The following is a 69,560-nucleotide window of genomic DNA, read 5'->3' as shown; positions in this document are numbered from 1 at the left end:
AAATCTTGCAAGGCTACTTAAAAACATCTAATCTTAAAAAGTAAATATGAGGATTTAGTCCCACCAAATGGTCATACCATGTAAAGAGTGAGTATGCCCCATGGTTTTGAGAAGTGGGATTTATCTTTTATTCTATGAATAGTGTAGGACCCACTGAAAATGGGGTACTTTGACGCAGTAGTGGCTTTAAAGGAGAAGTCCAGCCTGAGCTCGTTTGGCTGGGCTTCTCCTATGGGTCACAGTAGTGCAATTCGTTTTGCACTCCTGTGACCTGACTTCAGACCGCTCTCTGCTGAAGTCACACAGATCAGTCCAGGCAGAGCGTCATCCCCACTCTGGATCCACCGGGTGCCTGGTCTGATTGCCGTCTCAGCCTCTCAGCAAGCCAATGAGACGGCCGCTCCACAGCTCAGCACTCCAGTGAGCGTGGAAGAGCAGAGCTGCTAATCGAGAATTGAGCAGTCAGTGGTGTTTGATCGCTCGGCGGAGGGGGACAGATGTAATATCGGTCCAGTGCTGCATCTACCTAGGTAAGTATGAATATGGGAAAAACAGGATTCCCATACTTCTCTTTTAAGGAAGGTATGGTCATATGGTGTGACTAAATCCCCCATATCTGCTTAATAACCACCTCAGCCCCAGAAGTATTTACCCCCTTCCTGACCAGAGGACTTTTTGTGACTCGGCACTGCGTCGCTTTAACTGACAATTGCGCGGTCGTGGGACGTGGCACCCAAACAAAATTGACGACCTTTTTTCCCACAAATAGAGCTTTCTTTCGGTGGTTTTTGATCACCTCTGCGGTTTTTATTTTTTGCTAAACAAACTAAAAAAGACCGAACATTTTGAAAAACAAAAACGTTTTTCTTCATTTGTTGTAAAATTTTGTTTTCACTGACGGGCACTGATGAGGTGGCACTGATATGTAGAATTGATGGGCACTGACAGGCGGCACTGATTTGCACTGTGATGGGCACTGGCACTTTATTGGGCACTGGCAGGGGGTTATGATGGGGCACCGATTGGCAGCTTATTGGTATTGGTGATTATCAGCACAGCCCCGCCCTCTGACAGGGAGAGCCGCCGATCGCCTCTCCCTGTCATCGCGAACCGAGGAATGCCATTTACCGGCACTTCCTGGTTCTCACGATCAGCTGTGATTGGTCATAGCTGATCACGTGGTAAGAAACCTCTGTCAGAGGCTTCTTATCGCGATCGGAGATGCGGTGTGTCAGACTGACACGTTATCCTGCTGGACGTCAATCTGTTATAGGCCGGATGGGAAGTGGTTAACCACTTCCAGCCCAAGGACGTTATATGACGTGATTGACTTTCAGTGGGGATATCTGAATGATGGGTGCAGCTGCAGACATCATTTAGAGATCATTCTTTTCTGCCGGCGATTCTGTGCACCGTGAGAACGATTACAGGTGACGGGAGGAGACAAACCCCCCGCCGCCCTCCGGTGGTTCTCCGGGCTCTCCCGTGCCATCGGGGACCCGGAGAAAGAATCCGCTGCCGGATGAAGAGCATAGAGATTGCCATTGACCAGATGGTCACCAGTCATCTCTATGACCGTCTGAGGCGCGGGCGTGACGTTATGACCTCGCGTCTGGGCCGCAGATGTCAACAAAGCAGCGATCTTGGCTGGAAAGCATCAGATCTGTAATTTTTTTTTTTTTTTTTTTTTTTTTATCTGATGCTTTCCAGCCTGGTGGAGAGATGTGGGGTCTTGCAGACCCCACATCTCTCCATAAAGAGGACCTGTCACGCACTATTCCTATTACATTAATTGGAATAAGTGATCAATTTTTTTTTTTTTTTTTTTAATAAAGTGTAAAAATAAAAAAACTTACAATAAAATAATTAAAAAAAAAAAAAAAGTGTTTTAAGTCTCCCCTGTCCCCGGTAGCTCGCACACAGAAGCGAACGCACACATATGTAAACGCCGTTCAAACCACACGTGATGTATCGCCACGTGCGTTAGCACTAGACCTCCTCTGTAACTCTAAATATGTAACCTGTAAAAATTCTTAAAGCTATGCCTATGGAGATTTTTTTAAGTACTGAATTTTGGCACCATTCCACGAGTGTGCGCAGTTTTAAAGCGTGACATGTTGGGTATCTATTTACTCGGCGTAACATCATCTTTCACGTTGTACCAAAAACATGGGCTAACTTTACTGTGTTTTTTTTAATTCATGAAACAGTTTTTTCTTCCAAAAAAATGTGTTTGAAAAATTGTTGCGCAAATATGTGACATAAGTTGCAACGACCGCCATTTTATTCCCTAGGGTGTCTGCTAAAAAAAAAAAACATATATATGTTTGGGGGCTCTGAGTCATTTTCTAGCAAAAAAAACGATGATTTTTACATGTAGGAGAGGTGTGTCAGAATAGGCCTGGTATAGAAGTGGTTAAACTTACCATGCACAGAGATGAGACTAACTTGAGCGTTGTTTCCAACACCTTGGGGTGCCACCTAAGTGTCCCCATCAGTAGCGACTTCCTTAGGGGGCACTCGCCGAAGAGGAGGAGCCAGGAGTGCTTGGGATCAAGTCCGTACACTTGTCCCCATAGGAAACAGTTACCTATGGGGCCACTCGCCGAAGGGAAGCCAGGAGTGTCGGCAGGTGACCCCATAAAAGGAGGATTGGAGCTGCTCTGTGCAAAACTATTACACAGAGCAGGTTAGTATACTGCCAGGCCCTGTGCTCCATTTTGTACACTCGGGTGGTCAGACCATTTTTTAAATTTTTCATTTGTTTGCACAAATGTTTATCAAACCAATATATTTGCAAAAAATACACTAAAACCATTAGGGGTGCTGGGGCGCTGCTCCCCTGCAGGGCGCCGGACTAATACATTTTGTATGAGTTTTTTTTATTTTTTTATTTTTTTCAAGCCACATGATTAGAGCCTGAGGCTCTAATTGGTTCGAAAAAGGTTGGGCTCGGGCGCATAGTATTGCACCCCGAACGAACCCACTTGTGAGTTTTGACAATAGCAAGTTAATATTCGCTACCATCTTCCGGTTTCTCCTCCTGGCCAATCAGATCGGGTTGGCCGGGAGGGGAAGCTGAGGTAACCGTGGAGGGGTGAGTGCGGGCGAACCTGGGCGGTCTTACTTACTATGTTTGTTTTTTTGTTTTTTTTTTCTTTTTAAGTCATTTCAATTTTTCTCCTGCAAGCAGCTTCTTTGAGGCACTTTAGGAGCGGTGTATTCACCGCTCCTGCCCACCTCTGTCTCCTGATTGGCTCACTGGCTGTGACTGACAGCAGTTGGAGCCAATGGCTCTTGCTGCCAAAAAAAAATGTAGGAGTGCGAATCCCCAGAGAGGCAAGGATCTCGTGGACATCGCTGGATCGAGATGGGGCTCAGGTAAGTATTAGGGGGGCTGACAAGGGAGCTGCACACAGGATTTTTACCTTCATGCATGCACGAAGCTAAAAAAACACCTTGTGCCTTTACAACCAAGTGATTGTAAAAGGTTAAAATCAGAAATGAAAAGCAAAACATTTTTTGTATAGATATAAAAAAAAATTTTATACTTTAAGATTCGGCGACCCTGGTTGGACCAGTTTCCAGCAATGAGCCTGCCTTCTGGCTTTTTGGACCTATAGAACTTCTGAGCCTACCAGTGATGGCCTTGGATTCCCTGGGGTGTTGCAGGCTTTCTTCTTCGTGACTCCTCTTTGTTTTCCTTAATCTGCCCCTTGTTCCTTTCCTTTTTTTTTTTTTTTTTTTTTTTTTTAAAACTACTTTCTCTCTTCTCATTTTCTGTTCTCTACTGCTAGGTGGAGTCTGTTTTTACTGCTCTCTGGCCCTACTTCTGGGGTCAACTTTATTTGATGGTATAGATTTCTGGCCCTTGGGTGGTGTTACTACCCTCTTGTACATCTGGAGGCCTTATGGGATAGTAGTTTTCTCCTCACCCAAATCCCCCCCCCCTTTTTTTTTTTTTGTTGGCCCCTGAGAAGGCTCTTGGACTCCATATGCAAACATTGATCGATCTCAGGTACATGTATATTTCACAAATATTGTTGGTTTAGTTTTATTCTTTAGGCATTGATCATTATTACCCTAATAGACCGCAATGGTACAGAGGCACCCCCACCTGGTTGCCTTTTAGTTTTCTTTGTTACTGGTTATACCAATAAAAGTCCTATTAGTGTGTGGGGGTATATGTTTTCATTCTCAAACTACCCTCAACTGCTGGCCTTTACGTCTGTTCACTGTTTTTTGTACGTTTTGTCTTTATTCAATAAAAACACAGTAAAAGCGAAAAAAACAAACTCCCCCCCCCCCCCTTAATCATAAGTGATCACATTCCCTCTGTTCTCAGCTGCATAAGTGCAGGGGAAGGAGAAGCAGCGGTACACTGGGCTTCCCAGTGAATGGCTGTACGGGCGAGGACAAGTCTGATCATTGGAGAAGAGTACACTGAGCTCCCAGCAGAGCTAGAGAACTGACCACACTGTGCTCTGTCCTGCTTTGTGTATGTATGATGCACAGGAGTGCAGCAGGATATATCCCCCCTTGGACTTTTTTTTTTTTTTTTTTTAGGCAGAATTCAAAATAGAAACGTTGATACATTTTTAAAAGGTGACCGCGCCACTTTTATTGATATCGATTTAAAATGGAATAAGAGGAGGGGCTAGATACGCCCCCAAAAAATTGTAAACATTGGTCACGTGCATGTAAATCATAACAAAAATACATAGGACTAAATCCATATGACAACGGGTACTCAAAGATAAAGTGCACCCTGGGTACTGACAAAGAACTGTGGTCAGTCCACATGAGTTGCTACGATATGTCCCAGAATGGTAGTCCTCCTTGGAGGATTTGAGTACTCAATCCTTTCTAAAATGTAGATCTAATTTTACATCAATTTGTTTAATGCCAATATATACAAGTTCTACAATTTTTAGAAAGGATTGAGTACTCAAATCTCCCCTGAAGAATGAACACTATTCCGAAACATGTTGGGACATATCGTAATGTGCACTGACCACAGTTCTTCTTTGGCAGTACCCAGGGTGCACTTTATTATCTTTGAGTACCTGTTTGTCATAAACAATGAAATCAGTCTGAGACAGAAGTACAGTTAAATCACACTTTAATAATAGAAGTAAATAGAACAAAACGTAGTCAAAACATAGCCAGAGTCCAGGAACCGGAACGGATAGTCAGACAAGCCAAACGTCAGGGAGCCGGAGATGAGCGTAGTAAAACGGCAAGCAGGATCTGGAGCCAGAAGGAATGTCAGCCAAGCAAGTCTTTTAACAGGAATGCAGGAGATGTTTCTTGTGATGTTGACCAAGGCGAAGGCAGAGATCCTCTGGGCTGGACGGCTTAAGTAGGCAGGACTGACGAGCAGGATATCATCAACAGCTGAGTCACTGCCCAACAGCTGAGCGGCCAGCTCAGAAGGGCTGAGCCCAGCCCTGACACCTCTTTTCATATGGTCTTAGTCCTATGTATTTTTGTTTTACATGCATGTGAGCAAGGTTTACTGTTTTTGGGTGTATCTAGCCAATCCTCATATTCTATTTTAAATAGATAACGATAAAAGTGGCGCTGACGCCTTTTAAATTTCTCTGCGTTTCTATTGTTCTCTGCCTAAAAAGTCCAAGGGGGGATATATATCCTGCTGCACTCCTGTGCATCATACATACGCTGTTTTCTGGATGTTGGCAGTTTTATACACTTAGCACCAAGTATTTCACACAAAGGAAGCAATACAAAGAGAACAGAATTCGTCATATAAGTACATGGTACAGCAGCCACGTATCAGGAATATGAAGTGTTGGGTTAACAAACACTTTAAGGCAATTAGGCCTTTACCTTTGCAAGGGATAGATTTGAATTGGAAAAAAGGTTTGGACTTTTTAGGCACAGGTACATTTTTCATAAAAATATTTTCTTACAAAAAGTTAAAAATACATAAACAGAAAAATTCACATTGAACACAAAATGCCTAGGAGGAATAAAAACATAACCTCGTATTCATAGTGATCACGCGTCTATTGAGAGACGATAATTTGTATCCATAAAGGCTTGTGGAAGTGGGTATGGTGTAAAATCGCTTTGCTCTACATGTTGCGCACCTTAGCGCTTCCTCAATTCCTGTGGCTGTTTATGCACCTGAAATGAAACTTGGTTTTCAGTTATACTATTTGACAACCTTTTGGAATTGATTGATTTTTTTTTTTTTTTTTTTTTTTATTTCCCTGCTTTATCACCTGCCCGGGCTACGTTTTAGCTGTTGGCTGCCTCTTACTCCCCGTGATCAATATCCTCCTTAACCATTTGACTACTCCTGGCTGCATTGTACAATTTAACACTTGCCTAAAGCTCCTGAGGAAGCGCTAAGGTGCGCAACATGTAGAGCAAAGTCATTTTACACCATACCCACTTCCACCCAGCCTTTTATACAGCCCTTTATACACAGTGCCTTGCAGAAGTATTCACCCCCCCTTGCCATTTTTCGTGTTTTTTGTTGCCTCACAACCTGGAATTAACATGGATTGTTTGAGGATTTGCATCATTTAATTTACAGAACATATGCTAGAGCTGCACAATTAATCGTTAAAAGATTGCGATCTCGATTCGCCCCCTCTGACGATCTGTATTGCAGTGTTTCCCAATTCTTTCATGTAACAAGTATAGAGAGTTCTCTGCTTACTCTGGCAGTCTGGTCCAAGGTTTTAACAGTGTTGTAACTTTTCCATCTTAGATCAAAGGGATAAAACTTCTGTGTGAATATGCAGGAAGTTTAACCACTTAGTCTAAACCTTTTTCTGACACTTGTTTCTTAGTTAAAATCAGATTTTTTTGCTAGAAAATTTTTGGAACCCCCCCCCCCCCCCCCAAAAAAAAAAATATATATATATATATATATATATATATTTGCAATATTTTATGTCACACTGTATTTGCACAGTGGTCTTTCAAACGCAATTTTTGGGGGAAAAATACACTTCAATGAATAAAAAAAAAAATGAAACAGTAAAGTTAGCCCAATTATTTTGTTTAAAGTGAAAAATGATGTTACGCAGTGAGAATCGTAAGAGAATTGTGATCTATCTCCTAAGCAAAAAAATTGCAATTCTCATTTTAGCCAGAACCGTGCAGCTCTAGAACATTCCCACAACTTTGAATATTTATTTTTTATTTATTGTGAAGCAAACAACAAATAGGACAAATTAACAGAAAAGGTCAATGTGCATAACTATTCACCCCCCCTAAAGTCAGTACTTTGTAGAGCCACCTTTTTGCGGCTATCACAGCTCCAAGTCTCTTTGGATAAGTCTCTATGACTTGCCACATCTTACCACTGAGATTTTTGCCCATTCCTCCTTGTAAATCTGCTCCAGCTCCTTCAAGTTTGGATGGTTTGCGCTTGTAAACAGCAATCTTTAAGTCTGACCACAGATTTTCTATTGGATTGAGGTCTGGGCTTTGACTAGGCCATTCCAAAACATTTACACGTTTCCCCTTAAGCCACTCAAGTGTTGTTTTAGCAGTGTGTTTGGGATCATTGTCCTGCTGGAAGGTGAACCTCCGTCCTAGCCTCATATCACACACAGAGTGGTACAGGTTTTACTCAAGAATATCCCTGTATTTAGCACCATCCATCTCTCCCTCAACTCTGACCAGTTTCCTAGTCCCGACTGCTAAAAAACACCCCCACAGCATGATGCTGCCACCACCATGTTTCACAGTGGGGATGGTGTTCTTTGGGTGATGTGATGGGTTTGCACCAGACATAGCGTTTTCTTTAATGGCCAAAAAGTTCAATTTTAGTCTCATCAGATCAGAGCACCTTCCTCCATACATTTTGGGAGTCTCCCACATGCCTTTTCACAAACTCAAAACGTGCCATTTTGTTTTTTTGCTGAAAGTAATGGCTTTCTTCTGGCCACTCTGCCATAAAGCCCAACTCTATGGAGAGTACGGCTTATTGTCGTCCTATGTACAGATACTCCAGTCTCTGCTGTGGAACTCTGCAGCTCCTCCAGGGTTACCTTAGGTCTCTGTGCTCCTCTCTGATTAATGCCCGCCTTGCCCGGTCTGTGAGTTTTGGTGTGCGGCCGTCTCTTAGCAGGTTTGCTGTTGTGCCATGTTCTTTCCATTTGATTATGATAGATTTGATGGGGCTCCTAGGGATCATCAAAGATTTGGATATTTTTTTATAACCTAACCCTGACCTGTACTTCTCAACAACATTGTCCCTTACTTGTTTGGAGAGTTCCTTGGTCTTCATGGCAGTGTTTGGTTAGTGGTGCCTCTTGCTTAGATGTTGCCGCCTCTGGGGCCTTTCACAAAGGGGTGTATATGTAATGACAGATCATGTGACACTTAGATTGCACACAGGTGGACATCATTTCACTAATTATGTGACTTCTGAAGGTAATTGGTTGCTCCAGAGCTTTTTATGGGCTTCATAACAAAGGGGGTGAATACATACACACATGCCAATTATGAGTTTTTTAATTTCTGAAAAATAGTTTTATGTATATATTTTTCTAATTGTACTTCACCAACTTAGACTATTGTGTTCTGATCCATCACATATAATCCAGATTAAAAAAAACATTGAACTAAAGGCTGTAATAAAGCCAAGGGGGTGAATACTTTTACAAGGCACTGTATACACGTTTATCGTCTCTCAATTGACGCATGATCACTATGAATACGAGGTTACAGTGGCATTAGTGGTTTTGGTTATGTTTTTATCCTTCCTAGGCATTTTGTGTTCCATGTGAATTTTTCTGTTTTTTTTTTTTTTTTACTTTTTGTAATAAAATATTTTTATGAAAAATATGTACCTGTGGCTAAGTCCAAACTTTTTTTTCCATTTCAAATCTATCCCTAGATAGATTTGAATCATCTATGGCACCGTTTATTCCTTATGTATCCACAGTTCCACCCTGTGTTGATGCAAGTTTTTCTACCTTTACAAGGAAAGTTGCATTTTGTAAGGGAACTTTTTTCCTCACAACTTGGTGAATGAAGGTGAAGCTCTGCTGACTTCCATCGCCCAATCCTTTTTTTTTTTTTTTTTTTCTTTCTCTCCTTACATGTGATTGGTTATTTGCAAAGTTAAGCTCTGGGGATTATTCCATTGCAAAGTAAACTGCCTAGTTGCCTTTGATCAACCCTATTGTCGCTATTTTTTTCAATATATTAGTTTTAGATTACATTTTGTTTTTCTCTTTAGTGTGTGAAAGTTGCAGTTAAAGACAAGCAGGTGAAGTACTTCATTCACTACAGCGGGTGGAATAAAAAGTAAGTTGAACTGATCTCCTAATTGTATGCCTTGAGACGTCTTTATTTATTATTATTTTTTTTAACTTGTGTGGTTTTTGACCTTTTTCTTGTAAAGCATCAGGATCTCAACAGTAACTAATAGAGCCGTCTCATTTTGTCCTGAACACCACCAAGCGGGTCCTCCTTGATTATAGCCTTAATCTGCTTATGTTTCCTTTAACTGGAAATTAACCTCAATATGTCTATTGACTACTATTCTGAAAGTATGACTTGGGGGTTCTTAAAGTGTAAGTCCAGGCAAAACTAACGCTAACCCTGCTCTGTGCCACGTTCTAAGCCTGATATAGCTAACCCTGTAAAAGCAAAACTAGCTGTACTTGCCTATCCTGCAGCCAATCCGGTCCGGTCAGCCGCGGCGTCACTGTGTAGGCGGGGTGCAGGAAGAGGCATCTGACAACAGAAGGCTCATAGTAAGTCAATGGATGACGTCACTTCCTATTAATTTCACAGCTGTTGTCAGTCCTCTCCTGCACACATCCGCCGGCTGAAGGCCGGCCCGGATCGGGTGTAGAATAGGCAAGTACAGCGAGTTTTGCTTTACAGGGTTAGGTATATCAGGCTTAGAATGTGGCACAGAGCAGGTTTAGCATTAGTTAGGTTTTGCCTGGACTTACACTTTAAGAACCCCCAACTAACGCTAAACCTGCTCTGAGCCACATTCTAAGCCTTATATCTAACCCTGTAAAGCAAAACTCGCTCCAGCGGCGGATGTGTGCAGGAGAGGACTGACAACGGCTGTGAAATTATTAGGAAGTGACGTCACCCATAGACTTACTATGAGCCTTCTGTTGTCAGATGCCTCTTCCTGCACCCGCCTACACAGCGACGCCGCGGCTGACCGGATCGGCAAGTACAGCGAGTTTTGCTTTACAGGGTTAGATTATGTTTAGGGTTGGTTACATTTAGCCTGGACTTCTCAATTACAGTTCCAGTCTGATCTTTAAAGGTGAAGTGGTAATATTCAAGAATTCTAGGCAGCAGCATGTTATATTGTCGTCGTTACATTGGTCCATCTATGAGCAATGTAATCGTGTGTATATATACCATACCTGGCCAATGGCCCAAAGCTGGAAATCAGTGAAATAGACCCCCACGACCCCAGTGATTTTCCCCCAGCTTCCAGGTCCTTCACTGTCCTGGTGGCCTGATGCATTGTGAACACAGGTCAGCCACTCAGCATGGGGCGCCATTCAAAGGGTGCTTTGCATTGTCTGAAGAATGCAAAGTGTTCTGATTTGAAAATGTGGAGAATGCGATGTCACCAGCCACCGCCTCACAAATCAGCGAACGCTGATTTGTGAGGGCGCCAATAAGCAAGCGCCATTTAGAAAATGCAAAGCATTCTCTGAATGGCGCTTGTGCCGAGCAGCCGACCTTCTGTGTTCACATGCGACCCGGAAGCAAGTGAAAATCACTGTATTAGCGGTGTAGTGGTGCTTTTTATTTCAGTGATTTCCAGGTTTGCTTTATATGTAGAAGCAGAACATTACAGGGAAAGGCCAGTTAGATACTATGCTTCAAATAATAAATTCTGCCAACATCCCCAGAACTACTTTAGATAGAAAAACAATACAACCCCAATTGGGAGTTTATAAGCAGAATGAGGAAATGGTAAACAAGTACATCTCACATGGCGGACCCCTCCAACAACCGCCACACACATGCTCTCTGACCCAGTGACCCCAATTTTTTTTTACTGCTAGTTGAATCCATTGACCTCTGCAAATGGTCCCTGTGTGTGCCGATCGTCCCAGCATGGCTGCACTGGTTTCCTTTACCCCCCTCTTTCCTCCTGGCCAATATAGTGGGCGGTGTGACACATCGTGATGAAATATGCCAAAGTATACTTTTTTTTTTTTTTTTTTTTTTTTTTTCTGTGATGACCACATTTTTGCAAAGAGGGAAGGGAAGAAAGCTCCTGACCAGCATAATAAAGCACAATTTATTGGTGTAAAACAAATAAAACTCTGGCCGGAGTGGGGGGAAAGAAAGAATGACCTGTCCCAATGGATATATAGTGTGGTGGTGAGCTGGGAGCTGTGTAAGTGTCCGTTGTGGAGTAGATAGGTTGGCCGTGATGGGGAGCCAGGCTGATAAAGGCATTTCTCGCCTTCGAAACACGTTCCTATTGGCTCACACGGCGGTTGGTTTGACAGCTTCTTTTACTCCTCCTGTTGGACACATCGTCTCCAGGGGGACGTCCGAGCTCTGGATAAACCACACGGCCGCATAGGGCAGACCCACGTCTGTCTCCCTGCATGGATTCCAGGCTCATCCTTCTCCCCGTCACGGCCGGCCAGTCTACTTCACCACGGACACTTACACGGCTCCCAGCTCACCACCGGACTATATATCCATTGGGACCTGTCGTGTTTTCTCCCGCCAGAGAGAGTTATTTGTTTTACATTTTGTTTTTTACTCAATAAATTGTGCTACACTATGCCGGTCTGGCGCTTTCTTCCCTTCCCTCTCTTCATTAGACTGTGGATCCTCAGCCCACAATTGAAAGCAGCCTCGCCAGCACCATCGTGTTAGCCTATTTCTATTGCTTGACAAATCCCATACCTCCGGGAATATAAACTCTCCAATAGTTCTTTTTATTTTTTATGTTTATACTTATTCGTTATGACTACCTTTAATTACATTACACTGTAGTGTTTTATGGTTATGAACATATTTTTGCTCCCTTCTCTTCCCCTGAAGAAGGAAAAAAAATTGTTCTGAAACGCGTTGGATTACCCTATGAACACCTCTAAGGATCTGGCCATACACCCATTTACAGGTTTGGTGCGCCATTATTCAGTCATAGGGTGCCAATAATATGAATTTGGTATGTTACCGTGTCATTTGTTTTATATTGATGCGGATACCAAGATGACTGCTGGGTAATTTTTTATGATTGTATAAAAATAAAGTTTTTCTAAGTTTATCACATTTCTATCACACTTTTATACCATTTCCTCATTCTATAAAACAAATTTCTATCAGCGCAAATAATAATAACCTTAATCACTATGTAGTGATATGTGTAATAGGTGATATAACAAAATCCCACCAAAAAATCTGAAAAATACCCCCCACACCTGGCTGCTGCATGCAGAAAATGCGTTTACTTAACATATAGAATATACATAACAAAACAGTGTTGCGCTTCCAAAATAACTACCAATAAATCCTTAAATGAGAATAACTGATTAACTTGCAATGTAGCAATATACTGAGTGCACAATCAACTATTCGTGTTCCCTGATTGGGAATAGTGAACAATACACAATAATGAAGTATACCTGTTCCCTAAATGAGAACAACAACAAACAATAAAGATAAAGTCCACACACTCAAAAAAAGTAAATTAAAAAAAATGTGAATTGAAAGAGTCCAAATGCACAAATATATAATCCTCAGTCTTCTGCACAAAAACGCACAACACACCACTAGTGCATAAACGTTGAAAAATGCGAGTGCTCTCCTCCACCTCAATATCCTAGCCGCTCACCTCACGTTCTGACCCCTGCTTCACCAGAAAGTCAGAAAAAGCAGGTTCCCTCTCAGGGAGACAAATGGATCAGCTGGTCATGGAGCTCCTATCCCGTCCGTGCGGCCTCTGGCTGATGAGATGGATACCAGCCAGTACAGATTCCCTCAATGGGGTCCGGTGCACAAAGGGATAGAAAAGGCAAAATCTAGTGCTCTCTGTATATCAAAACGGTTTATTTCCTCATCAAAACTTTAAAACGTTACAAACGCAGCACTTGAGCAGTGCAGGCTCAGGATTCATAGAAACGGTTCTATGCATCCTGAGCCTGCACCGCTTAACCACTTGCCGACCGCCTCACTCAGATATACTGCGGCAGAAGGGCTCGTACAGGCAAAACCACGTACCTGTACGTTGCCTCTTTAAGAGGCGGGCCCGCGGCAAGCTCCGTGAGTAGGGTCACGGGTCCTACGGACTCGATCGCCACGGGGATACCCACGATCACCTCACAGGGAGGAAGAACTGGGAGATGCTGATGTAAACAGCATCTCCCCGTTCTGCCTAGTGACAGTGTCACTGATCTCTGCTCCCTGCCATCGGAGCAGAGATCAGTGATGTCACACACACACAGCCCATCCCCCTGACAGTTAGAAACACGCCCCCTAGGACACACTTAACCCCTCCCCGCCCCCTAGTGGTTAACCCCTTCACTGCCAGTGTCATTTACACAGGAATCGGTGCATTTTTATAGCACTGATTGCTGTATAAATGACAATGGTCCCAAAAATGTCCTATGTGTCCGCCATAATGTCGCAGTCAAGATAAAAAATCGCTGATCGCCGCCATTTAAAAAAAAAAAAAAAAAATTAATAAAAATGCGATAAAACTATCCCCTATTTTGTAAACGCTATAACTTTTGCGCAAACCGATCGCTTATTGCGATTTTTTTTTTTTTTTTTTTTTTTTTTTTTTTTTTTCTTTTTTACCAAAAATATGTAGAAGAATACGTATCAGCCTAAACCGAGGAAAAAAAATGTTTTGTTATATATTTTTCGGGGATATTTATTATAGCAAAAAGTAAAAAATTCGTTTTTTTTTCAAAATTGTCGCTCTATTTTTGTTTATAGCGCAAAAAATAAAAACCGCAGAGGCTATCAAATACCACCAAAAGAAAGCTCGATTTGTGGGGGAAAAAAAGGACGTCAATTTTGTTTAGGAGCCACGTCGCATGATCGCACAATTGTCAGTTATAGCGACGCAGTGCCGAATCGCAAAAAGTGCTCTGGTCAGGAAGGGGGTAAATTCTTCTGGGGCTGAAGTGGTTAAGTGCTGCGTTTTGAGTAACGTTTTAATGAGGAAATAAACCGTTTTGATATACAGAGAGCACTAGATTTTGCCTTTTCTATTCCTATATGCACCAGAGCTGCACTGTGGATGAATGAGATGGGTGTCTATATAGACTATTCATTCAAAAAATTAAATATAGTAAACCGTGTTTACTATTTGTCAGTTTGTGAATGAAATATAGTAAACTAAGTTTACTATGTGTCAGTGATTAATACAGAAGCGATCAGTACTGTGATCGATGTCTGTATTCTTTCAGGAAAGGGGCTGGTAAAAGCATGCTTACCAGCTCCCCCCACCACCATCATGCAGCGGCTGCAGCCGGGGAGGTGGAAGAGCCGTCCAGCAGCTGCATGGTGCAGCCCCCCTTGCTCTCCATCCATCCAGTTTCTGCACTAGCTGCAGCCGGCGGGAGGCAAAGGTGGGAGAGCCGGCCAGCCGCTGCACGGAGAGACCCGCACATCCAGATCTCCTGCATTAGCAGCTGCTGCAACTGGCGAGAGGCGAGGTGGGAGAGCTGGCCAGCAGTTGCATGGAAGGGGGCGCCTGGCAATCGGGGAGGTGGGGAGGGGGGGGGCGCTAAAGGAAGGGTCTGATGAGCAGAGGGGGATCTATTTGGACTAACCGATCCCTCTACAGCAAAACGCTGATAACCCTATTTTCGATATATCGGTGCATCCCTATTTAAAAGTCGCTTTTAGGAAGGAGGTGATGGTTTTTTTTTTTTTTACTTCCAGTAAATCTGTTTTCTTTTTTTCTTCTTTTTTTCTTTTTTTCTTTTTTCTTTTTTCTTTTTTTTCTTTTTTCTTTTTTTCTTTTTTTCTTTTTTCTTTTTTTCTTTTTTTCTTTTCTTTTTCTTGTTTTTTTTTCCCTCACATGTTTGGTGTTCTATCTCCCACTTGGAGGTTATAAATGAAATACAGCCGGATAAAATAAAAAATGTGTCGGTCTTCATTTCAGGCAGCAAAGCAACAAAATTTTATTTTCCAGGGGGGGGGGTGGGGGTTGATTCTTTTCTATATCCACTGTAAACTGTTCTGCTTGTCTATTGCAATGGCTGAATTTTGTGTTTTAATTTCTTTTCAGCTGGGATGAGTGGGTACCAGAAAGTAGAGTACTCAAATACGTGGACACTAACCTGCACTGCAAAAACAAAAAGAACTTCAGAAGGCCAATCAGTAAGTATATAATAATGGCCGTGTTTTACAGGAAATTTAATCACTTTTTAGTTTTGGGTGGAAGGGATTGGATTTGTATCAACTTAGGCAGATACTATCCTAAACCCTAAAGTGTATGTAAACCTTCACCATGTAAAAAACCCATGCAGTTCAAAATGTAAATGAGAGGCTAAACATTTGTGTATACATCTAAAAAAAAAAAAAAAAATTCCCTTTTTTTTTTTTTTTTTCTATAAGCGATCACATTCCCTCTGTTCTCAGCAGTAAAGGAGCTGGGAAGGGGAAACAGCAGTACACTTGGCTTCCCAGGTGAAATGCTGTACAGAGAGGGGAGGGGGGCGGGGGTGTCAGGACAAGTCTGAGCATTGGAGGAGAGCAGGTTGTATTCCCAGCATAGCTAGAGAACTGACCATGCTGTGCTCTCCTGCTAAGTGGGGTCAGTTTTTAATAGGAAAGCTGAGGGACTGGGCAGGAACACCAGGGATTTCACACAAAGGAAGCAATACAAAGAGAACAGAAGACTTTCTCATACAAGTACATGATACAGCAGCCACATATCAGGAGTGTGAAATGTTGGGTTTACAGCAAATCGGTTTCATAAACGTGTACACTTGGCTTAGCCGAGAATACAAATCTCAGGAATGATATGTTGGCGGACAGTTTGGTGCTTATCTGGAAATGAGACTAGTAGACCGTTTCAACTACACAATGTGAAGGCCTATCAACCCCCCACCTCCCCCACCCTCAGTCATAAATGGTCAGCCAGGGCATTTCTGCAGTCTCATACATATCCACTTGCTGACCTCTATCTGTCTATCTATCTATACACGTTGTGGTTGACCGAGGTTATGGCTGAAGAGATCAGCCATAACCTGTTTTTGATTTTTTTTTTTTTTTTTTCAGCAGGCAATTGGCTTTTTCATAAAAGGGGTGCGAGCAGCTAATTAGCTGCTGGATCACTATTAGAAGCAGCTGACGGGCCCCTAGTTCCGGCCGCTCGCCAGTGCAGTTTTTCCCGGCGACAGTTCATGTGTCTGGCCACAAAGGTGACCAGAGACATGATCACCTCTATGATCTTGGAGGACCAGAGTGACATTGTCATTTCAGGTCTAGAGTGGAAGTAAACAATTTTGTTTTTTTTTGTTTTTTTTTTTAAAGGTAGAGGAGAGATTTGGGGTCTTATAGACAGATCTCCATAAAGAGGACCTGTCACCCTTATTTCTATTACATGGGATGTTTACATTTCTTGTAATAGAAATAAAAGTGAAAGGGGGGGGGAATTAAAGGGACAGTGTACAATGAATAAAGGAAAAAAAAAAAAATAGTAAAGGGCCCCCATCCCTCCGTGCTCGCGCGCAGAAACGTACACATACGTAAGTCGCTCATGCCTATGTTAAACGGTGCTCGCACCACACATGAGTTATTGCGAGAGCAATAATTCTAGCGCTAGACCTTCTCTGTAATTCTAAACAGGTAACCTGTAAACATTTTTAACCACTTCAGCCCCGGAAGATGACAATTGCGCGGTCGTTTGACGTTGTACCCAAACAAAAGTTGACATCCTTTTTTTTTTTTTTTTTTTTTCCCACAAATAGAGTTTTCTTTTGGTGGTATTTGATCACCTCTGCGGTTTTATTTTTTACGCTATAAACAAAAAAAGACCGACAATTTTGAAAAAAACGCATTTTTTTTTAACTTTTTGCTATAATAAATATCCCCCAAAAATATATATAAAAAAAACGAAAGGACCAACGAAAGAGAACATGGAATACTTCAATTATAATTAGTCTTTGATGAATTTAATATAGGAGTAATGTTGTATATTGGATTTTGAAGGGACCCGTTGGGAGTTTATATGTTTGATGTAATGGATTGTTTGCTTCCCTGTATGTAAGACAACTTAAATAAATGGAGAAATTTGAAAAAAAACAAAACTTTTTTTTTTCCTCAGTTTAGGCCGATACGTATTTTTCTACAAATTTTTGGTAAAAAAAATCGCAATAAGCGTATATTGATTGGTTTGCGCAAAAGTTATAGTGTCTACAAAATAGGGGATAGTTTTATGGCATTTTTATTAATTTTTTTTTTTTTACTAGTAATGGCGGCGATCTGCAATTTTTAATCGTGACTGAAACATGGCGGACACGTCGGAGAATTTTGACACCTTTTTGGTACCATTGGCATTAATACAACAATCAGTACGATTAAAAATGCATTGATTACTGTAAAAATGTCACTGGCAGTGAAAGGGGTTAACTGTGTTTCCTGGGAGGTGATTCTAACCGAAGGGGGAGGGACTAACTACAGGAAGTGACAGATCATGGTTCCTAGCTAATGGGAACACACGATCTGTCACTCCTGTCAGAACAGGGAAGTGTGTGTTTACACACACTCGTCCCTGTTCTGTGTCTCCTGGTCATGCTTGCTTGTGGCCAGCAGTCATCAAGACCGTCGCCCACAAGCACCGGCACCCCTGCTGTGGGCGCGCGCGCGCCTGCTATCCGGACCCCGCGAGATCACGTATAGTAATGTGAATTTGCGCAGGGGAGCCAGCCTGCAGCAGTAAAGCTGCGGCGGCTGCTCCGGAAGCGGTTAAAGCGCCGTCCAAAAAGATTTTTAAGTACTGTAGTTTGTCGCCATTCCACGAGCTTCTGTAATTTTAAAGCGTGAGATGTTAGGCATCTGTTTACTTGGCGCAGCCTCTTTTTTTATATTTTACCAAAATTTTGGGTTGTATAGTGTGGTTTTTTTTTTTTTTTTTTTTTTTGCATTAACCACTTCCTGCCCAAGAGCCGGCGATTCCCTACACCATAAGAACGATCACATTGGCTGTTCCACCTCTTGATCGTTCTTACTAAAGGGGACGCCCCTCCCTTCCGGTGCTACTACCGACTCACCGCTTCTATCGGTGAGTTGGAGACAGGATCCGCCAGCCCCGGATGGTGACCATAGAGATTTCCAGATGGTCGCCGGAGTCTATGATCGTTCGGAGGCCGGGCACGATGTTATGACGTCACGCCCGGCCTCTGCATTCAAACGAATGGCGCCGACGTGGCTGGGAAGCCGAGATCGTTTATTTTTTAAGTGTCAAACTAAAAGAAAAAGTAAAATTAACAATAAAAAAAAATTAAAAGCGCCCCTGTCCCCATGTGCTCGCACACAGAAGCGAACGCATACGTAAGTCCCGCCCACATATGAAAACGGTGTTCAAATCGCACATGTGAGGTATCGCCGCGAATGTTAGAGCGAGAGCAATAATTCTAGCCCTAGACCTCCTCTGTTATTCAAAACATGTAACCAGCAAAACATTTTAAAGCATCACCTATGGGGATTTTTAAGTACCGAAGTTTGGCGCCATTCCACGAGCGTGCGCAATTATTTTGAAGCGTGACATGTTGGGTATCTATTTACTCAGCGTAACTTCATCTTTCACATAATGCAAAAAAATTGGGCTAACTTTAATTTTTTTTTTTTTTTTTTAAAGTTTGGAAAAATTGTTGCGCAAATACCGTGCAAGATAAAAAGTTGCAACGACAGCCATTGTATTCTCTAGGGTCTTTGCTAAAAAAAAAAAAATATATAATGTTTGGGGCTTCTATGTAATTTTCTAGCAAAAAAATGATGAATTTTACATGTAGGAGAGAAATGTCAGAATTGGCCTGGATGGGAAGTGGTTCAAATTCATGAGTGTATTTTTCAAATTCATGAGTGTATTTTTCAAATTCATGAGTGTATTTTTCAAATTCATGAGTGTATTTTTCAAATTCATGAGTGTATTTTTCAAATTCATGAGTGTATTTTTCAAATTCATGAGTGTATTTTTTTGAAAAAACCGCTGTGCAAAAATCGTGTGACATAAAAAATTGCAACGATCGCCCTTTTATTCTCTAGAGCAGGGGTCCAAACTGGCGACCACAGCTGTTGTGAAAGTAAAAGTCCCATGAAGAATTGCAAGGCTGACAGTTGCAAGCACGACTCCCACAGGTATAGGCACGATGCGACTTGTAGTTTCGCAACAGCTGGAGGGCCCCCCCTAGGGTCTCTGCTATAAAAATATCTAATGTTTAACCACATCAATACCGGGCACTTTCGCCGCCTTATTTCCCAGGCCAATGTTCAGCTTTCAGCACTCTCGCATTTTCAATGACAATTGCGCGGTCATGCTACGCTGTACCCAAATGAAATTTTTATCATTTTGTTCACACAAATAGAGCTTTCTTTTGGTGGTATTTATTCATGACTCCATTTTTGCGATATAAGCAAAAAAGAGCGGAAATTTGGGGAAAAAAAAACAATATTTTCTTTTTTCTATTTTAAAAGAAATCCAATAAAATCAAATTTTGTCATAAATTTAAGCCAAAATGTATTCTGCTACATGTCTTTGGTAAAAAAAATCCTGTTAAGTGTATAATAAATGGTTTGTGTGATCACGGACAGATGTACGCAAATGATCATGTACAGATGTGCGCAGGTGATCACGGTCATATGTGTGCAGATAATCATTGGGACATGTGATTTTGCTGGGACATTGTGTTTTGGGGACATTGTGTTTTACACTGTGTACAATGTGTTTCTATGCTGGTGATCAGTGTGTATAAAGCTGTAAAAAAACAGCTCATACACACTGATCACCAGCCGGCTGCTGCGATCCGCTCTCCTCTCCTCACAGACAACTAAAGTGTGAGGAGAGAAGAGCCGATCGCCTAGCAACCGGCTCTCTGTTTACAACACATTGAGGCTGTGATTGGACACGGCCGTCATGTGATCAGGAAGGTCAATCACAGAGCCCTCCTGCCGATCTGAGATGTGCTGTGTCCGGGTGACACGAGCGCATCGGGATCGCACTGCTGCGCGGGCCCTTGCGCGCGCGATCCCCCTCCTTCTGAGGGACGTTCCTGACCGTCCACTCAGGGGAGAACGCCCACCCGGCTGTACATATGCAGTGGCCAGGTGGGAAGTGGTTAAAGGGGGGGTCTAAGTAATTTTCTAGCAAAAAAATAGATTTTTACTTGTAAACAAAGTGCCAGAAAAGGCCTGGAGCTGAAGTGGATAGGATGAAAGGGTTCCCTAATTGGCCAGAGATATATTTGCAGATATTATTCTGATGGGTATGCCTTTTTTGTAGGGCAGGTTGAATGTTCTGATGGTTTTTAGTGTCCTTTTCAGGGATCAGTATGCAGAGGGGAAGATGAGAGCAGCCGCTCCAGGAAAGAAGTCAGCTGCACTTCAGCAGAAGAATGTGGAAGTGTAAGTGAACGGCTTCACCGTTTTGTCATTTACAGTTGATAAAATGAACAGTGACCATATACATTACATTATACAGTGTGCCATGTATCATTGCCAAAAACAGGATTAAAAAAAAGACTTGTGTTGCTGAGGGGTACATAAGCAATAGGGTTGCACTGATACTAGTATCGGTGCCGATACCGAGTATTTGCACAAGTATCGGTACTCGTGCAAATGCACCGATACCTGAAACTGACACTTTCAGGCTCCGTTCTTTGAACTGTCAGTGGGGTCTCCCCTGTTGACAGCTGAAGTATTGAAGTCTGGTAATTGGAGCTATCAAACGCTTGTCCCTTTTTTTTTTTTTTTTTTTTTTTTTTTACAACATTGCTCAGCTGCTGAAATGCTAAAAGAAACCATTGTTTCTTTTTGTATCTTTCTGTTTCATCTGCAGATCAAAGGGATGAACAAATGTCACTGTTTAACCCTTTATTTACTCTAAGCAGCCTTAATTAACACCCTATTCTCCTCTATTTAATTGTTGTTTTTCTGCTTTTTTTTTTTTTTTTTGTTCATGTCTATTTTAAAAACGATAAACAATTAACTTTTTTTAGTTTGCATTGTTAGTGAATATTTTTACACATACAGTGGGTACGGAAAGTATTCAGACCCCCTTAGATTTTTCACTCTTTGTTATATTGCAGCCATTTGCTAAAATCATTTAAGTTCATTTTTTTTCCTCATTAATGTACAAAAAGCACCCCATATTGTACACACAGCACCCCATATTGTACACACAGCACCCCATATTGTACACACAGCACCCCATATTGTACACACAGCACCCCATATTGTATACACAGCACCCCATATTGTATACACAGCACCCCATATTGTATACACAGCACCCCATATTGTACACACAGCACCCCATATTGTACACACAGCCCCCCATATTGTACACACAGCACCCCATATTGACAGAAAAACACAGAATTGTTGACATTTTTGCAGATTCTTTAAAAAAGAAAAACTGAAATATCACATGGTCCTAAGTATTCAGACCCTTTGCTGTGACACTCATATATATATAACTCAGGTGCTGTCCATTTCTTCTGATCATCCTTGAGATGGTTCTACACCTTCATTTGAGTCCGGCTGTGTTTGATTATACTGATTGGACTTGATTAGGAAAGCCACACACCTGTCTATATAAGACCTTACAGCTCACAGTGCATGTCAGAGCAAATGAGAATCATGAGGTCAAAGGAACTGCCTGAAGAGCTCAGAGACAGAATTGTGGCAAGGCACAGATCTGGCCAAGGTTACAAAAAAATCTCTGCTGCACTTAAGGTTCCTAAGAACACAATGGCCTCCATAATCCTTAAATGGAAGATGTTTGGGACGACCAGAACCCTTCCTAGAGCTGGCCGTCCGGCCAAACTGAGCTATCGGGGGAGAAGAGCCTTGGTGAGAGAGGTAAAGAAGAACCCAAAGATCACTGTGGCTGAGCTCCAGAGATGCAGTCGGGAGATGGGAGAAAGTTGTAGAAAGTCAACCATCACTGCAGCCCTCCACCAGTCGGGGCTTTATGGCAGAGTGACCCAACGGAAGCCTCTCCTCAGTGCAAGACACATGAAAGCCTGCATGGAGTTTGCTAAAAAAAACACCTGAAGGACTCCAAGATGGTGAGAAATAAGTTTCTCTGGTCTGATGAGACCAAGATAGAACTTTTTGGCCTTAATTCTAAGCGGTATTTGTGGAGAAAACCAGGCACTGCTCATCACCTCTCCAATACAGTCCCAACAGTGAAGCATGGTGGTGGCAGCATCATGCTGTGGGGGTGTTTTTCAGCTGCAGGGACAGGACGACTGGTTGCAATCGAGGGAAAGATGAATGCGGCCAAGTACTGGGATATTCTGGACGAAAACCTTCTCCAGAGTGCTCAGGACCTCAGACTGGGCCGAAGGTTTACCTTCCAACAAGACAATGACCCTAAGCACACAGCTAAAATAATGGAGTGGCTTCACAACAACTCCGTGACTGTTCTTGAATGGCCCAGCCAGAGCCCTGACTTAAACCCAATTGAGAATCTCTGGAGAGACCTAAAAATGGCTCCACCAACGTTTACCATCCAACCTGACAGAACTGGAGAGGATCTGCAAGGAGGAATGGCAGAGGATCCCCAAATCCAGGTGTGAAAAACTTGTTGTATCTTTCCCAAAAAGACTCATCAAAAGGGGCTTCTACTAAATACTGAGCAAAGGGTCTGAATACTTAGGACCATGTGATATTTCAGTTTGTCTTTTTTTAAAAATCTGCAAAAATGTCAACAATTCTGTGTTTTTCTGTCAATATGGGGTGCTGTGTGTACAATATGGGGTGCTGTGTGTACAATATGGGGGTGCTGTGTGTACAATATGGGGGTGCTGTGTGTACAATATGGGGGTGCTGTGTGTACAATATGGGGGTGCTGTGTGTACAATATGGAGGAGCTGTGTGTACAATATGAGGTGTTGTGTGTACAATATGAGGTGTTGTGTGTACAATATGAGGTGCTGTGTGTACAATATGGGTGCTGTGTGTACAATATGGGGTGCTGTGTGTACAATATGGGGTGCTGTGTGTACAATATGGGGTGCTGTGTGTACAATATGGGGTGCTGTGTGTACAATATGGGGTGCTGTGTGTACAATATGGGGTGCTGTGTGTACAATATGGGGTGCTGTGTGTACAATATGGGGTGCTGTGTGTACAATATGGGGTGCTGTGTGTACAATATGGGGGTGCTGTGTGTACAATATGAGGTGCTGTGTATACAATATGGGGGGCTGTGTGTACAATGAGGTGCTGTGTGTACAATGAGGTGCTGTGTGTACAATATGGGGTGCTGTGTGTACAATATGGGGTGCTGTGTGTACAATATGGGGCGCTGTGTGTACAATATGGGGCGCTGTGTGTACAATATGAGGGGCGCTGTGTGTACAATATGGGGTGCTGTGTGTACAATATGGGGGGCTGTGTGTACAATATGGGGGGCTGTGTGTACAATATGGGGGGCTGTGTACAATATGGGGGGCTGTGTGTACAATATGGGGGGCTGTGTGTACAATATGGGGGGCTGTGTGTACATTAATGAGGGAAAAAAAATGAACCTAAATGATTTTTAGCAAATGGCTGCAATATAACAAAGAGTGACAAATTGAAGGGGGTCTGAATACTTTCCATCCCCACTGTATATATTAACATATATTTACACATTTCACATTGAAAAAGCACAATATAAAGCTAACAGCTGAAGTGAAAACAAAACAGTTGCGGTAGGTATCGGTAAATGGTATCGGCGAGTACTAAAAAAAAAAAAAAAAAAAAAGTATCGGCACTCATAGTAAAAGAAAAAAAATGGTATCGGTGCATCCCTAATAAGCAAGCATTTGTTTCAGCTGCACGGTGGAAGATTCTGTCCAAAAAGTTACATAACATCTGATTTGGATTAGATGTTTGTTAGGAGTAGTTAGTGTCTTGTGGGTGTGGTGTGTTTTTTTTTTTTTTTTGTTTGTTTTTTTTTTTTGTTTTTTTTTTACATTTGTTTTATTTACATTTTTTTCAAAAAATTGTGTTTTACAATGAACTAGAACAAAGATAATACTGCTCATATACTTGAAGGAATTCTCGCAGTAAGTTCAATTGTGACAGGTGAATAGTAAAAGCTAGGGTAACCATATGAGATCTTGCACGAAGAAAGGTTTGTTAACATTTTTTTATTATTTTTTTTTGTTATGCTTCAGGAAAACCAAGAAAAACAAGCAAAAAGGTGGGCTTCCTTTTTTCACTGGTTTACGTGTGTGTGTGTATATAATTCTCTTCCCTTTTTTTTTTTTTTTTTTTCCCCTTATCGCAGCATTTATTGATCTTTTCTTGTTTTTATTAGCCCCTGGGAGTGGAGAGGGCACCAGTACCAGCGATGCTCCTCAACCACCACGAAAGAAACGGGCCCGAGTGGATCCCACTGTTGAGAGTGTAGGTATCTTGTCTTATGTCTAATTAGTTCACCTAATTCAATTTTTGCATAAGAAAAACACAAACAAATACCCGTGTCAACAGCAATATAGAGCGTGTGTAAAGTGTACAGTAGTTCCCTTCTTCCAAAACTTGTAAACATTAAGGGCTCGTTTACACTGACTTCTTTAAAGGGGTTGTAAAAGCAGAAGATTTTTTATCTTAATACATTCTATGCAGTAAGATAAGCCTTCTGTTTGCAGCAGCCCCCCTAATATCCGAGCCCCATCTAGATCCAGCAATGTTGCACGAGCGACTCTGCTTTTTCCAGGACTCTCCCTCATTGGCTGGAGTTCCGGGTTGTGGAGGGGGTGGGAGCGACTAGCTGAGGCTCTCGGCGGCATGCTGAGAGGCTGAGCCAATTGTTGATCGGACATCTGGGCGGATCCCAACAACAGAGCTTGGACTGGCTCTGTTAAAAACAGGTCACAGATGTGCAGAACAAACTGCATTCTAACGCACAGAAGAGAAGTGGGGCCAAATGAGCTTTAACACTTCGTCCCCTTTAACAACTTCAATACCGGGCACTTTCACCCCCTTCCTGCCCAGGCCAATTTTCAGCTTTCAGCGCTGTCACGCAGCTTTGAAAGGTTTTACCCCCTTCCTTCCCAGGCCATTTTTTTCTGTACGGATCTGTGTTACTTTAACTGACAATATTGAAAAAATATATATTACTATTACTTTATGCCAGGGCTCGACAAACCCCGGGCGCCAGGTCGCATTTGCGACTAGAATTAGCGACCTGGCGCCTGGGGCGGCACAGCTGGGGGTATCCTGTCTCTGTGCGGACTCCGACACAATACCCCCCCACCCCCCCCTGTGCAATCGCGTCGGGCCGCGCCGGCCGGTAATTGAGGCCCCGGCTTTGCGGCCTTCTTCGGTAGTTCTGGAGTCCTTCTGAAATCTGGCGCCATCTTGTGGTGGCCGTTGGTATTGCAACCAGCAATGCTAATGCAATGCTAATGCGAAATACCTGCCTGTTTTCACTGCCCATCTCCTTCCCAAAGTGGAGAAGAGAAGGAAGTGAATGTGGGGATAGCCTTTTTTTTTTTTTTTTTTTTTTATAATAGATTTTATTTTTATTCATTTATATTTATATAAAAACAGTTTATTTATTTTTTTCCTTAATTAAAATTTATTTATTTGTTATCTCCCTGCTTGGTCCCGTTCACACGGGCTGTCTGATCAGGTTCGCCTGTCTGTTTTTCAGGCGGACCTGATGGGACCCTTAGAGCCCTTTTGACACCGAGCCGCAGGGGGTGTCGGCGGTAAAGCGGCGCTATTTTTAGCGCTGCTTTACCGTCGTTTTAGTGACGCTATTCGGGCCTCTAGCAGGGCGGTCTTTTTCTGTGTAAATTTAAGATTAGTTATTTTTTATATTGAAAATAAAGCTTTGTCGGTCGTTTAAAAAAACCTGGCTCCTAACTTTTTTAGCTGGCTCCTAGATTCCAAGCAAATTTGTCAAGCCCTGCTTTATGCTATAAAACATTTCCAATAAAAAATCGAATTTCTTCATAAATTTAGGTCAATATGTATTCTGCTTCATATTTTTCGGTAAAAATCCCAATAAGTGTATATTGATTGGTTTGCGCAAAAGTTATTGTGTCTACAAACTATGCGATAGATTTAGGGACTTTTTAAAAAAATTTTAACTAGTAATATCAACGATTTTTAGCGGGACTGCAACATTGCGGTGGACAAGTCTGACACGAAGTGACACTTTTTTGGGGACCAGTGACAATACAGTGGTCAGTGGTAAAAAAAAAAAAGCACTAACACTGTATAAATGACACTGGCGGGGAAGGGGTTAACATCAGGGGCAATCAAAGGGTTAAATGTGTTCCATATGTGTGCTTTCTAACTGTAGGGGGAATGCTTTGACTAAAGGAAAACGGAGATCCATGTTTTTTAGGTAGAAACATGAGATCTCCATTTACCTTTCTGGCAGAGCAGCGGTCTGCCTTGTTTACATTAACAGACTGCTGTTCTGTCTCTCTATGAACATTCGGCCACCGGACCCGCTGATTGGCTCCCGCTGTGCAGGTATGTGATTTTTGCTCTAAACGGCTGCCCTGCTACAGTATGTACATGGGGTGGTCCTTACAGAGGGAGTCCACCTGAAAAAAAAAATATTAAAAGCCAGCAGCTACAAATACTGTAGCTGCTGACTTTTAATAAACTGACACTTACCTGTCCTGCAGTCCAGCGATGTTGGCAGCCGAGCAATAGCTCGGCTCTCGGCTACTGCTGTCGCCAATCTCGGTGAGGGAACAAGGAAGTGAAGCGCTGCGGCTTCACTTCCCGGTTCCCTACTGCGCATGCGCGAGTCACGCTGCGCGTCCTAAGTGGTCCCCGCTATCTCCTGGGACCTGTGTGTTTCCCAGGAGACAGTGGGGGGCGTGACTCCAGAGGGAGTCTATTCCCGGAAGTGGGTGCAGATACTTGTCTAATACAGGTATCTGCACCCCCCTGAAAGGTGCCAATTGTGGCACCAGAGGGGGGGAGGAATCAGAGGAGCGGAAGTTCCACTTTTGGGTGGAACTCCGCTTTAAGCGGTTAAAAAGAAAAAAAAATATCATCAAAAATAGACAACTTTTTTTTTTTTTTTTTGTTCTGTCACCAGTCAGTGTCCCTGATCACCGCCACGCCCGTTATATGGTGACACTGTACTGCACTGGTGACGGTATGAAAAACAAAACTAAAAAAAAGGTTTCCAAAAAAATGACCAATTAATAAAAAAATAGCCATGCCTCTTACTAAAAACCTTGGATTGCCTACTTTCCAAAAAGGGGTCATTTGGGGGGTATTTGTACTGTCCTGGCATTTTAGGGCCTCAAGAAATGAGATTGGTCGTCCGTACATCAGGATTGATCAATTTTCAGACTAATATACACTGATTTGGTTTATTTTCACCAAAGAAATGTAGCATAATATATTTTGGGCAAAACTTAAGACCAATTATTTGCAAAATTATATAACAAATGAAGAAACTTTTTTTTTTTTTTTTTTTTTAATTTTCAGTCTTTTTTTTCCATTTATTTAGCAAAAAAATAAAAGCCCAATGGTGATTAAATGCCACTAAGAGAGCTCTACTTGTGTGAAAAAAATGCTAAAAATTTTGGTTTGAGTACAGTGTTGCATGATATCGCAATTTGTCATTGAAAATGTGAGAGCGCTAAAAGCTGAAAATTGGCCTGGGCAAGGAAGGGGGTGAAAATGCCCGGTTTGCAGGTGGCTAAAAAGCCATCTTTGAATTTCAGTCCAATGACTTTGCTTAGGCTGAGATGTGATTGATCTGCTAGAGGCAGGAGGAGGCATCAGGATTGACATGATTGTATCATCTCTTATCTCTCTCAGCCTGATAGTCCAGAAAGTAGATACCGACCCTTCTGGAGAGAAAAGCAGATAAAGACATTGTCATGCAAGCACTTGACATGGGGGGGTGGGGGGGGGAATCTGGTCCCCTTCTTTTTTTTTTTTTTTTTTTTAAGACATGTTTTGCATCGCCAGCTATCAAACTGCTTACAAAATGTTATTCTCTGAATTATTTGCTCTGCTTACATAAAGTTTTTGTTTGTAGGAGGAGACTTTTATGAATAGAGTTGAAGTTAAAGTGAAGATACCTGAGGAACTGAAACCCTGGCTTGTGGATGACTGGGATCTCATCACACGTCAGAAACAGGTACTGGAATGAGACTACATTAAGATGGAGATCCTGTTTTTTTTCTGCTAAGGAGGATGACTGATCTCTGCCTTTCCAAAGTATAAGCACCTCCCCCACAGTTAGCAAGCACTTCCTAGGAACACATTTAAAGCTGAGTTCCACACAATTTCCGTAATTAAGCTTATTAGCAAGCTGGCATGGTATACATTGTCAAATGGCAAGATTTTTAATTTTTTTTTTTCCTAAGGGTTACCTTTTTATCGCCGTCGCATCCGGCGGCGCATTGTCTCCTGGGAGCTATGAATCAATCTTCCCTGGAGTCAGTGTGGTTAGCCGCTGCTAATTATCGTGAGATCCCAAAACCGTAAGTGACGCGATGACGCCAGCATCTTTTCTTCGTTGCCATCACACCAGGGCGGGCACTTCCGACAACCATGCCTTCACCGGAAGATTACAGCGCTGCGACGTGTACATAATGCACATGCGCGGGAACAGGCGGTGCATGCTAGTAGCTCAGCATCACTGTATCCCGGAACTGGCTGCTTGTGGGCTTCACATGCCCACAGCAAGATGACGACTGCCAGTAACACATAATATAAGTTTTTTTTTTTTTTGTTTTTTTTATATATATACAAACGGACATCAGGGGGTAATTTTGAAATAACAAGTGAGTGGGACATTTACATTATATGAACTTTAAGAATTTAGAAAAAAAAAAAAATTGATTGGATGTTGGAACTCTGCTTTAACCCTTTGATCTCCCCTGATGTTAACCCCTTCCCAGCCAGTGTCGTTAGTACAGTACAGCACTGTACTGGTGTATCTGGTTCCCAAAAAAGTGTTACTTAGTGTTCGATTTTGTCTGTCACAATCCTAATATAAGTCGCTGATCGCCGTCATTACTAGTAAAAGAAAAGAAGTCCATAAACATATCTCATAGTTTGTAGACACTATAACTTTTGGGCAAACCAATCCATATACACTTATTGGGTTTTTTTTTACCAAACAAAAACATGTAGCAGAATACATTCTGGCCTAAATTGATGAATTTATTTTATATATATATATATATATATATATATATATATATATATATATATATATATATATATATATATATATATATATATATATATATAATTCTTCATCAATTTAGGCCAGAATGTATTCTACTACATGTTTTTGTTTGGTAAAAAAAAACCCAATAAGTGTATATGGATTGGTTTGCCCAAAAGTTATAGCGTCTACAAACTATGAGATATGTTTATGGACTTCTTTTCTTTTACTAGTAATGACGGTGGTATTTAATCACCTCACCAGCCTTAATTTTTTTGTGCTATAAACAAAAAACCGACAATTTTGAAAAAAAAAAAATATAAATATAGATAGATAGATAGATATAGATATAGATATAGATATAGATATATATATAAATTTGTGGGGAAAAAAAGGAAATTTTATTTGTGTACAGCGTCGCACGACCGCGCAATTGTCAGTTAAAGTAATGCAGTGCCGTGTCGCAAAAAATGGCCTGGTCATGTAGGGGGGTATATCTTCTGGAAAGCAAGTGGTTAAAGGATAAGGTCACTTTAAAAAAAAAAAAATAAATAATGTGCATTTTTGTTGCAGATAAAAAAAAATGTGGCTTTATTTTTTCTTAGAAGCCTGCAGAGCAATGCACTCAACATCAGCAGATCACAAATGCAATGCCAGGCTCCTGCAGACTTTTTTATAGCTTTCTGCAGGTACCTCCTATACGGACAAGCAGTTACTGGAGTTGCTGCGCCGCTGTACATTGCCATGCGATTCAGCATGCTGTGCTGCCAGTTACTGGAGAAGAAGAAGAATCCGTAAACGCTGAGCGCTCATCAGCGCCCTCGCAGTTCATTGAGAACTACAAGATGTCTTGTGTACAAAATGTACAGTTTATTCATGGCAATGTACAGCAGCACGCTGCGCCGCTGTACATTGCCATGCGATTCAGCATATTGTACTGCCAGTTACTGGAGAACAAGAAGAATCCATAAACACTGAGAGCACTCATCAGCGCCCTCGCAGTTCACAAAACGTACAGTTCATTCGTGGCAATGTACAGCAGCACGCTGCACTGCTGTACATTGCCATGCGATTCAGCATGGTGTGCTGCCAATTCGTTGAAAAATTGTCTTCCACAAAACCGGTCTCTCTTGCCAAAAAGATTTGAAGCTGCTGCTATTGAATATACAATAACAAGCTAAGCTGATGTAATTCACAGGTATATTTTAAAATGTAAGTTCATGGTATCCCTAAAATGGCTCTAAATTATATATCTGTCCTATTTTTATACATATGTTTTCTTATTCTTGTAGTTGTTTAATCTGCCTGCCAAGAAGAGTGTGGAAACTATCCTTGAAGAATATGCTACTTACAAGAAATCCAGAGGGAACACCGACAATAAGTACGTACTTTTGCATTATAAAAATATATTTTATAATGCATACCCCTTTGTCTTTTTGCATATCCAGGGCAAAGTAACATGGTTATTTGATTTTTATTTTTTATTTATTTTTTTTTTTTTTTATAAAGCCATTTAGCCTTTTTGCTGCTAGAGCAGTTTTTTGATTATTTTTTTTTTAAATGTATTTTTTTTTTTTTTTTTGCACACATTAAAAAAAAAAAAAAAACATTTTAGGCCTGAAGATGACACAAAACCCCCAAAGATTATATATTTTCTGAAAGCAGACACACTGCAGAGTGCAAGAGCATCATGGGAAATGTAGTTCCAAAACATCTGGGGTGCCGAGGTTCACCATCACTGTCCTAGAGAATAAAATAGCGGTAGTTCCAATTTTTAATGTCACACGTCTAGGAAGCGATAAATTCACCTTGGTGTGTTTTATACTGAAAGGGCAAACAAACGTAATAAATTATCCACATTTTTGGTAAAATATAAAGGGATGAGGTTGCGCCCATGAAATGGTGACAAACTTCAGTACCCTATATTTTCTATAGGCGGTGCTTCAAAGGCATCAGTTTAGTGTTACAAAGGAGGTTTTGTGCTAGACTTATTGCTCTCACTCCGGTGTATGCGGTGATCTGTAATATATGTGTTGCAATCGAACCAAAGTTTGGGCAATAGTCGGGAAACGAGGGCGGTGGTAGGTTTTGTAATATTTACGGGTGATCAGATAAAATAACAGTTTTTTAAAGCAAAAAATATTTCCTAGCATACTTACCAGCTAGCCTGCCAAAGAAAAAATGACCTCCTCTCACAAATCATGAGTGTTTGGTTGCACACATTTACAAATACAGGTGCATCTCAAAAAATCTGAATATCATCAAAAAGTTAATTTCACTAATTAAATTCAAAAAGTGAAACTCCTATATTGTATAGATTCATTACACACAGAGTGATATAATTCAAGCATCTCTTATTTTTTTTTTTTATTTATTTAATAGTATTCGACTTACAATAATGTGGTAACTTAAGCATTTCTTTCTTTTAAATTTGATTATGGCTTACAGTGAGTGAAAACCCAACATTCAGTATTTCAGAAAATTTGAATATTGTAGACTCATGGTGTCACACAATCCAGATAATTACCGTATTTATCGGCGTATAACACTCACCCCAAGTTTAGGAGGGAATTTTAGGGAAAAAAACTTTTTAAGGAAAAAAAAAAAAACTTACATTTAAATGCCCATCAATGCAGCCTTGTCAGTGTCATTTGCAGCTTTGCCCAGTGACACTGCAGACTTTTTCAGTTTTTAAATATGGTGCTTTCGGCTCCTCTCGTAGTGATGTGGGCGGAGCGCCGCCGACATTCATACATAGCCGAGTGTACTCGGAGCTAGCCAAACCTAGCCGAGTACACTCGGCTATGTATGAATGTCGGCGGCGCTCGGCTCCGCCCACATCACTACAAGAGAAACCGAAAGCAGCCAAGAGCCGCCGACATTCATACATAGCCGAGTGTACTCAGCTACGTTCGGCTAGCTCCACTCCGCTCATAGTCACGCCCAGTCCTGTGTTATGTCCATCATGGGGCGGGACTGGGTGTGACTGTGAGCGGAGCTAGCCGAGTACACTCGGCTATGTATGAATGGCGGCGCTCGCTCCTCCGCTCAGTCAGCGGGGGATCGGCGTATAACACGCACCCACGATTTTCCCCTGATTTTAAGGGGGAAAAAAGTGTGTTATACGCCGATAAATACGGTAACTCAAAACACCTGTAATGGTTTCCTGATCTTTTAAATGGCCTCTCAACCTGGTTCAGTAGGTTACATAATCATGGGGAAGACTCCTGACTTGACAGTTGTCCAGAAGACAGTCACTGAAACCCTCCACAAGGACAAGTCATAAAAGGTCTTTGCTAAAGAAGCTGGCTGTTCAGAGTGCTGTATCCAAGCATATTATTGGAAAGTTGAGTGGAAGGAAAAAGTGTGGTAGAAAAAGGTGCACAAGCAACAGGGACAACCGCAGCCTTGAGAGGATTGTTCAGCAAAGGCCATTCAAGAATTTGGGGGAGATTCACAAGGAGTGGACTACGGCTGGTGTTAGTGCTTCAAGAGCCACCAACACACAGATGTTTCCAGGACATGGACTACAACTGTCACATTCCTTGTGTCACCCCACTCCTGAACCAGAGACCATGTCAGAAGTGTCTTACCTGGGCTAAGAAGAAAAAGGACTGGGCTGTTGCTCGGTGGTCCAAAGTCCTGTCTTCGGATATAAGTAAATGTTGCATTTGAATTGGAAATCGCGGTCTCAGAGTCTGAAGGAAGAGTTGAGGCACAGAATCCAAGTTGCATGAGGACCAGTGTGAAGTTTCCACAGTCAGTGATGATTTAGGGAGTCGTGTCATCTGCTGGTGTTGGTCCACTGTGTTTTATCAAGTCCAAAGTCAGCGCAGCCCTCTACCAGGAAATTCTAGAGCACTTCATACTTCCCTCTGCTGACCAGCTTTATGGAGAAGCTGATTTAACTTTCCAGCAAGACTTGGCATCTGCCCACACTGCCAAAAGTTTCAATACCTGGTCACATGATCATGGGATCCCTGTGCTTAATTGGCCAGCAATCTTGCCTGACCTAAACCCCATAGAGAATCTGTGGGGTATTGTCAAGAGGAAGATGAGACCAGACCCAACAATGCAGATGAGCTGAAGGCCACTATCAAAGCAACCTGACCTTCCATAACACCTCAGCAGTGCCACAGGCTGATCTCCTCCATACCACGCCGCATTGATGCCGTAATTTATGCAAAAGGAGCCCCGACCAAGTATTGAGTGTATACTATACTGTACATGGACAGACTTCTCACTAAGACAACATCTCTGTATTAAAAATCCTTTTTTTATTGGTCTTATGTCATAATCTAATTTTCTGAGATACTGAATTTTGGGGTGTCACTCGCTGTAAGACATAATCGTCAAAATTAAAAGAAAAATGCTTGAAATATATCACTCTGTGTGTAATGAATCTGTATAAAATATAGGAGTTTCACTTTTTTTGAATTGAATTGCTGAAATTAACTTTTTGATATTCTAATTTTTTGAAATGCACAAGTACACCCCTGGGCAAAAGTTTTGAGAATGACACAAATATTTAATTTTCACAAAGTCTGCTGCTTCTGTGTTTTTAGATCGTTTTGTCAGATCTTACAATGGTAAGATGTCAAACAAACTTTTCATGTTGTCATTATGGGGTACTGTTTGTTGACTTTTGAGGAAAATAATGAATTTAATGCATTTTGGAATAAGGCTGTAATGTAAAAAATTGTGGAAAAAGTGAAGAGCTGTAAATACTTTCTGTGTATGTATATGTGTGTGTGTATGTGTATGTATGTGTATGTATATGTGTATATATATATATATATATATATATATATATATATATATATATATATATATATACACACAGTGCCTTGAAAAAGTATTCATACACCTTGAAATTTTCCACATTTTGTCATGTTACAACCAAAAACGTAAATGTATTTTATTGGAATTTTATGTGATAGACCAACACAAAGTGGCTCATAATTGTGAAGTGGAAGGAAAACGATAAATGGTTTTTTGAATTTTTTTTTACAAATATGTGAAAAGTGTGGGGTACATTTGTATGGCGCCCCCCGGAGTCAATACTTTGTAGAACCCCCTTTCTCTGCAATTACAGCTACAAGTCTTTTTGGGGATGTCTCTACCAGCTTTGCACATCTAGAGAGGACATTTCTCCCCATTCTTCTTTGTAAAATAGCTCAAGCTCTGTCAGATTGGATGGAGAGCGTCTGAACAGCAATTTTCAAGTCTTGCCACAGATTCTCAATTGGATTTAGGTCTGGACTGTGACTGGGCCATTCTAACACATGAATATGCTTTGATCTAAACAATTCCATTGTATCTCTGGCTGGATGTTTCGGGTCGTTGTCCTGCTGGAAGGTGAACCTCCGCCCCAGTCTCAAGTCTTTTGCAGACTAATAGGTTTTCTTCTAAGATTGCCCTGTATTTGGCTCTGACCAGCTTTCCTGTGATTGCTGAAGAAAAGCATCCCCACAACATGATGCTGCCACCACCATGTTTCACGGTGGGGATGGTGTGTTCAGGGTGATGTGCAGTGTTAGTTTTCCTCCACACAAAACATATTGGTTTTAGGCCAAAAAGTTCAAGTTTGGTCTCCTCTGACCAGAGCACCTTCTTCCACATGTTTGCTGTGTCCTCCACATGGCTTCTCACAAACTGCAAACGGGACTTCTTATGACTTTCTTTCACCAATGTCTTTCTTCTTGTCACTCTTCCCTAAAGGACAGACTTGTGGAGAACACGACTAATAGTTGTCCTGTGGACAGATTCTCCCACCTGAGCTGTGGATCTCTGCAGCTCCTCCAGAGTTACCATGGACCTCTTGGCTCTTCTCTGATGAATGCTCTCCTTGCCCGGCCGGTCAGTTTAGGTGGACGGCCATGTCTTGGTAGGTTTGCAGTTGTGCCATACTCTTTCCATTTTCCAATGATGGATTGAACAGAGCTCCGTGAGATGTTCAAAGCTTGGGAGATTTTTTTTTATAAGCTAACCCTGCTTTATACTTCTCCACAACTTTATCCCTGACCTGTCTGGTGGGTTCCTTGGCTGTTTGTTCAGTAAGGCTCTCTAACAAACCTCTGAGGGGGTTCACAGAACAGCTGTATTTTATACTGAGATTAAATTGGACTCTATTTACTAATTTGGTGACTTCTGAAGGCATCTGTTCCACTAGATTTTAGTTAGGGGTATCAGAGTAAAGGGGGCTGGATACAAATGTCCCCAACACGTTTCACATATTTATGTGTAAAAAATGTTGAAAACCATTTTATCATTTTCCTTCCACTTCACAGTTATGTGCCACTTTGTGTTGGTCTATCACATTAAAAAAATCCCAATAAAATACACTTTTTTTTTTTTTTTCGGTTGTAACATGACAAAACGTGGGAAATTTCAAGGGGTGTGAATACTTTTTCAAGGCACTGTACAAAATATATATATATATATATATATATATATATATATATATATATATATATATATATATATATATATATATATATATATATTGTTTTTTTTTTTTTTTTTTTTTTTTCACCTGTTTGACTTGTGATCTTCTTGCAGGGAATTTGCAGTGAATGAAGTTGTAGCAGGTATTAAGGAATACTTTAATGTTATGCTGGGCACACAGCTACTGTACAAGTTTGAGCGCCCTCAGTATGCGGATATCTTGGCAGATCACCCTGATTCCCCAATGTCCCAAGTCTATGGTGCTCCCCACCTGCTACGCCTTTTCGGTAAGCAATACATATTCTGGTACTATGCATTACCCTTTAGTATTGTTCTACTCTTCTTACGTTTACCTTTTTGCTTCTGGTCCATATAGTTCGTATTGGAGCAATGTTATCATATACTCCATTGGATGAGAAGAGCCTGGCCCTTCTACTGAACTACCTGCATGACTTCCTGAAGTGAGTGATTTATTGTGATTTGTAATGGCCATGACACATCACAGAAAGCACCCCCGTGGCTAACAGAGGACAGAATTAGAAATAGACTTGGGAAACTTAACATTAATAAATCACCGGGACCAGATGGCTTGCACCCGAGAGGGTACTTGGGGAACTCAGTCAAGTAATTGCCAGACCATTGTTCCTAATTTTTACTGACGGTCTATTGACTGGAGAAAAGCCAATGTAGCACCAATGTTTAAAAAGGGCCCAAAATACATCCCTGGGCACAGAACTTGTGGCAGGTGACTCTGGACCTCTCACGCAATTTTCTACGTCGTTCTAGCCTCATCAAGAGCAATGTCAGGAGCATTTCCTCACATATGCTCATTATGGGATCCATTGCAAAAAAAAAAGCACAGAAATAGAGGCAAATACAAGTAGACAACTGCTCTTTGCTGCTGCTACTGACTCTGGTGAAAATGGCTGAAATAGTTGACTAAATGTTTTTTGAGCTTGGGGGGTCTTAAATGAGGTAATCTTAACAAACGTTTCTAGACGCAAACGTGGTTAAAAGCGGCATGCAAACGCAGCTAAACAGGCGTTTTTAACGCCGGTTTCAAGGCGTCAAAAAAATTCAGAGGACTTTTCCTCAGCGTCCTGTGTACATGGGGCCTAAACATTTATGGGGAACTGTGTCAAATGCTTTTGCAAAATCCAGATACACCACGTCTACGGGCCTTCCTTTATCTAGATGGCAACTCACCTCCTCCATAGAAGGTTAATAGATTGGTTTGGCAAGAACGATTCTTCATGAATCCATGCTGATTACTGCTAATGATATCATTCTTATTACTAAAATCTTGTATATAGTCCCTTATCATCCCCTCCAAGAGTTTACATACTATTGATGTTAGGCTAACTGGTCTGTAATTCCCAGGGATGTATTTTGGGCCCTTTTTAAATACCGTATTTATTAGTGTACAACACGCACTTTTTCTCCTGAAAATAAGGGGCAAATCGCGTGGGGCGGGGCTGAGTCCGGCATTCTGTGTCTATGGACGCAAATGCTTGACTCGGGAGCGTGCCCGCAAGGTAGCCCCCTGGGAGAGCGCTTCTCCTAGGGGGTTTGCCGATGCAAGGTGGATCCATGAGCGCCCTTGGGGGACCCCAGAAGACCAGCATCGGGGCCACACTGTGCAAAACAAACTGCACAGTGGAGGTAAGTATGATATGTTTTTAAAAAAAAAAAAAAAGGGTTTATAATCGCTTTAAAGTAAAACTTTAGTCAGAAAATGAAGTCCTGCTGGATCACTTCAGGCTGACCCCTTTTGCAGGTATATCTATGGAAAACATTCAAATTAAAGTCCCTATACTGTTTAACCACTTCAGCACCGGAAGATTTGGCTGCTCAATGACCAGAGCATTTTTGCGATACGGCACTGCGTCGCTTTAACTGACAATTGCGCGGTCGTGCGACGTTGTACCTAAACAAAATTGACGTCCTTTTTTTCCCCACAAATAGAGCTTTCTTTTGGTGGCATTTGATGACGCCTGCGGTTTTTATTTTTTGCGCTATAATACAATATTTTGTACTTTTTTGCTATAATATCCCCAATTTTTTTTAAAAACTATTTTTTTTTCTCAGTTTAGGTCAATATATGTATTCGTCTACATATTTTTGGTAAGAATCGCAATAAGCGTATATTGATTGGTTTGTGCAAAAGTTATAGCGTCTATAAAATAGGGGATAGATTAACATTATTATTATTATTATTATTATTATTATTATTATTATTATTTTTTTTTACTAGTAATGGTGGTGGTCTGCGATTTTTATCATGACTGCGACATTATGGTGGACACATCACACTTTTGACACATTTTTGGGATTATTGACAATTATACAGCGATCGGTGCTATAAAAATGCACTGATTACTGTATAAATGTCACTGGCAGGGAAGGGGTTAACACTAGGGGGTGATCAAGGGGTTAACTGTGTTACCTGACTGTATTCTAACTGTAGGGGAGGGGACTGACTATAGGACAGTGATGGCGAACCTTGGCACCAATGATGTTTTGGAACTACATTTCCCATGATGCTCATGCACTCTGCAGTGTAGTTGAGTATCATGGGAAATGTAGTTCCAAAACATCTGGGGTGCCGAGGTTCACCATCACTGCTATAGGAGATGACAGATCGTGGTTCCTAGCTATTAGGAAATCTCGATCTGCATATCCTCTCAGAACAGGGATTTGTGTGTTTACACACACAACTGTCCCTGCTCTACCTCTCGTGTCCGCTATCGCTCCTGGGCGGCGGTCATCGCGACCGACGGCCACGAGCATCGGCACCCCTGCAGTGCAGCAGGCGCCTGCTATTCCGCTTAAACGAGCCGTTGTATATCTACGACGGCTCGCGGGATCGCGCCGACCTGCCGCAGTATAATGACGGCGGCTGGTCGGCAAGTGGTTAAAATCTAATAACACCCTGCTCTGCACATGCTCAGTAGCTTTCCATTTTTAGGCATTGTGGAGTTTGTAGAGGCCATTCTGCTGACAGCCTTAAAGGGGAATTAAACCTTCCAATCCTTTCTGTTTTGAGCTGCAACTACCATGGTGTTGCACATGTGATCAATTTTGACACTGGCCATTTGATGGTTTAACAGTTTGGTTGACAATACAATCAAATCAAACTGGTAAAATAGGAAAAAATACAGCGCTACCTAACATAAATAAAACTAATAAAAAAATGGCTGCAGCTCAGAATTGTGAGAGATACACAAAACAATGAATACAAAAGAAAAAGCTGCGCATAATTATTAAAATTAAAAGTCAGTGAGTAACCGTGGTGAAATGAAAAACATTCTAGATACCACTGAGAACAAAAAATATAAAAAGTCCTCAATAAGTAATTAAACAGTCCAGTGATATGGGTCCAGTGATAACAGTGAAGGTGAAATAAACTCCTTAATACAAAGACACCACCCTCTGATGTGATCCTCCACCACATAGAATGCACGCTTACCGGAGGGCAAGCTTAAATAAGCCTGTATAATCGGTCAGTGTCCGGACATCGATCCAGCAGCAGCAACTCTCTGTAGTTACACCGAAGGCGAGCCAGGTGACCTCAAATCAACGGGTATACAGGGCAAGGTACCGATCAAAAACCCAAGAGAATGGTGAGAAGCTCACCATAGTGTAAATCAAGCTATTATAGGTTTATTAAAAATGAAAAGTTACACTTACACAAAACTGAAGATAAAACATCCATAAAAAATTGCCGGCCGGCTTGCAGACACCCGTCCGCACACAAAGTGCACCGTGATGACGTCAGCACGTCAACCTCCCGACGTACATTTCGTCTCAAAATGACGTCGTCTGGGGAACAGGTTCTGACACTGGCCATTTGATGTGGTTGACAACACAATCAAATCAAACTGGTATATTGATGGGTTTAGTTCCGCTTTATCATTTACAGCAGGGGCCCTGGGCTTCAGCAAATTGGCAGCCTTCAGCAAGAAGAAACTGGAGCCATGCTGGTGGCAATTTACAGCACACACTCATTTTGGTAGCATGATTAATGTGGAATGTGTGTTTCTTGCTATAGAACATTATTTTGTTATCAAGTTGTTATGGGTAAAGTTCCACTTTGATTGGTAAACCGTTTACAGAAGTACTTCTTGTTAAACTTTTTTTTTTTTTTTTTTTCTCTTTCACACTTTCCAGGTATTTGGCCAAAAATTCCTCCACATTGTTCAGTGCCAGCGACTATGAGGTTGCACCCCCTGAATACCACAGGAAGGCTGTATAGTCTCCATATCGACCATTTCTGCTCAAGATGTAGCAGCGAGTGTCCAAGGCTTGCTTGCCATCATTCTAGTGTGACCTTACAAGTGACTGGCGGATGAGAAGAATGCGTGTTTTTCTTCATTGTGAATGATCTTGTGGATTGTAAGGGGGGGGAGGCTTCAGACCACTAGCCTTCAGACCCGAGACAGCCATGTTTATCAGTGACTGGAGACATCTGAACTTTTGTCCAGTATTCTAGACGCATTGGGTGCGTGGCTGAAGACTATTTCTGAACTGAAATCAGACAGTCTCCCCGGCTTTCTAGTACTGCTTTCATGGTGATTGTGTGGTTTGCAGCCTTGGTATTTGTTCACGTGATATGTACTCTCACGCCCTGGCATTGGGCCACTCCCATCTGGAAGATCTTGCGCTGAAAATGGTTCTTCAGGTGTTCTGGAACAACAAGGCTGCTGTTAACATCCTGGACTTCTGAGAAAAAAAAAAAATGCCTTGTAATCGGATGCCTTGTATTTTGTTAACGTACTCCTGACTTCATGTTGATTCACAGTTTTAGTGGGATTTTGTATGGGCCCTGGGACCAAAAGTATACCCTAACCTCAGTTGAAGCCCGTCACAATGTCTTAATTTTTATCTTCAGTGCAATTTTATTTTAAAAGATCGCTCTCTAGGTGTGTAAACCTTTTTTCTTCAATCGACCTATTGTGTAGATTAAGAAACTTGAAGCGCCGCTCAAAGCCGAGGCTTGCCGGTGTTCAGAAAACGGGAGCAGGCGTCGGGTTCACTCATCCAAAAATGTCCAACTGTTTTGCACGAGATGCCACTCAAACCGATCCAGGTGCTACGGTGATGTGTGGCCTCTGCCAGCGCCGCCCCAGCAAACACCACTCAAACCAACCTGACATTAACGAGATGTGAGGCCTCAGTCAGCTCCAGTCCAGCGACTACCGCTCCAACCAACCCGGCGCTAACAAGATGTGAGCCCTCAGCCAGCTCTGTTCCAGCGACTACCGCTCCAACCAACCCGACTCTAACAAGATGTGAGCCCTCAGCCAGCTCTGTTCCAGCGACTACCGCTCCAACCAACCCGACTCTAACGAGATGTGAGGCCTCAGCCAGCGCCGCCCCAGCGAACACCACTCAAGCCAACCCAACGCTAACGAGATGTGAGGCCTCAGCCAGCTCCGTTCCAGCGAATACTGCTCCAACCAACCCGGCGCTGACGAGATGAGGCCTCAGCCAGCTCCGTTCCATCGAACACCACTCAAACCTACCCGACACTAACCTAATGTGAAGCCTCAGCCAGCGCCGCTCCAACCCACCTGATGCTAATGAGATGTGAGGTCTCAACCAGCTCCGTTCCAGGGAATACCGCTCCAACCAACCTGGCGCTAACGAGATGTGAGGCCTCAGCCAGTACCGCTCCAACCAACCTGGTTCTAACAGGATGTGAGGCCTCAGCCAGTGCCGCTCCAGCGAACACCACTCCAACCAACCCGGTGCTAATGGGATGTGAGGCCTCAGCCAGCGCTGCTCCAACTAATACCACTCCAACCAACCTGGCGCTGACGAGATGAGGCCTCAGCCAGCTCCGTTCCATTGAACACCACTCAAACCTACCCGACGCTAACATAATGTGAGGCCTCAGCCAGCGCCGCTCCAACCCACCTGGTGCTAAAGAGACGTGAGGCCGTGTTTCGCCCCGCCTGTCAGGGCTTGGTCACACAGGTGGGAGATATGAGCAGGACAGAGACTTGTATTTGCATCATCCGCCATGAAGGGGAAGTGAAGACGTGTGCGTGTGATATGTATTGACAAGAAAGGTTTGTTGAAAATAATATGAAGAGACCAATTTAAAAGGATATGGAGAAAAAGGGGGGGGGAGTATAAAGAAAACTGGTGAAAATCATGAATAATTTTTTTTTTTCATTTTTTTTTTTTTTTTCATTTTTCTCTATTCTTGATTTTCACCAATTTTATTCAGTTTTCATGTTTTACAATTTTTTTTCCCCCCTTTCTCTGTTTTTTTTTTTTTTTTTTTTTTTTTTTTTTCCTTTTTTGTCTCAACTCATATTTTCAACACACCTTCCTTGTCAAATACATATTGCATACGTTTTCACTTTCCCTTCACGGTCGATGTTGCCAATGTAAGTCCCGCACATATCTCCCACCTCCTATGATCGAGCCCCGATGGCTGGGACGAAACGCGTCACAGGGGCGTAGCTGGAGCCACACATCTCATTGGCTTGAGCTACGTCTTATGCAAAACAGTTTGGCTCTATTGTGTAGAGAGAAGATTGATTCACCAACCTGGTCAAGAGGATATAACCATTCTATACATAATTTTTTTTTTTTTTTTTCCCCGTTCTGAGCTGAAGGGCTTTGGAGGTAAATGCTGGCAGATGGGGGTGGCCGGCAGTGTTATGCACCCGCCTTCTTCTAGAAGTGCTTTTTGACTCATTTCCTGTTATTTTCTTGTTTTATAACAGTAACTGCTTGTCCTGTTAGCATTTCTGCATCTGGGTGTGTCAAAAAAAAATCTTTTAACTGGTGTCCATTAAAAAAAAAGTTTGTCGTGTAGCTGTTTTTAAGAGACCTGAAATGTTAGTTCTGCATATCTGTGTTGATTTGTTGGGCGGGACGGTGGGGGGTGTCACAGCATCCCCACAAAAGTATGAAATAAAAGCCGTGGATGAGCACAGAGCTCTGTTTTTTTGAGTGTTCTGGTGGCTTCTACAATTAATACTGAAATGTGTATGTGTGACACGATGGGGAGAATGTTTGCCCTGATTAACAAGCAGTGGCTCCTGGGTTGTCAGGCTGCAGTTCTGCTACATTGGCCATTCCAAGGGGGGGGTTTGACATTCTCTCTATCATAAAATTTGAGCAGCACTTTGCTGAGCATGGTCCTCGATGTTCAGAAATGTCTTTTAATGCATGACCTTGTTTTATGTTTTGCTTTAAATGTACAAAAGATGTTCTATAAAATAAAGGTGCTGTTAATGCCATGGTGTGCATTACTAATTTGACTTGTGTGTTTTAATAAAAATAAAATTTGTCTTAAAAAAAAAAAAAAAAAAAAAAAAAAAGCCAGGAGAGGGCACTATTGCAGACAGGAATGTGCAGTGTATTGCATTACATTAACCTGAGACTTCTGTTTGTGTTTTTGTTGGCTAACAAGGATTACCAGGATTGTAAGATTGCTAGAACGCAGTGGTCTAAAAAAAAAAAAAAAACTCAGGCCTGGGGACCGGATGTGGCCCTTTTCCTTGCCTTTATCTGGGCCTTGGGGCACTGTTCCACCAGCTGACACCAACGATGAGGCAACATTCCAACTACTGACATGATGAATGGGGCGCCATTCCCCCTACTGACATGATGAATGGGGCGCCATTCCCCCTACTGACATGATGAATGGGGTGCCATTCCCCCTACTAGTGGGATGAATGGGGTGCCATTCCCCCTACTGGTGGGATGAATGGGGTGCCATTCCCCCTACTGGTGGGATGAATGGGGCGCCACTCCCCCTCCTGGCGGGGGATGAATGGGGCGCCACTCCCCCTCCTGGCGGGGGATGAGTGGGGCGCCACTCCCCCTCCTGGCGGGGGATGAGTGGGGCGCCACTCCCCCTCCTGGCGGGGGATGAGTGGGGCGCCACTCCCCCTCCTGGCGGGGGATGAGTGGGGCGCCACTCCCCCTCCTGGCGGGGGATGAGTGGGGCGCCACTCCCCCTCCTGGCGGGGAATGAGTGGGACGCCACTCCCCCTCCTGGCGGGGAATGAATGGGGCACTTTTTCTGCCATTAAAACCAACAATGAGGAACAGATGCCGGGGCATGTTCTACTTCCACTGGTCTGTGTGGCCCCCCTAAAGCCTAAAGGATAGCAAACTGGCCCTTTCCTTAGAAAGTTTGCAGACCCCAGCTCTGACCTAGAGCAGCGGTCTCAACTTTCTAAACCAAGGGCCAGTTTACTGTCCTTCAGGCTTTAGGGGGGCTGGACTGTGGCCAGCAGGAAAAGAAGAATTTTCTGGCAGGAGGAGTAAACAGTGCCTCATCTTAGATATTAGGGGGAGCAATAGTGCCCCATTGTTGGTGTCAGTGGGGCAGCAAAGCCTCTTATATGGGTGGGATAAATATTGCCCCACGGGCCAAATAAAGGTGAGCTAAGGGCCACAGTTTGGAGACCCCTGCTCTAGCCCAATAACAGAAAGTAAGTGAAGCCAAACGTAATTGATGATCCTACAACTGAGCAGAAGGTACCCCAAAAAGTGGCTCTCAACGTCCCAGCCAATGTCGATTAACTACACTTGGTCTTAGCCAATAGGCTAAGAAGCAATAACACAGTAACTATACGTTTTCCAGCACTTTCAAAAAGTCATACACCCCAAAATGTGCTTGGTGCAAAAAAGTGATGTAAATCCCCAAGTTCAAAGTCCAACATCGAAGTCATCTTCTGTAATAAATTCTTCCTTCTTCCCTTATAAAAATTAACCTCTTGCTGCCGGTGCCTCCTGCCCTTTTTAAGAGGTTTAGGATTCCTGGAGGCAGGGTGGAGTTTAGGATCATGTGACCACCATGATGGGCTGTCACGGTGGTCACATGATCGGAAAGCTCTCAATCGCAAGAAGCGTGCAGGGCGCACTCTCTCAGCACAGCTCTATTTGCACCAATTCACACAAACATGCGGCTGCTTGGGCCAAGGATCGGCTCTCCCCCTGGGAGGTCGCATGCATAGTTGCGTACGGCTGCTGCCAAGGTGATAAACTCTCCAGATATATTGACCAGAAAAACAATACGGCAATGCTGAGAGGAGAAGCAACCGTATTGGCCGCCGAGGAGGCGGGGAATGAATGGGGCGCCACTCCCCCTCCTGGCGGGGAATGAATGGGACGCCACTCCCCCTCCTGGCGGGGATGAATGGGGCACTTTTTCTGCCATTGTTGGTGTCAGTGGGGCAGCAAAGCCTCTTATATGAGTGGGATAAATATTGCCCCATGGGCCAAATAAAGGTGAGCTAAGGGCCACAGTTTGGAGACCCCTGCTCTAGCCCAATAACAGAAAGTAAGTGAAGCCATACGTAATTGATCCTACAACTGAGCAGAGGGTACCCCAAAAAGTGGCTCTCAACATCCCAGCCAATGTCGATTAACTACACTTGCTGAAGAGGAGAAGACACGGGGGGAAGCTGAAGCTGCCCGCAACCTAGATTGGGTAAGCGTGGGGCTGGTGGGCGGACGGGCTAGAGATTGGATGGACCCATCGGTAAGTCCGTCGGTTGGGCGCGGGTGGCAGATGGTTTGTTCACAGGCATTTTGACTTTTTTTTTTCAGCCTGTAAAAGCTCCTCTTTGTAAGTCTAGATGTCCATCTAGGCGTTTACAGACTGAAAAAAAAAAAACCCATCATCATCACATTCAGGAGAGGAGCTTTTGGGCAGGAAAAAAAATGCTTGGTGTGCCTAAACGAGCGTGAACCTGCATAAATTCTACAGTGCTCAGCATAAATGAGAACACCCCAATAGATTTGTCAGAAAACTTTTTACTGTCCATTCAGAATCAACATTTTCTATGGGACACAATACTACAAAATACTCCCACAGATCCGGGCCATTGATTGCAACTAAGATTTGTTAAAGGAGATATATGGAAATCTCCCCCCCCCCCCCCCCCCCCCCAAAAAATTATACTTACCTAGGTGGATGCAGCATCTGTCCCCCAGGTGTCTCTGCACTAAGAACCGAGCGATCGAACACCGCCGATGGCTCGGTTCTCTCGGCTCCCCGAGCAGAGAGCTGCTGCCTGTCAACCGGCAGCTCTCCGCTCTGCTCTTCTACACTCACTGGAGCGCTGAGCTGTGGAGGGGCCTCTAGTTTGTAGACGCTATAACTTTTGCGCAAACCAATCAAAATCCGCTTATTGGGATTTCTTTTTTTTTTTTTTACTAAAAATATGTAGCAGAATACAGTACATATTGGTTTAAATTGATGAAGATTTTTTTTTTTACGTTTTTATTGTATGTGTGTTTATAGCAGAAAGTAAAAAAAAAAAAAATATATATATTATTTTTCCAAAATTGTCGCTCCTTTTTTTTTTTTTTTTTTTTTTTATAGTGCAAAAAATTTAAAAAATACGCAGATCAAATACCATCAAAAGAAAGATCTCTTTGTGGGAGGAAAATGGACATAAATTCTATGACCAATATAATTATCTCAGATATCAAAAAACTTATGGAATTCCCGTTACTAATAAAGTGCACACTGAGCAAAAGGTAGCAATTGCCAAATTTGTGTTGAAGACAAAAGGATATCTTTAACCACTCGCCGACCAGCCGCCGCAGTTGTACTGCGGCAGAATGGCATGGCTGGGCGAAACGATGTTCTGTTACGTCGCTTCGCTCTGTGGCCGCTGCTCGTCTCCCCCCCCCTAATTTTCCAAAATTGTCAGTCCTCTTTTTTTTGTTTATAGCGCAAAAAAAAAAAACAAAAAAAAAAAAACGCAAATCAAATACCATCAAAAGAAAGATCTATTTGTGGGGGGAAAATGGACATAAATTCTATTTGGGTACAGCGTCGCATGACCGCCCAATTATAAGTTAAAGTAACGCAGTGCCAAATTGCAAAAAATGGCCTGGTTATGAAGGGGGGGGGGGTAAATCTTCCGGAGGTCAAGTGGTTAAAGAATGCAAAAAACACATGCTTGAGACAAGCTACAGAATGGGAAGATAAAAGAAAAAGCAAAAACAGTATAGTAAATAGTTTCCCAGGTTTTATCACACATTTATTATCCTTACTAACCCAACAAGGGTCACCCTGAAGAGAGCAAATGGAACTTTTTATCTTCTTGTGACCGAGCCAACATACTCAGCTCATTACCATGACAATGAAGGACATTCCATTCATTCCATGGTATAGTAGTTGTGGTTTCAGAGGTCTCCATTTCTTTGTGTTTTTGTTACCTTACTGCTCCTGTTTAACCGTTCCGCCTCTACAACAATGGCGTGCAACCTTCTTTTATCTCTTTCCCAGAAAGAAATCCGTAAAAAAAAAAAATCCTTTTGTTACATGTTTTTGTGTGCTTTATGTTCAGTGAAAAAAAAAAAAGGAAAAACGGAACGCCGTTTTGTAGAGAGGTAAAGAATCCGCTGACTCACCCGTGAGGTGTGGTCGTGCTTTCAATGGTTTGCATAAATTAAACTGAGATTGTGAAACCGCACTATCAAGCAGAAAAGCACCATAGACCAAGCATGTTTGAGTCAAGTAATTTAATTTATTCGAAAGAGTTTTTTTATTAATGGAACTTAACCATAATGGTTAAAATAGGAGCTGTGCTACAGGAATGAAGCTGGCACAAGTATTATACAATGATCAAGCGCTAAAATAGGGTGATAATACTGACGCGTTTCGACCCCGTTGGGTCATCTTCAGAGGATTGAGGCGCTGTGACAAAATTTGCGTATTAGAGTTCATGGATGTGACCATAAAAATACAATATAATATATATATGTTTAACAGTATAATTACCAATCACATTGTGTTTGAGCAGTTTCTCCTGAGCTTATAGTTCTCCGACGTCTCCCCCACCGGGTCCCGACAAGAGCCCCCGGCCGTCCACCACGCCAACAGGGGAAAAGGGGGGGTTAATCGTCCATGCGTGTCTTACAAGGAGTCACACCAAGTGGATATTTCCCAAAACTGGGGAGGAGCGCGGGGGCAAGCGAGCGAGACCTGCAGCCAAAGCATTAAACAACAGACAACTGTAATAGGGGGATCTGCTTTTAGTTCCTACTGTTTCATCAGACTGATCAACTGACTTATACTCTGGAGACAGGTAATCACCAGTATCTGAACACATTCATGAGTTGGACCTGACATACCCTGTATTGTGGGTCTCTGTCACGTCATTCCTTCCCACTGTGATTAGTTATACTATCTTGTACAATTTACATCCGATTCTACCCACCCTCAATACATGTCCACCTTAATGGCACTTCACCTTGTGTGTTTCTTTGTCTCACCTCTGTCCCATTTTCTTCCCATCTTGACACCTCATGACCCCTTTTCCAGCACCCATGCATTTTTCAGTACACTATCACACACACCCATCTCTCACATATACACGGTTGGATTATGTTTTTTGCCTATGTTTTTGCTTTCACTGCTTTTTGATTGTTTTATTTGGCCCCTTGCACTGCACCTTCCCATTTCCCCACCCCCATGCTTCCCTTCCACTCACATGCATCACCCCACCTGCACTATCCTCACACTTCACCTATCTGTTCCCTTTTTTCCCCTGGATCTTTTCCTCTTAAGCCTTTTTTTCCTTCACTCCCTGATCTTTTTTTCCCATTCTCCCCTTAACCATCCCCCCCTCCTTCCCGTTCTTTCTTTCCCATCCCCTTCCTTTCCCCTGGTTTTTTTTTTTTTTTTTTTTTTTCCTACTAGTCTGCCCGTCCCCTTCTTTCCTCACATGTTCTCCCCACACTCGCCTTTTTCTTTACATTCCTATATTTTCACCCTACTTCGTCACTTGTTTCACGGCCAACACATAGATACCACTATTTACCTATTATCATTACATACTCTGATATACTGATATCTATATGCAGTCTTACTTACCTTTGTTAACCCCTTCCCCTCCCCCCCTTTTGTTACCATCATCACTATAGGAATATTCATACATTGCTGACCCCAAGCACAGATAACATCCAACAAATATTTAATTAAATAAATTACAGAGTTATCTCTTTTTTTCAAAAAATGACACATGATACATATATCTCTATCCGTGCTAAACCGAACGCACTGATGGTACAGTTGTCTGTTGTTTAATGCTTTGGCTGCAGGTCTCGCTCGCTTGCCCCCGCGCTCCTCCCCAGTTTTGGGAAATATCCACTTGGTGTGACTCCTTGTAAGACACGCATGGATGATTAACCCCCCCTTTTCCCTGTTAGCGTGGTGGACGGCCGGGGGCTCTTGTCGGGACCCGGTGGGGGAGACGTCGGAGAACTATAAGCTCAGGAGAAACTGCTCAAACACAATGTGATTGGTAATTATACTGTTAAACATATATATATTATATTGTATTTTTATGGTCACATCCATGAACTCTAATACGCAAATTTTGTCACAGCGCCTCAATCCTCTGAAGATGACCCAACGGGGTCGAAACGCGTCAGGATTATCACCCTATTTTAGCGCTTGATCATTGTATAATACTTGTGCCAGCTTCATTTGTGTTATCTCCTGTAGCACAGCTCCTATTTTATGGTTAAGTTCCATTAATAAAAAAACTCTTTCAAGTAACAACCTATTATTTTCATAATTTTTTGCTGCTTTAAAACCCCACGGGGGATATCTTCTTTTTCTTTTTAATTTAATTTATTCGTTGAAATCTGTATCAATGACAGACTTCCTAAATAAGACACCTTTATAGGAGAAAAACATAAAACATTTACAAAAAACATTAAGAAGACAATCCGGATTGTCAACCCACATGCAGGAAATTCTACGGTAAAAAGAATTATCTCAGATATGTAAAAACTTATGGGAATTCCCGTTACTAATAAAGTGCACACTGAGCAAAAAAGGTAGCAATTGCCAAATTTGTGTTGAAGACAAAAAGGATATCTTTTTGTTTCAATGGTTTTTTTATTACAAGATTAATCGACATACAGACGTTCACGTTCAAATAGTCGTCATAAATATTCACAACAAAGATCCAAATCCAATAAAATCAGTGTTCCTGACTCAGTAAACATCGCTGACATATAGCAATCAAGGATATAGCGTAGTTGGGGAGATTTTTACTGTCTCCTATTGGCATCCTACCAAAATTTTGCAACACGGCATTACAGAACTAGTAATGGGAAAATTTAAAGGAAAGAAGAAGGAAAAAAAAAAAAAAGGGGGGGGGGGGGAGAATCAGGAAAGAGTAGAGTTTGGTGGGTCCCTTCAACAAAATGATATCTTTAACCACTGCCGACCAGCCGCCGCAGTTGTACTGAGGAGAATGGCACGGCTTGGCGAGACGACATTCTGTTACGTCGCTTCGCCCTGTGGCCACTAAGGGACGCTCGCCCCTCGGAGCCAATGCAAGAGCCCGGCGGTCACAACCACCGCTGGGCTCCCGCGATTACTTCTGACATACCGAGAACGGGGATCTGTGTGGTGTAAACACAGTTTCCGGTTCTCTGAGGGGAGAAGAGACAGATTGTGTGTTCATACAAAGTATGAACACACGATCTGTCATCTCCCCTACACAGTCCCCTCCCCCTTCAGTTAGAACACACACTAGGGAACACAACCCCTTGATCGCCCCCTAGTGTTAACTCCTTCCCTGCCAGTGACATTTTATACAGTAATCAGTGCATTTTTTTTTTTTTTAGCACTGATTGCTGTATAAATAACAATGGTCCCAAAAATGTGCCAAAATTGTCCGATGGGTCCGCCGTAAAGTCACAGTCCCGATAAAAATCGCAGATCGATGCAATTACTAGTAAACAAAGAAAAAATAATAATAAAAATGCATAAAACGCAGAATTTTGTCCTCGCAGCGATAAGTGCCCCAGGTGCCTGATCTCTGTGGCACCTTTGACCAGATCCTTTGGCAGTGCCCTCGGATCCAGGGATACTGGGTCTCAAATAGTCCAATTCTTACACCAGGGATCTGCAATTAGCGGACCTCCAGCTGTTGCAAAACTTCAAGTCCCATCATGCCTCTGCCTCTGGTGTCATGCTTGTGGCTGTCAGAATCTTGCTATGCCTCATGGGAGTTGTAGTTCTGCAACAACTGGAGGTCCGCTAATTGCATATCCCTGTCTTACGCGATCAAATGGGTTCACCGGTATCCCTGGACCCCAAACAATGTCTGGGCTTATTCCCTGAAGATGCAATAGATAAATTTACACGTCACTTCTTGTCTTGCAAAACGAGCAGGATTCAGGCCAAAGCGGTGTGCAGTACTGCTTGTGGCCTGAGGTGGGGGGGGTCTCGAAGCCGAGCAGAGCCGAACGTCCCGTTCGGAGATGCACGGAAAGGCCCGAGTACAGCACGGCGGACCTCTGCAAATCTCAGATAGGAAGTCTTTCCGAGGTTTGCCGAGGTCAGCCAAAGTGTCCTCAGGCCTTTTCGGCAGTTTCCGAGCCTCTCCGGTGCCCCACCCCACCTCTGGCCGCATGCAGTATTGCATCCCATTGAAGTCAATGCGGAACAAATTATTTTAGTTTCCATTGACTTCAATAGGAAAACTCGCTTTGATATGCGAGTAATTTGAATTACGAGTATTCTCCTGGAATGGATTATGCTCGTAATCCGAGGTTCCACTGTATATGGAAATAACTGACACCAACAATACCGGTTGAACTCAGTGTATTTGTTTAATAATTTTTTTTTTTTCTTGACAAATTTGTTTATTGAGCAATAATGTGAAAAATCACAAAGGAAAACTACAAGGAGAAAAACAAAAGCAATTATAAAACATACATAAGAATATACATGAAGCGCAATGTTTTCATGATACATTGCGCTTTATGTATATTCTTATGTATTTTTTATAATTGCTTTTGTTTTTCTCCTTGTAGTTTTCCTTTGTGATTTTTCACATTATTGCTCAATTTATTTAGGGCTGCATCGTTTTTTTTATTATTTGTATCTAGAGTTCTTGTATCTGACTCTTTGATGCCGGCTGCTTTGCTGATATCAGGTTAATTTTTAAAAAAATACAGAACCCATTTTTATCAATTAGGTTTCTAGCGCACAAATTATACAAATTTGTTTATTGATTTTGAAAATATAAACGTTGGTATAAACAACAAAATATTGATTACCGTATTTATCGGCGTATAACACGCACTTTTTTCCCCTTAAAATCAGGGGAAAATCGTGGGTGCGTGGTATACGCCGATCCCCCGCTGACTGTGAGCGGAGGAGCGAGCGCCGCCGAAATACATACATAGCAGAGTGTACTCGGCTAGCTCCGCTCACAGTCACGCCCAGTCCCGCCCAGTCCCGCCCTATGATGGACATAACACAGGACTGGGCGTGACTGTGAGCGGAGCGGAGCTAGCCGAACCTAGCCGAGTACACTCAGCTATCTATGAATGTCGGCGGCTCTCGGCTGCTTTCGGTTTCTCTCGTAGTGATGTGGACGGAGCCGAGCGCCGCCGACGTTCATACATAGCTGAGTGTACTCGGCTAGGTTCGGCTAGCTCCAAGTACACTCGGCTATGTGCGAATGTCGGCGGCGCTCGGCTCCGCCCACATCACTACGAGAGGAGCCGAAAGCGCCATATTTAAAAACTGACAAGTCTGCAGTGTCACTGGGCAAGTCTGCAGATGACACTGACAAGGCTGCATTGATGGGCATTTAAATGTAAGTTTTTTTTTTTTTCCTTAAATTCCCTCCTAAACTTGGGGTGTGTGTTATACGCCGATAAATACGGTACATTAAATGGTAGCATTAGTTGAATTTACATATCAAATCTTAGTATTACTTGTAGTTACAAGCAATTAAAGGCTTAAATAGGCTATAGAGAAATATTAAGGAGAGGGGGGGGGGGGGGGGGGGGGGGAGGGGAAGGGGACTGGGAGGCACGAGTAGCCACCTGTACTAGGTCAAAGAAATGCTATGGCCTGTACTTGATCCTTGACCTGTTAGGGTACTGTTGCTGTAACCATAAATAGTGGTATATAAAGGGGGGAAAAAAAGGGGGAAGAGGAGTAAGCCCAACAGAGGTGGGCTTAGGTAAGGGGTTACTGTGGGCATAGGATTTGGAACTAGATAAAAGCAACTTTATTATGGATAATATCAAACAATAAAAATCACATGATATTGTGAAGTGCAGTGATCATTACAACAACAATGTAACAAAATGACCGCGGACAACAACTAGACAGACAGGACAAACAATTATAAAAGAAGTGGAGCTAGCCCAGTCGGGGCGTATTGCTTTGTGCCTCAGGGACCCTAAGGGGCTGCCAATTAGCCAAATGGTAATATTCTAAATGAATGAACCATAAAGTATTAGTTCTCAGTTGGTAGTGGTTAGACGGTGTCTTGCCGAGAAAGTTCCCCCGGCGGATAAGGACCCCCCCCCCCCGTACTGCGCAGGCGCAGCGCTTGCGCAGTACGAACTACGAGGAGCCGCCGAAGATAGCCGAAGCTGAAAACCTTCAATCAACTGTACACGGCGCCTGCGCCCTGGGTCCAGGTTCAAGCCCCACCATCCAAGTGGACCTAGAGGGAGAATATGAAAGTGCCGAGCGAAGCGAGCCCGCGAGGGGCCCTCTTACAGGCGCCGTGTACAGCCGATTTCCAACTATTCTGCTTCGGCTATTTCCGCCAGCCCGAGGGGGGTCCTTATCGGCCGAGGGGAACTTTCTCGGTAGAACAACGGTCAGCTGTGGTCCAAAGCAATGAAGGGGTGGAGAGAGGGAGAGAGCAGAGACGCGTGTGCTGATGAAGAAGCAGGATATCATTAACGAAGTGTACTGCTTGGATGGTAATATAAAGTAACCAAGGCTTGTGTTGATAATGGAAAAGAAACTAGAAAGTAGTACTGGGTAGCAGGGAAAGGATAGGCAGTCCAGTAGATCAATCCATATTAGTAGTATGGGAATTCCCAGTTCGATCAACAGTTGAGTGATCAAATTAAAGAGGATCATGAGTAGTCAAACATATCACACTGGTCTTGAGCTTCCCATGGGGTTGCCTGGCAAGTATGTGTAGCTTGGTCCTTAATGACATTAACACCGCTTCATTTGTGTACTAGTATAATGTTGCTGACAAGCCAAAAAACATGTGGGCTGGTATACAATTCCATATATCAGTACGTTACCATCTCCGCCAGGTGCTGCGCCATGTAGTCCACTGTAATCCACCGAGCCTGTGAGGCGATGGATCCCTTGTCGTTTCAGTGGTGAGCTGCGACGAGCCACAAGGGAGGACAGCCTGTGCAGGGTACTATAGCTTGGCTGCAGCAATAGGCTATATGTTATTTGAAAGACTAAGGTGTTACAATCAATTTTAACAATTATATAATCAAGAGTAACAAAAAATGAAAAAGTTGTTAAACTTTTAACTTTTAGAGTAATATGTAATAAAGAAATAATATTAATTACTACGAGATTCATTTACTTATAATAGGACATTAGAGCTTACTATGTATAATAATTTTTTATTCTTTTATGAAGTTTATTGAGCAGCACGATTATACTTACTATGTATGTTACACTGTACAATTTCTCTGCATAACCTTTTTGTACTATAAGATCCCTTGCACACTGGGGCGGGGGCGGCGTCGGCGGTAAAACGCCGCTATTAATAGCGGCGTTTTACCGTCGGTATGCGGCCGCTAGCGGGGCGGTTTTACCCCCCGCTGGCGGCCGAGAAAGGGTTAAAAACCACCGCAAAGCGCCTCTGCAGAGGCGCATTGCCGGCGGTATAGCCGCGCCGTCCCATTGATTTCAATGGGCAGGAGCGGTAAAGGAGCGGTATACACACCGCTCCTTCACCGCTCCGAAGATGCTGCTAGCAGGACTTTTATTACCGTCCTGCCAGCGCATCGCTTCAGTGTGCAAGCCCTCGGGGCTTTCACACAGGAATACATGCAGCGGCACTTTCAGGGCGGTTTGCAGGCGCTATTATTAGCGCAATAGCGCCTGCAAACCGCCCCAGTGTGCAAGGGCTCTAAGAAAAAAACTCAAACTTTTGTTTCTAATAAAAAAAAAAAAAAGCCATAAAACTATCTCCTATTTTGTAGACGCTGTAACTTTTGTGCAAACCAATCAATATACGCTTATTGCAATTTTTTTTTTCCCAAAAATATGTAGACTAATACATATCGGCCTAAACTGAGGAAAAAAAATAGGTTTTTTTATATATATATTTTTGGGGGATATTTATTATAGCAAAAAGTAAATTGCATTTTTTTTTTTTCAAAATTGTCGCACTTTTTTTGTTTATAGAGTAAAAAATAAAAACTGCAGAGGTGATCAAATACCACCAAAAGAAAGCTCTATTTGTGGGGGGGGGACGTCAGTTTTGTTTGGGTTCAATGTCGAACGACCGCGCAATTGTCCGTTAAAGCGACGCAGTGCCGAATCGCAAAAAGTGCTCTGGTCAGGAAGGGGGTAAAATCCTCCGGGGCTGAAGCGGTTAATCACCAAGATCAAGCTCATAAATGACCAAAACTTGGAGTCCAAACTAGACACTGGTGATCAATCTGGATGGAGGTAACTTTCCGTGTATGGCAGAGTAATATCTCCTTATAATCATGTGTATTGTAATTGGTCATTGATTTAAAGCAGCAAGTATTTCCTCAATATAGATAGGGAATGGTTGTGACAAACCGCAATAAATGATAGTCAAAGAATGTTGCAGTTTTGTAGCACATACCATTCATTAAGGATTTCACAGTGAAGGTAGCAGTAAATACTAGATCCTTAATTGAAAGGGGTTGAGGACAGGGGTGGACTGACCATTCGGGCACTGCCCGAGGGCCCCATGCCACTAAGGGGCCCTATCAGGGTTGCAAGCCTCAATAAAACCAGGGACAGTATGTAAAAATCTGTGTTTGTTTTTTTTTTTAAATCCCAAGATTATAGCTGCCCCGCCTCTCCACTACCTTTTCAGTGTGTGTATGTGTATTCTGTGTGTGTATACTGTGTGTGTATACTGTGTGGTCCTATAATCTATTGCCTGGGGGCCCCATGAGTTGTCAGTCCGCCCCTGGTTGAGGATTAAGAACAGCTGATGTGAAATCTTGATTTAATTTTCAAGACAGCAGATTTCTTTGTTTTAATGGATACAAGGCACAGTATCTGTAGATGTATCAACTTCACAGTGGCTAGAGTAATATATCATCGTTTTTTTCTCAGTCAAATCTCAGCAATTCAGCATTATTTGAAACAGTATGAATGGCTAGCTGCCAGAGAAAGTACTCACTGTTACAATGACGCTGGGGTTCAATGAACCAATGATTGGATCTGACGGATGATGGCCACGGAGCTGTGTTTCAATCCTTCAAAGTTATCCTCGCATAAAGTTGCTGCAAAAGAGGTTTTTCTAGGTAATAGTGGTTACAATCCTTTTGTCAGTGCCCAGTGTTGCTCTATGAAGACAGAGCAGGCCGGCCGGCCTATCTTGAAGTCCCTTTTCAGAGATCTTGCAGCTTGTGTGTGGGTTCCATTGCCAGGATTGAATAATGTGATGATGTCACTGGGATGACGCGTTTCGTCCTCCAATCAGAGGACTTCTTCAGAATGACCTTCCTCATTGTTCATCGCTTTGTACTACAAAGACACTCCAATTATTATTATTATACAGGATGTATATAGTGCCAACAGTTTACGCAGCGCTTTACTATATAAAAGGGAGACAATACGGTTACAATACAATAAAATACAAGAGGGTTAAGAGGGCCCTGCTCAGAAGAGCTTACGCTCTAGTAGGGTGGGACAGGTGATACAAAAGGTTGTAACTGGGGAATGAGCTGATGGAAGTGGTAAAGGATTAGTTGGAGGCATGATGGGCTTCCCTGAAGAGATGAGTTTTCAGGAATCGCCTGAAGGCAGTTAGATTAGAGTAGGAGATAGTCGGAAAGGTTGAGGTAGAGAGTTCCAGAGGAGGGGAGAGGCTCTGGAGAAATCCTGGAGACGAGCATGGGAGGAGGAGACGAGAGAGCTTGAGAGCAGGAGGTCTTGAGAGGAGCGGGGAGCACAGTTTCGGTGATATTTGAAGACAAGATTGGTGATGTAGCTCGGGGCAGAGTTATGAATGGCTTTGTATGTTGTAGTTAGTATTCTGAATTTAATTTGCTGGGCAATCTGGAGCCAGTGTAGAGATTGGCAGAGAGGGGTGGCAGACACTGAATGAGGCCAGTGTAGAGATTGGTGGAGAGGGGTGGCAGACACTGAATGGAGGCCAGTGTAGAGATTGGTGGAGAGGGGTGGCAAACACTGAATGGAGTTCAGTGGAGAGATTGGCGCAGAGGTATGGCAGACACTGAATGGAGGCCAGTGTAGAGATTGGCGCAGAGGGGTGGCAGACACTGAATGGAGGCCAGTGTAGAGATTGGCGCAGAGGGGTGGCAGACACTGAATGGAGGCTAGTGTAGAGACTGGCGCAGAGGGGTGGCAGACACTGAATGGAGGCCAGTGTAGAGATTGGCGGAGAGGGGTGGCAGACACTGAATAAAGGCCAATGTAGAGATTGGCGCAGAGGGGTGGCAGACACTGAATGGAGGCCAGTGTAGAGATTGGCGCAGAGGGGTGGCAGACACTGAATGGAGACCAGTGTAGAGATTGGCAGAGAGGGGTGGCAGACACTGAATGGAGGCCAGTGTAGGGATTAGCGGAGAGGGGTGGCAGACACTCAACGTTTGGTAAGGTGGAATTTTAGAGATGTTAAGGAGGTGACGTCCTCAAGCTTTTGACAACGATTGGATTTGGGGATGGAAGGACAGGTCAGAGTCTAGGATTACACCTAGTTCCCTGGCATGAGGGGACGGATTATTAGTTGCATTTGATAGAAAAGTCATGGAGGGGTGGGGAATATTATCAGCTTGGTTTTAGAGATTGAGTTTGAGCAAGTGGTGCAACATCCATGCAGATATGTCAGTTAGTTTCAGCGATTTGCACAAAGCTTCAGCGATTTGCACAAAGCAAACCATAGCAGATTGCAGGTGATCTCAATTTCATATTATCTCTCCTTCTCTGAAACATGCACTCTTTACCTCTCCTCCTCTTCACAATTGCAGCCTCTCTCCTCAAGCTCTCTTTTCTACATCCCTCTGCTCCACCACACAATCTGTACATATCATCCTCACTTCTCCCCTCCCCCTATTACTGCACTCATCACCTCTTTCTAACTCTAAGCCCACTTGCTAACATACCCCCCAGGATACTGAAGCATGTCCCCTCGTACAAATCATATTCTCATATTACCTCCCTCACTCTTCTGCTTCTCCTAATCGCTGGAGATATTTCCCCAAACCCTGGGCCTCCCTTATTTAACTGTACCCGACACACCCATCACCCTACATCCTCTGGCAGTAGTCGCAATCTACACAATTTAGTCTCCATTCCTCTTCTTCCCAACACCAGCCTCCCTCTCTCCTGCGCCCTCTGGAACGCCTGCTCTGTCTGCAACAAACTCACTGCTGTTCATGACCTCTTTGTCACTAATTCCTTTAATCTACTTGCTCTCACCGAAATCTTGCTCCACGAATATGACACCCCTTCTCTTGCTTCCCTCTCCCAGGGTGGCCTTCACTGGACTCACTCCCCTAGGCCCAATGGACGCAAGGGAGGTGGAGTGGGATTCCTCCTAACCCCCAGAGCACCTTCCAGGTTATTCACCCTCCTCCCTCTTTTTCCCTCTCATCATTCGAAGCCCACTGTATACGTCTATTCTCTCCTACTTCCCTAAGAATTGCTGTGATTTACCGGCCCCCTAGACCATTATCGTCTTTCCTTGATGAGTTTTCTGCCTGGCTACCCTACTTTCTCTCTTCGGATATTCCAACAATCCTTCTCGGTGATTTCAACATCCTTGCTAATACAAACACTCCTGCTACTTCTAAACTTCTTAGTCTAACCTCTTCATTTGACCTGAAGCAATGGGTACAGGCTTCTACTCACTCTGAAGGCAATACCCTTGACCTTGTATTCTCCTACCTATGCACTCCATGCAACTTCTCAAACAATCCTTTTCCTCTCTCCGACCACCATCTTATTAGTTTCTCTCTCCCCCTGTCTTCCACCACCTTTCCCTCCAATCGCCTAACCATCACCCGTAGAAACTTTCGCAACTTCAACTCCTGTCTCCTCTATTCTGCTACTGACCACCTCTATGACAAAATCTCTCCCATGTCCTGCCCCAACCAAGCCATGTCCATCTACAATAAATCTCTGTCCTCCACCCTGGATAAGCTCGCTCCCCTCACTACACGCAGAATCAGGCCTCGACCCCTACAACCCTGGCAAACAGATGACACCAAAAGTCTCAAAAAATGTAGTCGTGCTCTTGAGCGTCTGTGGCACAAGACTAAGTCTCTCAAAGACTTCAATCAATACAAATCTGCCCTCCAAATATACTATTCTTTCCTCCACACTGCCAAGCAAACCTATTTTACAACTCTTATTAACACCTTCTCATCCAATCCCCGTAAACTCTTCTCTACCTTCAACTCTCTACTTTGTCCTCCACCGCCTCCACCCACTGACTTACTCACTGCCCAGGAGATCGCTAATCACTTCAAAAACAAGATTGATACAATCCGTGATGAAATCTCCATTCTACAGGTATCTCCCCCAGCTAAGACCCCATGTCAACAGGTACAACTGACACTCCCCCTATTCAAATCTGCTACTACAGATGAAGTTGCTAAACTCCTTTCTATCGCCCACCTAACCACCTGTCCCCTGGACCCTATTCCCTCTCAAATGCTACGGTCACCCTCTGACCCCATCCTACACTCTCTAACCCACATCTTCAATCTCTCCCTCACCTCTGGCATCTTCCCCGATGCTCTAAAACATGCACTGGTCACCCCCATACACAAAAAGCCGTCCTCGGACCCTACCAATCTTAACAACCTACGCCCTATCTCCTTGCTCCCCTTTTCCTCTAAACTCCTTGAACGCCTGGTTTACAACCAACTGAGTGACCACCTCATTAAAAACAACCTTCTTGATCCCCTTCAATCTGGATTCCCCCCTCAACACTCCACAGAAACTGCTCTTTTAAAACTCACAAATGACCTACTAACTGCAAAAACCAATGGACACTATTCTGTACTCCTACTTCTGGACCTTTCAGCTGCCTTTGACACGGTTGACCACCCCCTCCTCCTCAAAAAACTTTACTCCCTCGGTCTCCGTGACTGTGCTCTTCAGTGGCTCTCATCCTACCTATCCCAACGCACCTTCAGTGTCACTTACAATTCTACTTCCTCCACTCCTCTTCCCTTCTCTGTCGGGGTCCCCCAAGGTTCTGTACTTGGACCTCTTTTATTTTCAATCTACATCTCTTCCCTGGGTCAGCTGATAGCCTCTCACGGCTTTCAATATCATTTCTATGCTGATGACACGCAAATCTATCTCTCCACCCCTCAATTCACTCCATCAGTCTCCTCACGCATCACTAACTTACTAACCGACATATCTGTATGGATGTCACACCACTTCCTCAAACTCAACTTGTCCAAAACTGAGCTTATAATATTTCCTCCCCCACGTGCCTCTTCCCCTGACTTCTCTGTCAAGAGCAATGGCACAACCATCCACCCGTCCCCCACATGTCAGGGTGCTAGGTGTTATCCTGGATTCTGAACTCTCCTTTCAGCCCCACATCCAATCACTTTCCAAAGCTTGCCGCCTCAACCTCCGCAACATCTCTAAACTACGTCCCTTCCTAACCAATGAAACCACAAAGCTCCTGATTCACTCCCTGGTCATCTCTCGCCTTGACTACTGCAACTCACTCCTCATTGGCTTACCTTTAAACAGACTATCCCCCTGCAGTCCATCATGAATGCGGCTGCCAGACTCATCCACCTTACAAACCACTCAGTGTCTGCTACCCTCCTCTCTGCCAATCCCTCCATTGGCTGCCACTCGCCCAACAAATTAAATTCAAAATACTAACAATAAGTTACAAAGCCATCCACAACTCTGCCCCCAGCTACATCACTAACCTAGTCTCAAAATACCAACCTAATCGCCATCTCCGTTCCTCCCAAGACCTCCTGCTCTCTAGCTCCCTCATCACGTCCTCCCATATCCGCCTCCGGGACTTCTCCCGAGCCTCGCCCATCCTCTGGAATTCCCTACCCCAATCTGTCAGACTGTCTCCAAATGTATCCACTTTTAGGCGATCCCTGAAAACTTTCCTCTTCAGAGAAGCCTATCCTGCCTCCATCTAATAACTGCACTATTTTCTCCATTAGCTCATCCCCCACAGCTATTACCCTTTTATATAACTTGACCCTCCCTCCTAGATTGTAAGATCTAACGAGCAGGGCCCTCTGATTCCTCCTGTATTGAATTGTATTGTACTTGTATTGTCTGCCCTAATGTTGTAAAGCGCTGCGTAAACTGTCGGCGCTATATAAATCCTGTATAATAATAAATAATAATAATGCGGGAGGAGACTGAAGGAGTGAGGCGAGGAGAAGACAGATAGTTTTGGGTGTCATCAGCGTAGAGATGGTACTGGAAGCCGTGGGCAGTTTTCAAGTGACCAAGGGAGGAGGTGTAGATAGAGAAGAGAAGGGGTCCAAGAACAGAGTCTTGGGGGATCCCCACAGAAAGGGGCAATGGAGAGGAGGAGACAGAATTGTGGGTAACACTGAAGGAGCGCTGTGATAGGTAGGACGAGAACCAGGATAGAGCAGTCTCTCAGAGGCCAAGGGAATGTAGTTTATTGAGAAGGAGCGGGTGGTCAACAGTATCAAAGGCCGCAGAGAGGTCAAGCAGTAGGAGTATGGTGTAGTGGCCATTGGTTTTAGCAGTTAGTAAATCATTAGTGAGTTATAGTAAGGCAGTTTCTGTGGAGTGCTGCGAGCGAAAGCCAGACTGTAAGGGGTCAAGAAGGTTATTTTCACTGAGGTAGGAGCTAAGATGGTTGTAGACTAAGCGTTCTAGAAGTTTAGCGGTGAAATGGGGGCAATGGGATGGGTTTGGGAATTAAGTTATTCAGATTGGTGGGGTCCAGTGTGGGCTTTTAATGTATGGGAGTGATCTGCGCATGTTTTAGACGGGAGGGAAAGGTGCCACTAGAGAAGGAGAGATTGAAGATGTGAGTGAGGGAGCATAGGATAGAATAAGATTGTGACCGTAGTAGTTGTGAGGGAACAGGATCCAAGGGACAATTGGTTAGGTGGGCATCTGAGAAAAGTTGTGTAACCTCTTCAGTAGTAGCCAATTCAAAAGAGGAGAGTGTTGGCTGTGCTGTTTGGCAAGGTATGTTGAGTGGGGAAGATGTATGCACAGTGGAGGTTCCTTACATATTGCATCAATCTTATCTTTGAAGTGACTAGTAATCTCTTGGGCAGTTGGGGGGTGGGAGACTAAACAGAGAGTTAAAGGTTGAGAAGAGATGACGGGGTCTGGATGACAAGGTATTAATAAGAGAAACAAAGTGGGCTTGTTTGGCAGCATGGAGGCAGGAATTGTATCATAGGAGGGTAGATTTATATAGGGTGAAGTCCTGCAGGGATTTGGTTTTACGCCACAGTCGTTCAAGAGCGCGGGAATGTCTCTTGAGATTTCTAGTGTTGTCAATTTGCCAGTGTTGTAATGGTCGGGGCCTGATTCTGCATGTAGTTAGAGGAGCAAGCACAAATCCAATGTGACCAGCTTCATGGGGTACAACCATCTATACCAGGTATCAGCCACCCAGTCAGTCCCCAGTACAACTTTCCCTCCTCTGAAGTCATTGGTTGCTAGGACTATCAGCATCCTAACAACCAATGACATCACATATGTGCCCCTCCCACAACATCACCGGACAGGGGTGGATCTTCCTCCATCCAGACCTGCAGCCTCCCGCCCTCTACCTGCCGGGTGCATAAAAATAATGGGGGGGGGGCACTTTGATGGGGACACTTGATGTAAGGGGGGCTATGGTGGGGGGATACCTGATGTAAAGGGGGAGACTCTGATGGGGACACCTGATTAAAGGGTGCACTCTAATGAAGACACTTGATGTAAGGGGCACTCTGATGGAGACACTTGATGCAGGGGGGTGGGGGGGCACTGTGATGGGGACACCTGATGTAAGGGGGCGCTCTGATGGGAACACCTGATGTAAGGGGGGCACTCTGATGGGAACATCTGATGTAAGGGGGGGTACTCTGATGGGGACACCTGATGTAAGGGGGGGTACTCTGATGGGGGCACCTGATGTAAGGGGGGGTACTCTGATGGGGACACCTGATGTAAGGGTCCAGCGTACTATTCCCAATGCATACATTCCTGAAAAGTGGCTGTAAATGTAGGTGGGTGCTGCAGCGAACATCGGCTGTAACCGAAGGTTATGAGGTTGAGAGAATGTAACCAGCACGCCACAAATCTCCAGAACAGGTCCAAAGCTTTATTCAGTGATCACATCATTGTAACAGAAGCTATAGGGGGGTTTGCTGATGGGGACACCTAATGTAAGGGGGCGCTTTTATAGGGACCCCTGATGTATAGGGGCACTCTGATGGGAACACCTGATGTAAGGGGGAACTGTGTTGGGGAGACCCGATGTAATGGGGTACTCTGATGGGAACACCTGATGTAAAGCAGCACTCTTGGGGGGCTAAGTGAAGGAAAATCTATGGATTCCCCCATTCACACTAACAGCATGAATGAAGGAATTTCCACTGCCGGCTATTGTATAATATGATAGGGTGCAGCCACTGTTGGGAAGATCATTTTCCACACAACTTGCTTGCTAGCAAGGTCACCCACAGCTCGAAGATTCAGCAGGGATCGGATGAAATGTAAGCAGTCTATGGGGACCTTTAGAATTTCATGCTCGAGACTCGATCCAAAAGAGATTATGTGGCTAAGTCTACTCGTTCATCAATGATCCTCATCCGACCTGACAGAGCAAGAAGGATGGAGAGCAATTGCAGGATTGAGATGTGAAATATGTTTTGGGAATTACCCTCTTACTCAAAGATTGATTACACACATAGGTTTGTATTTAAAGTCCCATGTACATAGACTACCCTCATACATATGTGAAGGATACATCTCACACACGTATGCTACATCCATCTCGGGCCAATCATTTTCCATCTGGCTTGGTCAATTTTTAATTCAAGCCTGGTGGTGTTTGTGGGGCCAGCCATGGCTTGAAATTTGGCCAATTCCGACTGAATCAGGGCCTTTGGAATCTCCCAGTTAAAAGCTCAGACCTCAACTTGAATGAATATGTTTTGCAATGTGTAGCTGTTCATCAACGATCCTCATCCAACCTGACAGAGCAAGAAGACTGGACAGCAATTGCAGGATCCAAATGTGCAAAATTTGTTTTGGGAACGTCTCGTTTACTAAAAGAAAGATTAGATACATAGACTAGCTTTATAAATTCCCTGTACAGAGAACACCTTCACAGATATGTGAAAGACACATCTCAATTAATTACAGACCTGTCTTCCCAGGTACAATTTTAGTGGGGTTGCTTTCCAAGGTATTTAACTTCAGTATCCCAAACCAGCTAGGTACTAGGAGCTAAAGATTTTCCGGGTGGAATTGCTCAGGTTCCTCCTTCCACCACTGTCAGGGCTGTGCCATGGTCAGAACAAGTGCTCCATCCATGTCCAGACCGTATTTATGGTAGTGGGAGAGGGTTCTTTTTATAGCAAATTGGGCGTCTAGCATGTGAGTCAAATTGTGTCCTGGCACAGATACGTAGACGATACAGTGGCTATAGAAAATAATCACCTCCCTTTAAAATAATCACCTTTTTGTTGTGTTGCAGCCTAAAATGAAGACGGAAACAGTTTTTTGTTTTATCCAGCTGTATTTTTCTCAGTGCAACTTATAACTTCCAAGGAAAAGATATAACACCAACATGGCAAACAAAATGTAAATACAGAATCACTGAGTTGGAAAAAGGAACCCCCCTTGTGTCAGTATTTTGTTAAACCAACTTTTGCTGTAATTCCAGCCTTTAGTGTTTTGGGATTTGTCTCTACTAACTTTGCACATCTAGACTTTGCAATATTTGCTCTTCTTTGCAGAACTGCTCAAGTTCAGTTACATTTGATGGTGACCGTTTGTGGACTGCAGTCTTGAAGTCATTGCACAGATTTTCAATGGGGTTTAAGTCTGGGCTCTGACTAGGACATGCAAAAACATTCACCGCCTTCTCCTCTAATCACTGTGTGCTCATTTTTGCTGTGTGCTTTGGCTCATTGTCATGTTGGAAGGTTCTTCCCATTGACAACTTTCTGCCAGCAGAGGGCAGCAGATTTTCCTCAAAAAGTTGACTGTGTTTTTTTTTGCCCCATCCATTTTTCCACCCCCATAATAGGATATTACCATCCATAACAGGATATTACCACTCCCCAATAACAGGATATTACCCCTTCCATGCTTTACTGTAGGAATGGTGCTATTTGGATAGATTTCCGCCATACATATCATTTGCTGTTGAGGCCAAATCATTCAATTTTAGTCTCATCTGACCAGAACACCTTTTTTCCATGTGACCTCAGAATCTTTGTGGTGCATTTTGGCAAAGCTCAGTGGTGACGGCATGTGGCCTTTCTTGAGGAGCGGCTTTTTTCTTGCACCCCCCCCCCCCCCCCCATACAAGCTACTTTTGTGGAGAATTTGTGATATTGTCACATGCGTACAATGACCACTCTTTGTCAGAGTTGCTGTAGGCCTCTTGGTGGCCTCTCTGACCAGTTTGGAGCGACGTCCTGATCCAGGGAGGGTCTGTGTGCTACCAAATACCTTCCACTTCCTATTAATAGACGTCACTCTGCTTCTAGGCATTGATAAAGTCTTTGTATCCATCTCCTGACTTGTGCCCGTCCACAACTTTATCCCAGTGATCCCGGTGACAGTGTCCTGCCACCCATAGTTGATAGTTTGCATTAGTTGCACTACCAGGGACTGAAATGCTCCAGGTAAGCTCTTTTAACGCTGAGCTCATCAAATGACCACAGCTGATCAAGGTTTAACTGGCTTTGTGTGCCATTGAGAAAATGATTAGCTACACCTGATTGAATTTACAAGTAATTTTTAGGAAGGGGGGGGGGTGATTCTTTTTCCAACTCAGTGATTCTGTTCTTGAATTTTTTGTTTGTTTTTTTTCTGACATGTTGGTGTTATATCTTTCACTTGGATGTTATAAGATGCACAATGGGTGCAACCAGGGCCGCTGATCAGCCAGTACAACTGGCCCTGTTGTAGCGGGGCTGGGCAATCTGAACAGAGTGCAGAAAAAAATTTCTTTCTCCAACCCCCCCTCACCCGCTCCTGCCCCCTCCGCTCCCCCCCCTCCTCTCTCAGCAGCTGTTCAGCCTCTCTCAATGGACACCCATTCAGGCTAAACATCTCAGAGGCGGAGCCTGACTGTGAGATCCTGTCATTTGAGTGGACGGGAGGGGGTGTGGCCGGCTTCAAGGATGATGGTTCCCAGGTTCTTCTGCTGTGCACACATGAGCTGCATTAACAATATGGTGGCAGTGGATCTGGATTCTCAGGGGACTGCAGGTAAGCCCAATTCACATTAACTGCACATCTGTCCGGACTGTGAGAAAGTAATTTGGAACAGCGATATGTCTCCTCCTCCAGTCAGTCCCACCCCCCCCCCCACAGTTAAAAACACACAGTGAGGGAACACATTTAACCCCTTGATCGCCCCCTAGTGTTAACCCCTTCCCCGCCAGTGACATTTATACAGTAATCAGTGGATATTTTTAGCTCTGATCGCTGTATAAATGTCAATGGTCCCAAAAAAAGTGTCAAAAGTGTCCGATCTGTTCCGCCGCAATGTCGCAGTCCCGCTAAAAATCGCTAATTACTAGTAAATAATAATAATGCCATAAATCTTTTGCGCAAACTAATCAATATACGCTTATTGCGATTTTTTTTTTTTTTTTTTACAAAAAATATGTAGAAGAATACATATCGGCCTAAACTGATGAAGAAATTTATTTTTTAATTTGGGGGATATTTATTATAGCAAAAAGTAAAAAATATTTTTTTTTTTTTCAAAATTGGCGCTATTTTTTTGTTTATAGCGCAAAAAATAAAAACCGCAGAGGTGATCAAATACCACCAAAAGGAAGCTCTATTTGTGGGGAAAAAAAAAGGACATCAAGGCAGCGCAATTGTCAGTTTAAGCGACGCAGGGCCGTATCGCAAAAAATGGCCTGGTCATTAAGGGGGGAAAATCTTCCGGGGGTTAAAGTGGTTAAAATAAAATATCAAATTTTTTTTTTTTTTATCTTTTGCTTTTAAAGGTAGAGGTGAGATTTGGGGCCTTTTTGACCCCAGATCTCTCCATAAAGAGGACCTGTCATCCTTATTTCTATTACAAGAGATGTTTACCTTCCTTGTAATAGGAAAAAAAGTGATCAAAAAAGAAAAATTAAAGGGACAGTGTAAAAATAATTTTTTATTTTTTTTAAAGCACCCCATCCCTCCATACTCGTGCGCAGAAGCGAACGTATACTTAAAGCGGAGGTCCGCCCACCGCTGCAAAAATTAAAAACCAGCAGCTACACATACTGCAGCTGCTGACTTTTAATAATCGGAAATTTACCTGTCCCGGAGTCCAGCGATGTCGGCACCGCAGCTGATGTTACCATCAGCTGTCGGGTGCATGCCGCCTCCATTGCGAGTAAGGGAACCTCATTGCTTCACACTCCTCTCTCCTATTGGCCGGACGGCCGGGGAAGGAGGAGCCCTAGCGATGACGCACATACCCGCGGCTGAGGCTCCCGGAAGTGAGGACAGGATACCTGTGAAAGACAGGTACCCTGCACCCCAACCCCCCCCCCCTCCACAGGAGGGGGGAGGAGTACTACGAGCGGAAGTTCAACTTTTGGGTGGAACTCCACTTTAAGTTATGCACCCATACGGTAACGGTGTCTACACCACACATATGAGGTATTGCCGCGATCGTTAGAGCGAGAGCAAAAATTCTAGAGCAAGACCTCCTCTGTAACTGTAAACTGAAAAAAGGTGTTTAAAGTGTCGCCTATGGAGATTTTTAAGTACCGTGGTCTGTGCGCAATTTTAAAGCATGACATGTTAGGTACCTATTTACTCGGTGTAACATCATCTTTCACATTTTCCAAAAAAAATGGGGGTATATATCGTGTTTTGTTTTTTTTTTTTTCCTAAATTAATTTAACCGCTTCAGCCCTGGAAGATTTTACCCCCTTCCTGACCAGAGCACTTTTTGCGATTCGGCACTGCGCCGCTTTAACTGACAATTGCGCGGTCGTGCGACGTTGTACCCAAACAAAATTGATCTCCTTTTTTTCCCAGAAATAGAGCTTTCTTTTGGTGGTATTTGATCGCCTCTGCGGTTTTTATTTTTTGCGCTATAAACAAAAAAAGAGCGACAATTTTGAAAAAAAAAAAAAACAATATTTTTTCATTTTTGCCATAATAAATATCCCCAAAAAATATATAAAAAAACACATTTTTTCCTCAGTTTAGGCCGATACGTATTCTTCTACATATTTTTGGTAAAAAAAAAAATCGCAATAAGCTTATATTGATTGGTTTGCGCAAAAGTTATACCGTCTAGAAAATAGGGAATAGAATACATTTTTATTATTAATTTTTTTTTTTATTAGTAATGGCGGCGATCTGCGATTTTTATCATGACTGCGACATTATGGCGGACACATCGGACACTTTTGACACTATTTTGGGACCATTGTCATTTATACAGCGATCAGTGCTATAAAAACGCACTGATTACTGTGTAAATGACACTGGCAGGGAAGGGGTTAAACACTAGGGGGCGATCAAGGGGTTAAGTGTGTCCTAGGGAGTGATTCTAACTGTGGGGTGGGGCTACCTAGGACATGACAGCGATCACTAGTTGTTTACTTGTTTACATAGGCATCTCCCCGTTCTACCTCTCCACACCGCAATCACGGGTCACCGGTGAACATCGAGTTCCCGGGACCCGCGGCGGGCGCGCGAAAGGTGGCATATTTAAAGGGACGTACCTGTACGCCCATTTGCCTGCCTGTGCCATTCTGCCGACGTATATGTGTGTGCGGCGGTCGGCAAGCGGTTAAAAAAAAAAAATTGCATTTGAAAAACCGCTGTGGAAATACCATGTGTAATAAAAAATTGCAACGATCGCCATTTTATCACCTAGGGCAGTGATGGCGAACCTTGGCACCCCTGATGTTTTGGAACTACATTTCCCATGATGCTCAGGCACTCTGCAGTGTAGATGACAATCGTGGGAAATGTAGTTCCAAAACATCTGGGGTGCCGAGGTTCTCCATCACTGCCCTAGGGCACGGGTGCTCAACCTGCGGCCCTCCAACTGTTGCAGAACTACAAGTCCCATCATGCCTCTGTCTCAAGTCATTCTTGTAACTGTCAGGGGCTTGCAATGCATCATGAGACTTGTAGTTCCACAACAGCTGGGGGGCCACAGGTCGAGCACCCCATGACCTAGGACAGTGATGGCGAACCTCGGCACCCCTGATGTTTTGGAACTACATTTCCCATGATGCTCAAGCACTCTGCAGTGTAGTTGAGCATCATGGGAAATGTAGTTCCAAAACATCTGGAGTGCCAAGGTTCGCCATCACTGACCTAGGGTCTCTGCTAAAAAACAAATGTATAATTTTTAGCGGTTCTAAGTAATTTTCTAGCAAAAAATACAGACTTGTAAAGAAAAAGTGCCAGAAAAGGCCTGGCCGGCAAGCAATGATATATCGGTATCAGCAGAATTGGTATTTTATCAATCAGGATGTCATATTGAAAAAAAAAAAAGCCTTCCTTTCCCTCTAATTGCCCTAAGAAGGGGTA

The 69,560-nt window shown here is 43.2% G+C and overlaps 1 protein-coding gene across 2 annotated transcripts; it reads left to right on the top strand.

Moving 5' to 3' along the window:
- Nucleotides 1-9,149: 9,149 nt before the first annotated feature.
- Nucleotides 9,150-43,047, top strand: MORF4L1 (mortality factor 4 like 1). Of its 2 annotated transcripts, none has more exons than XM_073618257.1 (10): nucleotides 9,150-9,297; nucleotides 15,245-15,336; nucleotides 20,503-20,583; nucleotides 24,351-24,376; nucleotides 24,494-24,582; nucleotides 28,202-28,303; nucleotides 30,634-30,722; nucleotides 35,903-36,075; nucleotides 36,165-36,249; nucleotides 39,959-43,047. In XM_073618257.1, the coding sequence occupies exons 3-10, from the start codon at nucleotides 20,525-20,527 to the stop codon at nucleotides 40,041-40,043; spliced, it is 708 nt and encodes a 235-aa protein (XP_073474358.1). In that variant the 5' UTR covers nucleotides 9,150-9,297; nucleotides 15,245-15,336; nucleotides 20,503-20,524; the 3' UTR covers nucleotides 40,044-43,047. The 2 variants fall into 2 exon arrangements, with proteins under 2 accessions (XP_073474358.1, XP_073474357.1); XM_073618256.1 differs by having other exon boundaries at nucleotides 20,491-20,583.
- Nucleotides 43,048-69,560: the final 26,513 nt, after the last annotated feature.

The sequence above is a fragment of the Aquarana catesbeiana genome, linkage group LG03, assembly GCF_042186555.1.
Source record: "Aquarana catesbeiana isolate 2022-GZ linkage group LG03, ASM4218655v1, whole genome shotgun sequence".
NCBI classification, from domain to species: Eukaryota; Metazoa; Chordata; class Amphibia; order Anura; family Ranidae; genus Aquarana; species Aquarana catesbeiana.
This window is presented reverse-complemented; position numbering and strand designations above follow the sequence as displayed.

Coding starts and splice junctions, on each gene's coding strand:
- MORF4L1 (XM_073618257.1), top strand. CDS start 20,525: ATGAGAGCAGCCGCTCCAGGAAAGAAGTCAGCTGCACTTCAGCAGAAG. Junction 24,377..24,493: donor CAAGAAAAACAAGCAAAAAG/GTGGGCTTCCTT, acceptor TGTTTTTATTAG/CCCCTGGGAGTGGAGAGGGC. Junction 36,250..39,958: donor TACCTGCATGACTTCCTGAA/GTGAGTGATTTA, acceptor CACACTTTCCAG/GTATTTGGCCAAAAATTCCT.